General features: G+C 55.6%; 3 protein-coding genes across 3 annotated transcripts in view; 1 reads left to right on the plus strand and 2 right to left on the minus strand.

Moving 5' to 3' along the window:
• The window catches only part of CFP (complement factor properdin), a 7,104-nt gene extending 3,243 nt beyond the window's left edge, over positions 1–3,861 (minus strand). Inside the window, exons 1-4 of the mRNA XM_034071865.1 lie at positions 3,836–3,861; positions 3,148–3,299; positions 1,845–2,021; positions 189–329 (exon numbers count right to left, since the gene is read on the minus strand). Of these exons, the coding sequence (XP_033927756.1) occupies positions 189–329; positions 1,845–2,021; positions 3,148–3,299; positions 3,836–3,861 (496 nt within the window). The remainder of the gene's footprint in view (positions 1–188; positions 330–1,844; positions 2,022–3,147; positions 3,300–3,835) is intronic.
• A 2,165-nt stretch (positions 3,862–6,026) lies between these two features.
• On the minus strand, positions 6,027–35,475 carry RBM10 (RNA binding motif protein 10). Its single transcript, XM_034071866.1, is given in 25 exon segments — positions 6,027–6,176; positions 6,684–6,777; positions 7,608–7,711; positions 11,664–11,729; positions 12,867–13,079; positions 13,345–13,410; positions 13,919–14,062; positions 15,897–15,963; positions 15,965–16,056; positions 16,724–16,815; positions 17,118–17,168; positions 17,736–17,879; positions 18,539–18,740; positions 19,582–19,723; positions 20,810–20,907; positions 22,510–22,670; positions 23,603–23,752; positions 24,413–24,473; positions 25,542–25,628; positions 29,370–29,443; positions 31,747–31,816; positions 33,506–33,679; positions 34,293–34,449; positions 34,608–34,635; positions 35,368–35,475. Coding segments are annotated over 24 exon segments (2,580 nt in total). The 5' UTR covers positions 34,625–34,635; positions 35,368–35,475; the 3' UTR covers positions 6,027–6,122.
• NDUFB11 (NADH:ubiquinone oxidoreductase subunit B11) lies at positions 34,905–38,328 on the plus strand. Its single transcript, XM_034071824.1, has 4 exons — positions 34,905–34,962; positions 35,694–35,892; positions 36,881–37,011; positions 37,962–38,328. The coding sequence occupies exons 2-4, from the start codon at positions 35,755–35,757 to the stop codon at positions 38,083–38,085; spliced, it is 393 nt and encodes a 130-aa protein (XP_033927715.1). The 5' UTR covers positions 34,905–34,962; positions 35,694–35,754; the 3' UTR covers positions 38,086–38,328.
• Positions 38,329–71,743: the final 33,415 nt, after the last annotated feature.

Below are 71,743 nucleotides of genomic sequence, written 5' to 3' on the forward strand. Positions count from 1 at the left end.
TCCCACCCTCAATCCCCTCCCACCCCCTCAAGCCCCTCCCACCCCTCAAACCCCTCCCACCCTCAATCCCCTCCCACCCCCTCAAGCCCCTCCCACCCCCTCTAGCCCCGCCCACCCCCAAGCCCCGCCCCCTCACCCGGACACGGCCGCAGCCCCGGGCAGTCCTCGCTCTCAGTGTCGGCTCCTGCGCATGCGCGGCCGGGAGGCTCCGCGGAGGGGGGGGGGGGAGTCGCAGCGGCGGCTGCGCATGCGCGCCGGGCCCGGCCCCGCCCCCCGGCACGTGACGCTGCAGGAGCCCCACGGACCCCATGGGCCCCACGAGCCGTCAACTGAGGGGGGAGGGGCAGACAGTGATCAGTATTGATCAGTATTGATTATCATTGATTAGCATTGATCATCATCCATTGATCACCATCCATTGATCACCATCCATTGATCATCACCATCCATTGATCATCATCCATTGATCATCATCCATTGATCATCATCCATTGATCACCATCCATTGATCATCACCATCCATTGATCATCACCATCCATTGATCATCACCATCCATTGATCATCATCCATTGATCATCATCCATTGATCACCATCCATTGATCATCATCCATTGATCATCATCCATTGATCACCATCCATTGATCATCATCCATTGATCATCATCCATTGATCACCATCCATTGATCATCATCCATTGATCATCATCCATTGATCATCATCCATTGATCATCATCCATTGATCATCACCATCCATTGATCATCATCCATTGATCATCATCCATTGATCACCATCCATTGATCATCACCATCCATTGATCATCATCCATTGATCATCATCCATTGATCACCATCCATTGATCATCATCCATTGATCATCACCATCCATTGATCATCATCCATTGATCATCATCCATTGATCACCATCCATTGATCATCACCATCCATTGATCATCATCCATTGATCATCATCCATTGATCATCATCATCCCCATTCATCGTCATCCCCATTGATCATCATAATCATCCACTCATTCATCATCATCCATCCCTCCATTGACCATCATCCCCATTGATCATCCCCATTGATCATCCCCATTGATCATCCCCATTGATCATCCCCATTGATCATCATCCCCATTGATCATCCCCATTGATCATCCCCATTGATCATCATCCCCCATTGATCATCCCCATTGATCATCCCCCATTGATCATCCCCCATTGATCATCCCCATTGATCATCCCCATTGATCATCCCCATTGATCATCATCCCCATTGATCATCCCCATTGATCACCCCATTGATCACCCCATTGATCATCCCCATTGATCATCATCCCCCATTGATCATCCCCCATTGATCATCCCCATTGATCATCCCCATTGATCATCCCCATTGATCATCATCCCCCATTGATCATCCCCCATTGATCATCCCCATTGATCATCCCCATTGATCATCCCCATTGACCATCCCCATTGATCATCCCCATTGATCATCCCCATTGATCATCCCCATTGATCATCCCCATTGACCATCCCCATTGATCATCCCCATTGATCATCCCCATTGATCATCCCCATTGATCATCATCCCCATTGATCCCCATTGACCCCCATTGATCATCCCCATTGATCATCCCCATTGATCATCATCCCCATTGATCCCCATTGACCCCCATTGATCATCCCCATTGATCATCCCCATTGATCATCCCCATTGATCATCCCCATTGATCATCATCCCCATTGATCCCCATTGACCCCCATTGATCATCCCCATTGATCATCCCCATTGATCCCCATTGATCCCCATTGATCCCCATTGACCCCCCCCCTCACCAGGACACGTTGGTGTCTCCCCCTCACACTCCCTCTTCTCCTCGGCCCCTCCAGCTCCGCAGCCCCCCCCGCAGCGGGGGGCGGGGTCAGCGCATGCGCGGCTCCGCCCCTGCGTCCCTGCCCCACACGTGACCGAGCAGCTGCCCCACGGCGACCACGTGGTCCAGCCCCCGGGCTCTGCAATGGGTCACGTGTGGGTCACGTGTGGGTCAATGTGTGGGTCACGTGTGGGTCAGCCCCATCCCCTGCCCCACATCCCTGCCCCACATCCCTGCCCCACATCCCCCTGCCCCACATCCCCTGCCCCACATCCCTGCCCCACATCCCCCTGCCCCACATCCCTGCCCCACATCCCTGCCCCACATCCCCCTGCCCCACATCCCCCTGCCCCACATCCCTGCCCCACATCCCTGCCCCACATCCCCCTGCCCCACATCCCCCTGCCCCACATCCCTGCCCCACATCCCTGCCCCACATCCCCTGCCCCACATCCCCCTGCCCCACATCCCTGCCCCACATCCCCTGCCCCACATCCCCCTGCCCCACATCCCAGCCCCACATCCCCTGCCCCACATCCCCTGCCCCACATCCCTGCCCCACATCCCCTGCCCCCCATCCCCTGCCCCACATCCCTGCCCCACATCCCTGCCCCCCATCCCTGAACTCATCCCCTGCCCCACATCCCCTGCCCCACATCCCTGCCCCACATCCCCTGCCCCACATCCCTGCCCCACATCCCCCTCTGCCCCACATCCCTGCCCCACACCCCCTGCCCCACACCCCCTGCCCCACATCCCCTGCCTCACATCCCTGCCCCCCATCCCTGCCCCACATCCCTGCCCCACATCCCCTGCCCCACATCCCTGCCCCACATCCCTGGCCCACATCCCCTGCCCCACATCCTGCCCCACATCCCTGCCCCACATCCCTGCCCCACATCCCCTGCCCCACATCCCCTGCCCCACACCCCCTGCCCCACATCCCTGCCCCACATCCCCTGCCCCACATCCCTGCCCCCCATCCCTGCCCCACATCCCTGCCCCACATCCCCTGCCCCACATCCCTGCCCCCCATCCCTGCCCCACATCCCCTGCCCCACATCCCTGCCCCCCATCCCCTGCCCCACACCCCCTGCCCCACATCCCAGCCCCACATCCCTGCCCCACATCCCAGCCCCACATCCTGCCCCACATCCCCTGCCCCACATCCCAGCCCCACATCCCTGCCCCACATCCTGCCCCACATCCCCTGCCCCACATCCCCTGCCCCACATCCCCTGCCCCACATCTGCCCCACATCTCACCAGGGCAGCACTGCTCCTCACAGGCCCTCAGCTCCCAGTCCCTCTGCTCCTGTCCGTCTATGGGGCTGAGGCTCCTGCCCCTCAGGGCTGTGCCCTCCCCACAGGTCACTGAGCAGGAGGTCCAGGGGGTCCAGGGACCCCACGAGCCGAGGCTGGGGGGACAATGGGGATCAATGGGTGTCAATGGGGGACAATGGGGATCAATGGGGGTCAATGGGGGTCAATGGGGGTCAATGGGGGTCAATGGGGGTCAATGGGGATCAATGGGTGTCAATGGGGGACAATGGGGATCAATGGGGGTCAATGGGGGTCAATGGGGGTCAATGGGGGTCAATGGGGATCAATGGGAACCAATGGGAAGCAATGGTAACCATGGTATCCAATGGTATCCAATGGTAACCAGTGGTAACCAATGGGAATCAATGGTAACTGATGGTACCCAGTGGTAACCAATGGTAACCAATTGTACACAATAGTATCTGATGGTAATGATGGTATCTAATGGTATCTTAGGGTAACCAATGGTCACTGATGGTAACCAATGGTACCTAATGATATCCAAAGGTAATCAATGGTATCCAATGGTACCCAGTAGAAACCAGTGGTACACAATGATACCCAATGGGAACCAATGGGAACCAATAGGAACCAATGGCACCCAATGGTAGCTGATGACACCCAGTGGTACCCGATGGCACCCAATGCACCCAGCATCACCCAATGGCACCCAATGGGAACCAATGGGAACCAATAGGAACCGATGGTACCCAATGGTAACTGATGGTACACAATGGTAACCAATGGTAACCATACGTAACCAATGGTACTCAATGGTATCCAATGATACCCAATGGCACCCAATGGTAACCAATGGGAACCAATAGGAACCGATGGTACCCAATGGTAACTGATGGTACACAATGGTACCCAATGGTAACCAATGGTAACCAATGGTAACTGATGGTACCCAATGGTAACCAATGGTAACCAATGGTATCCAATGGTACCCAGTGCTCCCAGCATCACCCAGTGCACCCACTGGTACCTGCTGCCCCCCAGTCAGGGCTGTACAGGGAGTGGGTGTGGCCTGGAAGGGGCGTGGGGAAAGTGGGTGGAGCTTAATGGAATGGGCGTGGTCAGAGAGGAGCCTCCTTGTGGGTGGGGCTATGGGAAAGGGGCGGGGCTTCGGGTTGCGGGAGGGGTCTCTGATGTGGGCGGGGCTATGAGAGGGGGGATGGGCTTAGCGTAGTGGGCAGGACTGTGGGGAAGGGGGAGGGGCTTAGCGTTGTGGGCGGGGTTATGGGGAGGGGGCGGAGCTTCGCATTATAGACGTGGCTATGGGGAGGGGCTTAGCGTTGTGGGCGTGGCCTCTGAGATGGGCGTGGCTATGGGGAAGGGGGAGGGGCTTCGCGTTGCGGGAGGGGCTGACCGGCAGGTGTGACAGTGTCCCTGTGGGCGGAGCTTGTATCCATAGGCCGGGTTCAGGCAGCAATCAGCCAATGGGACGAGCTCCTCACTCAGCAGCTCCGCGCAGGCCCCGCCCCCTGCGGCCTCCTCCAATCGGGTGAAGCACAGGACGGGCGTGGCCCCTGGAGGGGGCGGGGCCAAGGGGAGAGGAGCCACGGGGGGGAGGGGCTTAATCCTGTGTCCTCCCCTCCCCCCATCCCAGTGCTCCCAGTGCCTCAACCTCCCCCCAGACCCCCAATCCCTCCCATTGCTCCCAGTTCATCCCAGTGCTCCCAATACCCCCACTCCCCATCCCCTCCCATTGCCCCCAGTACCCCAACCCTCCCATTAATCCCAGTATATCCCAGTGATCCCAATATCCCAACCCCCTCCATCCCCTCCCATTGCTCCCAGTATATCCCAGGGCTCCCAGTACCCCAACCCCCCCTCTCAGCCCCCCAACCCTCCCATTAATCCCAGTATATCCCAGTGATCCCAATATCCCAACCCCCTCCATCACCTCCCATTACATCCCAGTGCTCCCAGTACCCCAACTCCCCCCTCAGCTCCCCCAACCCCTCCCGTTGCTCCCAGTACCCCAAACCCCCTCTCAACCCCCAACCCCTCCCATTAATCCCAGTATATCCCAGTGCTCCCAATACCCCAACCCCCCCCCACTCCCCATCCACTCCCATTGCTCCCAGTTCATCCCAGTGTTCCCAATACCCCCACTCCCCATCCCCTCCCAGTGCTCCCAGTTCATCCCAGTGCTCCCAATACCCCAACCCCCCATCTCCTCCCATTGCTCCCAGTATATCCCAGTGCTCCCAATACCCCAATGCCCCCCCACTCCCCATCTCCTCCCATTGCTCCCAGTTCATCCCAGTGCTCCCAATACCCCAACCCCCCCCCCGCTCCCCATCCCCTCCCAGTGCTCCCAGTTCATCCCATTGCTCCCAATACCCCAACCCCCAATCCCCTCCCATTGCTCCCAGTATCCCCCAGTGCTCCCAGTTCATCCCAGTGCTCCCAGTACCAGCAGGGGCCCCCAGCCCAGCGCAGAGCAGCAGCAGCACCAGCCCCATAGAGGCCATGGGGGGGGGAGGGGAGGGGGGAACTTGGGCCAAGGGGAAGTGGGGGGAGGGGAAGGGGAAGCCACAAGGGTCAGGGTTGAACCTGCCCCTCCCCCCACCCCAAGCCCCTCCCCCCCCAGCCCCTCCCCCCCCCGCGGGTTCCGGCCCCTCCCCCCCCAAGAACGTCCCAAATTTCTCCTTTTTTCATCTTTTTATTGGAAAAACCCCAAAACACAACAAAAAGCCCCAAAATAGAGAAGTGGGGGAGGGGGGAGGAGGGGGAAGGGCCACCCTGGGGGGGGGGAGGGGTCAAACGGGTTCATCCTCCCCCTCCCCATTGGGGGCATTGGGAAAGCCCAGGGGGCGGAGCCAAGGGAAGGGGGCGTGGCCTAGGGAGGGGGCGGGGTCAATGGGAGGGGTCACGTGATGGGGCGGGGCCTCAGAGGGGGGAGGGGCTCAGGGTCCTTCGCTGAATCTCGTCATCCCTCCGGGGCGGGGCCTGGGCGGAGCCTGCGGGGGGAGGGGGGGAAGAGGTCATGTGGGGTCATGTGGGGTCACGCAGGGTCACCCCACCCCCACCACGTGATCGCATGAGGCATCAATGGCCCCTCCCCCATGTCCTCGTGTCACCCTATGAGACCCCCCCCCCCATGGTGTCACGTGACCCAACATCCACCCCATGACCTGCCCCCCATGATGTCACATGACCACATGACCCGATATCCACCCCATGATGTCCACCCCGTGTCATCACATGACCCCATGTCCATCCCATGACCTCCCCCCCATGTAGTCACATGACCTCATGACCCCACATCCACCCCATGATGCCCACCCCATGTCATCACATGACCCCACACCCACCCCATGACCTCCCCATGTCGTCACATGACCCCATGTCCCCATATCCACCCCATGACCTCCCCCCATGTTGTCACATGACCCCCCATCTACGCCATGACATCCACCCCATGACCCCCCCCATGACCCCCCATGACCCCCTGACCCCAGGGTCACCTCGGGTCGCCTCCGGCCGAGACCACTCCCCTCCTTCCATCCCATTGCCTGAAGCATCCGACAGCCGAGGGGGGGGTCAGGCCCCTCCCCCTCCCTGCGGACCAATGGGAGAGACCCATAGAGAACACAGGGACCCACAGAGACCCTGCCCCATAGAGCCTGTGCCCCATAGAGCCTGTGCCCCATAGAGCCTGTGCCCCATAGAACCTGTGCCCCATAGAGCCTGTGCCCCATAGAACCTGTGCCCCATAGAGCCTGTGCCCCATAGAACCTGTGCCCCATAGAGCCTGTGCCCCATAGAACCTGTGCCCCATAGAGCCTGTGCCCCATAGAGCCTGTGCCCCATAGAACCTGTGCCCCATAGAGCCTGTGCCATATAGAACCTGTGCCCCATAGAGCCTGTGCCCCATAGAACCTGTGCCCCATAGAGCCTGTGCCCCATAGAACCTGTGACCCATAGCGACCATGGCCCATAGCAACCCTGCCCCATAGACACACATGGGGACCCCCACCCCACAGCACCCGCAATGGGGACCCACATCCCATAGCTCCCACACTGGGGACGCCCCCACCCCATAGCACTCACACTGAGGACCTGCATCCCATAGCACCCACATAGGGACCCCATCACCTCATAGCACCCACATTGGGACCCCCACCCCATAGCACCCACACTGGGGTCCCATCACCCCATAGCACCCACATTGGGACCACCACCCCACAGCACCCTTACTGGGACCCCCACCCCATAGCACCCACATTAAGACCCCCACCCCATAGCACCCACACTGAGACCCCCATCCCACAGCACCCACATTGGGGTCCCATCACCCCATAGCACCCACACCCTGTGCCCCATAGCGCCCGTGCCCCATAGCACCCGCAATGGGACTCCCTCAGTTATGTGGGTCAATGGCTGCTCACCCAGAGGGGGGAGGGGGTCCCCCAAACTTGCGCCGTTTGGGTTCTTGGGGGTCAGGGCCCAGCTGCTTCTCACGGCGCTCGGCAGCTCGGTCCCTATACTTCATCTATGGGGGGGGCACCCATGGGTGTCAGCAGCACCCATAGTAACCCCATAGCACCCATAGGTAACCCCATAGCACCCATAGGTAACCCCATAGCACCCATAGGTAACCCCCATAGCACCCATAGGTAACCCCCCATAGCACCCATAGGTAACCCCATAGCCCCCATAGGTAACCCCATAGCACCCATAGGTAACCCCCATAGCACCCATAGGTAACCCCCATAGCCCCCATAGGTACCCCCCATAGCACCCATAGGTACCCCCATAGCACCCATAGGTAACCCCCATAGCACCCATAGGTAACCCCATAGCACCCACAGGTAACCCCCCATAGCACCCATAGGTACCCCCATAGCACCCATAGGTAACCCCCATAGCACCCATAGGTACCCCCATAGCACCCATAGGTAACCCCATAGCACCCATAGGTACCCCCATAGCACCCATAGGTAACCCCATAGCACCCATAGGTACCCCCATAGCACCCATAGGTAACTCCATAGCACCCATGGGTGCCCCCATAGCACCCATAGGTAACCCCATAGCACCCATAGGTACCCCCATAGGTAACCCCATAGCACCCATAGGTACCCCCATAGCACCCATAGGTAACCCCATAGCACCCATAGGTAACCCCCATAGCACCCATAGGTACCCCCATAGCACCCATAGGTAACCCCCATAGCACCCATAGGTAACCGCATAGCACCCATAGGTAACCCCCCATAGCACCCATAGGTACCCCCATAGCACCCATAGGTAACCCCCCATAGCACCCATAGGTAACCCCATAGCACCCATAGCTAACCCCATAGCACCCACAGGTAACCCCCATAGCACCCATAGGTAACCCCATAGCACCCATAGGTAACCCCCCATAGCACCCATAGGTAACCCCATAGCACCCATAGCTAACCCCATAGCACCCACAGGTAACCCCCATAGCACCCATAGGTAACCCCATAGCACCCATAGGTAACCCCCATAGCACCCATAGGTACCCCCATAGCACCCATAGGTAACCCCCATAGCCCCCATAGATAACCCCCATAGGTAACCCCATAGCACCCATAGGTACCCCCATAGGTACCCCCATAGCACCCATAGGTACCCCCCATAGCACCCATAGGTACCCCCATAGCACCCATAGATACCCCCATAGCACCCATAGGTAACCCCCATAGCAACCATAGGTACCCCCATAGCACCCACAGGTAACCCCATAGCACCCATAGGTAACCCCATAGCCCCCATAGGTAACCCCCATAGCACCCATAGGTACCCCCATAGCACCCATAGGTACCCCCCATAGCACCCATAGGTAACCCCCATAGCACCCATAGGTACCCCCATAGCACCCATAGGTAACCCCATAGCACCCATAGGTACCCCCATAGCACCCATAGGTAACCCCATAGCACCCATAGGTACCCCCCATAGCACCCATAGGTAACTCCATAGCACCCATAGGTAACCCCCATAGCACCCATAGGTAACCCCATAGCACCCATAGGTACCCCCATAGGTAACCCCATAGCACCCATAGGTACCCCCATAGCACCCATACGTAACCCCATAGCACCCATAGGTAACCCCCATAGCACCCATAGGTACCCCCATAGCACCCATAGGTAACCCCCATAGCACCCATAGGTAACCGCATAGCACCCATAGGTAACCCCCCATAGCACCCATAGGTACCCCCATAGCACCCATAGGTAACCCCATAGCACCCATAGGTACCCCCATAGCACCCATAGGTAACCCCATAGCACCCATAGGTACCCCCCATAGCACCCATAGGTAACTCCATAGCACCCATGGGTGCCCCCATAGCACCCATAGGTAACCCCATAGCACCCATAGGTACCCCCATAGGTAACCCCATAGCACCCATAGGTACCCCCATAGCACCCATAGGTAACCCCATAGCACCCATAGGTAACCCCCATAGCACCCATAGGTACCCCCATAGCACCCATAGGTAACCCCCATAGCACCCATAGGTAACCGCATAGCACCCATAGGTAACCCCCCATAGCACCCATAGGTACCCCCATAGCACCCATAGGTAACCCCCCATAGCACCCATAGGTAACCCCATAGCACCCATAGCTAACCCCATAGCACCCACAGGTAACCCCCATAGCACCCATAGGTAACCCCATAGCACCCATAGGTAACCCCCCATAGCACCCATAGGTAACCCCATAGCACCCATAGCTAACCCCATAGCACCCACAGGTAACCCCCATAGCACCCATAGGTAACCCCATAGCACCCATAGGTAACCCCCCATAGCACCCATAGGTACCCCCATAGCACCCATAGGTAACCCCCATAGCCCCCATAGATAACCCCCATAGGTAACCCCATAGCACCCATAGGTACCCCCCATAGGTACCCCCATAGCACCCATAGGTACCCCCCATAGCACCCATAGGTACCCCCATAGCACCCATAGATACCCCCATAGCACCCATAGGTAACCCCCATAGCAACCATAGGTACCCCCATAGCACCCACAGGTAACCCCATAGCACCCATAGGTAACCCCATAGCCCCCATAGGTAACCCCCATAGCACCCATAGGTAACCCCCATAGCACCCATAGGTACCCCCCATAGCACCCATAGGTAACCCCCATAGCACCCATAGGTACCCCCATAGCACCCATAGGTAACCCCATAGCACCCATAGGTACCCCCATAGCACCCATAGGTAGCACCCATAGGTAACCCCATAGCACCCATAGGTAACCCCATAGCACCCATAGGTACCCCCCATAGCACCCATAGGTAACTCCATAGCACCCATGGGTGCCCCCATAGCACCCATAGGTAACCCCATAGCACCCATAGGTACCCCCATAGCACCCATAGGTAACCCCATAGCACCCATAGGTAACCCCCATAGCACCCATAGGTACCCCCATAGCACCCATAGGTAACCCCCATAGCACCCATAGGTAACCCCCATAGCACCCATAGGTAACCCCCATAGCCCCCATAGATAACCCCCATAGGTAACCCCATAGCACCCATAGGTACCCCCATAGCACCCATAGGTAACCCCCATAGCCCCCATAGATAACCCCCATAGGTAACCCCATAGCACCCATAGGTACCCCATAGGTACCCCCATAGCACCCATAGGTACCCCCCATAGCACCCATAGGTACCCCCATAGCACCCATAGATACCCCCATAGCACCCATAGGTACCCCCATAGCACCCATAGGTAACCCCCATAGCAACCATAGGTACCCCCATAGCACCCATAGGTACCCCCCATAGCACCCATAGGTACCCCCATAGCACCCATAGGTAACCCCATAGCAACCATAGGTACCCCCATAGCACCCACAGGTAACCCCATAGCACCCATAGGTAACCCCATAGCCCCCATAGGTAACCCCCATAGCACCCATAGGTAACCCCCATAGCACCCATAGGTACCCCCCCATAGCACCCATAGGTAACCCCCATAGCACCCATAGGTACCCCCATAGCACCCATAGGTAACCCCATAGCACCCATAGGTACCCCCATAGCACCCATAGGTAGCACCCATAGGTAACCCCATAGCACCCATAGGTAACCCCATAGCACCCATAGGTACCCCCCATAGCACCCATAGGTAACTCCATAGCACCCATGGGTGCCCCCATAGCACCCATAGGTAACCCCATAGCACCCATAGGTACCCCCATAGCACCCATAGGTAGCACCCATAGGTAACCCCATAGCACCCATAGGTAGCACCCATAGGTAACCCCATAGCACCCATAGGTAACCCCATAGCACCCATAGGTACCCCCCATAGCACCCATAGGTAACTCCATAGCACCCATGGGTGCCCCCATAGCACCCATAGGTACCCCCATAGCACCCATAGGTAACCCCATAGCACCCATAGGTACCCCCATAGCACCCATGGGTGCCCCCCCCCACCTCCATCTCGCTCCTCTCCATCCCTTCGGGGGGGGGCTGATTCCGTCTCTGCAGCTCCAGGTTTTGCTATGGGGTCAATGGACACTGTTAATGGGGGGGGACACCCCAAAAACCCCCATTGGGGACCCCAATAACATGGGGGGAGCCCCAGGACCCCATAGAGAGCAGCCAGCAATGGACACAAGGGGGGCCCCATTGGATATAATGGGGTCTCCCCCCCCCCCATCATGAATGGTCTCTCCCCTATAAAGGGCACCCCTATAGACACAATGGGGTCCCCAATAGACACCATGGGGTCCCCCCCCTATATTAAAGCTCTCCCCCCCCAGGTCTCCCCATAGACACCAATGGGCCCCAATACAAATGGGTCTCCCCCCCCCCATCACGAATGGTTCCTCCCATATAAAGGGCTCCCCATTGGACACAATGGGGTCTCTCCCCCCCCCCCCCCATGAATGGTCCCTCCCACACAATGGGGTCCCAATGGACACAATGGGGTCTCCCCTCTATCAATGGGGTCCCCCCCTCTATCAATGCGCCCCACAAACCTCCCCATAGACACCAATGGGCCCCAATACAAACGTGTCCCCTCCCCCCATCCCCAATGGTCCCTCCCCCCCCCCCCATCACCAATGGTCCCTCCCATATAAAGGCTCCCTATTGGACACAATGGGGTCCCCAATGGACACAATAGGGTCTCCCCCCCCATGAATGGTCCCTCCCACACAATGGGGTCCCCAATGAACACAATGGGGTCCTCCCCCCAGACCTCCCCATAGACACAAATGGGTCCCCCCCCATCACGAATGGTCCCTCCCATATAAAGGCTCCCCAATGCCCCCCCCAGGTCTCCCCCATAGACACCAATAGGCCCCAACACAAACGTGTCCCCCCCCCCCCATCCCCAATGGTCCCTCCCATATTAAAGGCTCCCCATTGGACACAATGGGGTCCCAATGGACACAATGGGGTCTCCCCCCCCAGACCTCCCCATAGACACCAATGGGCCCCAATAAAAACGTGTCCCCCCCCCCATCACGAATGGTTCCTCCCATATTAAAGGCTCCCCATTGGACACAATGGGGTCTCCCCCCCCCCAGCTCTCCCCATAGACATCAATGGGCCCCAATACAAACGTGTCCCCCCCCCAATCCCCAATGGTCCCTCCCATCACCCCCCCCCCCCCAATGGTCCCTCCCCCACCTTGTGCAGCCCGGACAGCTGCTGATGACGTAGCAGCGCCTCCCGGCTCGGGAATTGGCGGCGGCAGAGCAGGCACGCGAGCTTCAGCCAATCAGTGAGCGGCTCTGGCGCTGGCCCCGCCCCCGGCCCCGCCCCCGGCCCCGCCCCTCGCTCCGCCTCCTCCTCGCTCTCGCTCTCCCCGCTGTAGGCGGCGACCAGCCCGCGGGGGGGGCTCTGGGGGGGGCAAGGGGTCAATGAGGGGTCAATGGGGGTCAATGGGGGTCAATGGGGAAATCAATGGGGGTCAATGAGGATCAATAGGGATCAATGGGGGTCAATGGGGATCAATGGGGATCAATTTGGGGTCAATGGGGGGCAATGGGGATCAATGGGGAAATCAATGGGGGTCAATGGGGGTCAATGGGGGTCAATGGGGAGATCAATGGGGATCAATGGGTGATCAATGGGGGTCAAAGGTCACCCATGGGGGGGGTCTCACCATCCTCTCCTCACTCGCCAGCTTGGGCAGCTCAATGGGTGGGTGCTGCCGCTCGGCCAGAGCACCCTGGGGGGGTCAGGGGTCAGAGGTCAGGGGCACCCCATACCCCCCATACCCCCATAGACCCCATACCCCCATAGACCCCCATAAGCCCCATAGACCCCATAACCCCCATACCCCCACAGACCCCATAGAGCCCCATAGACCCCATAAGCCCCATACCCCCCATAACCCCCATACCCCCACAGACCCCATAGAGCCCCATAGACCCCATACCCCCATACCCCCCATACCCCATACCCCCCATACCCCCACAGACCCCATAGAGCCCCATAGACCCCATACCCCCCATACCCCCATAGCCCCCATACCCCCCATAGACCCCCATTGACCCCATAGCCCCATAGTGCCCCATACCCCCCATAGACCCTATACCCCCCATACCCCCATAGAACCCCATAAGCCCCATAGCCCCCATAGCCCCCATAGGCCCCACAGACCCCATACCCCCCATATCCCCTATAGCCCCATAGACCCCATATACCCTATATACCCTATAGGCCCTATACGTCACCTTCTTCTCCAGTATGGCGTACCCGGCGTCGGCAGCTGCCGCCTCCCTCCTCTCGTCCTCGCGGGGGGGGGGGGGGGGCCCCGAGCTGCGGCTCTCACGCTGCTTGTTGAGGCTGCGAGCCCAGCGCTCCATGTCCTTGGCGATCTGGGGGGGCCCAGGGGTGACATGGGGACCCATGGGGGTCATTGGGCACCCATGGGGGCTACTGGGGGGGATGGGGACCCATGGGTTCTATTGGTGAAGTTAGGGACCCATGGGTGCTACTGAAGGGGGTTGGCACCCATGGGTGCTATTGGGGTGGGTGAGAACCCATAGGGGTCATTGGGCACCCATGGGGGCTATGGGGGTCACAGGGCACCTATGGGTGCTATTGGTGGAGTTGGGGACCCATGGGTGCTACTGGGGGGGATGAGGACCCATAGGGGTCATGGGGCACCCATGGGTGCTATGTTGGTGGATGGGGACCCATAAGGGTCATTGGGAACCCATGGGTGCTATGGGGATGCATGAGGACCCATGGGTGCTATTGGGGGGGTGGGGACCCATGGGTGCTATTGGCGTGGATGAGGACCCATAGAGGTCATGGGGCACCTCTGGGTGCTATTGGTGGAGTTGGGGATCCATGGGTGCTATGGGGGGGGTGGGGACCCATAGGGGTCATTGGGCACCCATGGGTGCTATTGGGGTGGATGAGGACCCATAGGGGTCATTGGGCACCCATGGGTGCTATGGGGGTCACGGGGCACCCATGGGTGCTACTGGGGGGGATGCGGACCCATAGGGGTCACAGGGCACCCATAGGTGCTATTGGTGGAGTTGGGGACCCATGGGTGCTATTGGGGTGGATGAGGACCCATAGGGGTCATTGGGCACCCATGGGGGCTATTGGGGGGGGATGGGCACCCATGGGTGCTATTGGTGGAGTTGGGCACCCATGGGTGCTATTGGGGTGGATGGGGACCCATGGGGATCATTGAGCACCCATGGGTGCTATTGAGGGGGATGGGGACCCATAGGGGTCATTGGGCACCCATGGGTGCTATTGGTGGAGTTGGGGACCCATGGGGGTCATGGGGCACCCATGGGGGCTATTGGGGTGGATGAGGACCCATGGGGGTTAGGGGGCACCCATGGGTGCTATGGGGGTCATGCGGCACCCATGGGTGCTACTGGGGGGGATGAGGACCCATAGGTGTCATTGGGCACCCATGGGTGCTATGGGGGGGATGGGGACCCATAGGTGTCATTGGGCACCCATGGGTGCTACTGGGGGGGATGAGGACCCATAGGTGTCATTGGGCACCCATGGGTGCTATTGCTCTCTGTGGTGACCCCCATGTCCCATTGACACCCACACGGGGGGGGGGGGGATGCCCCATGATGAGGATGCTGAGCGCCCCCATGGGTGCAGTGGGGGTGGGGGCAGCACCCATGGGTGCATTGGGGGGGGCGGGAGCACCCATTGGTGTGGGGTGCAGCACCCATGGGTGCAGTGGGTGGGGGGGGGCAGCAGCACCCATGGGTGCAGTGTGTATGGAATGCAGTAGCACCCATAGGTGGGGGGGGCAGCACCCATAGGTGGGGGGGGGGGGTCAGTATCACCCATGGGTGGGGGGGGGGTCAGCAGCACCCATGGGTGCAGTGTGTATAGGATGCAGCACCCATAGGTGGGGGTGGGGGGGTGTCAGTATCACCCATAGGTGCAGTGTATAGGATGTAGCGCCCATGGGTGCAGTGTGTGGGGTGCAGTAGCACCCATGGGTGGGGGGGTGGGGTCGGTATCACCCATAGGTGGGTGGGGGGGGGGTGCAGTATCACCCATGGGTGCAGTGTGTATAGGATGTATCACCCATGGGTGCAGTGGGGGGTGGGTCAGTATCACCCATAGGTTGGGGGGTCAGTATCTCCCATAGGTGCAGTGTATAGGATGCAGCACCCATAGGTGCAGTATTTAGGCTGTATCTCCCTTGGGTGCTACCTGCTGAGCCGTCTTGTTCTTGTGCTTCTCCTTCTTGTCCTTGTGCTCCTTGTGCCCCCCGGGGGGGCCGGGGGGGGGGCTCAGAGGGGGGGGCAGCCAGGTAGGTTCTGCGCTCCCCATCCCAGTATAGGTACTGCCCAGAGCCGGCGTCGTAGTAGTACTGGGGGGGGCAACAATGTGAGACCCATTGACTGCACTGACCCCCCCATAGACACCCCATTGACTGCAGTGACCCCCCATAGACCCCCCATTGACTGCAATGACCCCCCCATAGACCCCCCCATTCACTGCAGTGACCCCCCCCATTCACTGCAGTGACCCCCCCCCATTCACTCCAATGACCCCCCCATTCACTGCAATGACCCCCCCCATTCACTGTAATGACCCCCCCATTCACTACAATGACCCCCCCATTCACTGTAATGACCCCCCCCATTCACTCCAATGACCCCCCCCATTCACTCCAATGACCCCCCCATTCACTGCATTGAACCCCCCATTCACTGCAATGACCCCAGCATTCACTGCATTGAACCCCCCATTCACTGCATTGAACCCCCCATTCACTGCAATGACCCCCCCATACACTACAATGACCCCCCCCATTCACTGCAATGACCCCCCCATAGACCCCCCCATTCACTGCATTGACCCCCCCATTCACTACAATGACCCCCCCATAGACACCCCATTCACTCCAATGACCCCCCCATTCACTGCCCCAATCTCCCCCTTTTTCACCCCAAACCCGCAGTGTTCAGCCCCATATCTACCCCATGGGGGGGTCACGTGTCCCCCCCCCCCCCCCCGCACCCCAAAACCCCCACCTGGGAGTGGGGGTCATAGTAGAGCCCAGTGAGGGGGTCATAGTAGTACCCGGAGCTCTCATCGTACTGGTAGGTGGAGACGTCAGGGACAGCTGGGGGGGGGGGGGTTATGGGGGGGCTATAGGGGTTATGGGGGGCAATATTGGGGTTCACCCCCATAACCCCTATAGACCATTCCCCATTAAACTCTATAGACCATTCCCCATTAAACTCTATAGACACCCCCATAACCCCTATAGACCATTCCCCATTAACCCCTATAGCCCCCCCATAGCCCCTATAGCCCCCCCCATAACCCCTATAGACCAATCCCCATTAACCCCTATAGGCCCCCCATAACCCCTATAGCCCCCCATTAACCCCTATACCCCCCCCCACCCCCCCCATTACTCACGGTACTGCCCATAGGGCTCAGAGCGGGGGGGGGCAGTGGGGGGGGGGTCCGCTGGGGGTGGGGGTTGGGGTCTCAGCCTTCAGGGGCCCTGTATAAGCCTGGGGGGGGGGGGGGGGGGGGGCACCTTTAATTACCCCCCCCCCCCAACCCCAACCACCCCCATGACCCCATTATGGCCCCCCCCCATTTTAGGGCTTCCCCCCCTCTTATTACCCCCCCCCCATTTGGGACCCCCCCCCACATTACCCCAGTGACCCCAACACCCCCCCCCATTGACCCCCACTATGACCCCTCCCCCCCCCAAACCCAAACCACCCCCCCCCCCATTATACATACCTGGGGGGGGGGATGCACCTTTAATTACCCCCCCCCCAACCCCTCCCCCATGACCCCCATGACCCCCATTATTGCCCCCCCCCATCTTCTACCCCCCCCCCCCATTTGGGGACCCCCCCAACACCCCCCCCATTGACCCCCAATATGACCCCTGACCCCCCCAAACCCAAACCACCCCCCCCATTTGGGACCCCCCCCCCATTACCCCAGTGACCCCAACACCCCCCACCATTGACCCCCACTATGACCCCTGACCCCCCCAAACCCCCCCCCCCATTATACACACCTGTGGGGGGGCCCCCTGGGGGGGGGCACTGGGGGTCTCAGCAGTGGGGGGGGGGTAGGAGGGGGCCCCTTGGGGGGGGCGGGGGAAGGGGCCCCCCCCTGTGCTGTGGTCCAGGCTCAGCACTGGGGGCTCCTCCACACCTGGGGGGGTCATGTGTTAGTGGGGGGGCCCCATACAATGGGGCCCTATGGAGAAGTGGGGGGAGCCACACAATGGGGCTCTATGGGGAAGTGGGGGGGGGGCCCATACAATGGGACCCTATGGAGAACTGGGCGGGGTCGCACACAATGGGGTCCTATAGGGAAGTGGGGGGGGGGGGCCCACATAATGGGGCCCTATGGAGAAGTGGGGGGGGCCACACAATGGGGCTCTATGGAGAAGTGGGGGGGGGGCACACAATGGGGTCCTATGGAGAAGTGGGGGGGGGACACACACAATGGGGTCCTATGGAGAAGTGGGGGGGGCCCCACACAATGGGGCCCTATGGAGAAGTGGGGGGGGCCCCACACAATGGGGCCCTATGGAGAAGTGGGGGGGCCACACACAATGGGGTCCTATGGAGAAGTGGGGGGGCCACACACAATGGGGTCCTATGGAGAAGTGGGGGGGGACCCACACAATGGGGTCCTATGGAGAAGTGGGGGACACACACACACAATGGGGCCCTATAGGGAAGTGGGGGGGGGACACACAATGGGGCCCTATAGGGAAGTGGGGGGGGGGACACACAATGGGGTCCTATGGAGAAGTGGGGGGGGCCCATACAATGGGGTCCTATGGGGGGGGGGGGGGGACTCACCGGGGGCGGGGCCATCAGCCTTGGGAGGGGCGGAGCCAGAGTGGGCGGGGCCAGGGGGCGGGGCCGCAGAGCCCTTGAGGTAGGCGGAGCCATAGAGGGAGGGGGCGGGGCTACTGAAGCTCTCCTCTGATTGGTAGAAGCCGCTGAAGTCGCCGGGAGGCTCCTCCCCCCCGGACCACGTGGGGTCAGAGCCGGGGGCGGCCTGCGGGAGGGGGCGGGGCCACGTCAGGAGGAGGCCACGCCCACCCTGTGTCCCTTATAAGGGAGTGAGGGCACGCCCCTCCCCTCCCCTAAGACCCGCCCACCGAGCTAAGACCCTCCCCCAGCCCCGCCCACTGTGCTAAGCCCCTCCCCTCCCCTAAGCCCCGCCCCCCCTTCTCCATAGGGACCCATTGTGTGGGCCCCTCCCTCAAGCCCCGCCCCTCCCACCGCGCTAAGCCCCTCCCCCTCCCCAAGCCCCGCCCCCGCTAAGCCCCACCCCTCTCCTAAGCTCCGCCCACCGCGCTAAGCCCCTCCCCTCCGCTAAGCCCCGCCCCTCCCTATAGCCCATCCCACCGTGCTAAGCCCCTCCCCTACGACCCGGCCCCCCCCCCCCACCCCACTCCATAGGGCCCCAATGTGTGCCCCCCCCAAACCCCGCCCCTCCCCTAAGCCCCGCCCACCTCGCTAAGCCCCTCCCCTAACCCCGCCCACCTCGCTAAGCCCCTCCCCTAACCCCGCCCACCTCGCTAAGCCCCTCCCCTAACCCCGCCCACCTCGCCAAGCCCCTCCCCTAAGCCCCGCCCACCTCGCTAAGCCCCCCCCTAACCCCGCCCACCTCGCTAAGCCCCTCCCCTAACCCCGCCCACCTCGCTAAGCCCCTCCCCTAACCCCGCCCACCTCGCTAAGCCCCTCCTCTAAGCCCCGCCCACCATGCTAAGACCCCCTCCTCCCCAAGCCACGCTCTCCTTTAAGCCACGCCCATCCTCTAAGCCCCACCCACTGCGCTAAGCCCCTCCCCAAGCCCCGCCCCTCCCTGAGCCCCGCCCCCAAGCCCCGCCCACCTGTGATAACGCCCATTGAGCAGCAGCAATGGCCGTGGATGCGACGGAGGCTGCGCTGGCGCGGGGGGGGCCCTCCCCTGGCCCCGCCCCCTGCCCCTCCCTGGGGGCGGGGTCATGACCTCGGCTCAGGGGCGGGGCCTCGCTGCAGGGGGCGGGGCCAGGCAAGGGGGGGTGGGGTTTAGTGCGGTGGGCGGGGCTAAAGGGAGGTGGGTGGGGGTTCTGGTGGGGTTGTGGGCGGGGACAAGGGGTAGGGGGCGGGGCTTGGGTGTACCCTTAGTGACATTCTATAGGCTGAGTCTTAAGGGGGGCGTGGCCTAAGGGTTGTGGGCGTGGCTTAGGGCAGAGGGTGGGGCTTGGGGGGCCCATTGGGGGGGGGTCCATGCAAAGAGGGTGGGTGGGGCTTGGGGGCGGGGCTTAAGAAGGGTAATGACTAAGTGGGCGTGGCCTAAAGGGGGTAGGGCTTTAGGAGGGTGGAGCCTAAAGGGGAGGGGCCTAAAGGGGAGGGGACAGAGGGGTGGAGCTTAATGGGGTGTGGCATGAAGGGGCGTGGCCTGAAGGGGTGTGACCTATGGAGGGGTGGAGCTAAAGGGGGTGTGGTCTGAAAGAGGCGGGGCCTGATGAGGGGCGGGGCTTAAAGGGGGCGTGGCCTGCAGGGGATGCCCTAAAGGGGTCTTCAGGGGGCGTGGCCTAAGTCGGCATCACCTAAAGGGGGTGTGGCCTAATGGGAACAAGCCTTAAGGTGGGAGGGGCTAAAGGGGGGCGTGGCCTGAAGGGGGCGTGGCCTGACAGTGACATGGCCTTAAAGGGGCCGTGTCCTTAAAGGGGCCGTGTCCTTTAAGGGGCCATGTCCTTAAAGGTTCCGTGTCCTTAAAGGGGCCATGTCCTTAAAGGGGCCATGTCCTTAAAGGGGCCGTGTCCTTTAAGGGGCCATGTCCTTAAAGGGGCCGTGTCCTTTAAGGGGCCATGTCCTTAAAGGGGCCATGTCCTTAAAGGGGCCGTGTCCTTAAAGGGGCCGTGTCCTTAAAGGGGCCATGTCCTTAAAGGGGCCGTGTCCTTTAAGGGGCCATGTCCTTAAAGGGGCCGTGTCCTTTAAGGGGCCATGTCCTTAAAGGGGCCATGTCCTTAAAGGGGCCGTGTCCTTAAAGGGGCCGTGTCCTTTAAGGGGCCATGTCCTTAAAGGGGCCATGTCCTTAAAGGGGCCGTGTCCTTAAAGGGGCCGTGTCCTCACCGCTTGGAGCCCTTGGCGAACTCCACATTGATGCTCTTGCCGTCGATGTGCAGAGGGGGGTGCAGAGCCTGCAGCATCTGCAGCAGCTGGGAGGCCTCCTGGGGGCAACAAACACAGGGGGGGGAGCCATGTACCCCCCCAGCAACATAACAGACCCTATACCCCCCCCATCACCATAATGGACCCTATACCCCCCATGACAACAATAGACCTTATACTCTCCCCATGACCACAATGGAGCCTATATCCCCATCACCATAACGGACCCTATACCCCCCCCATGCCCACACTGGCCCCTATCCCCCCCATACCCACAATGTACCCTATACCCTGCCATGCCCACAGTGGACCCTATACCCCCCCATCACCGTAACAGAGCCCATACCCTCCCATCACCATAATGAAGTCTATACCCCCATCATCATAACGGACCCTATACCCCCCCATCACCATAATAGACCCTATACCCCCCCCATCACCATAATGGACCCTATACCCTCCCCATCACCATAATGGGACCTATACCCCCCCTATGACCACAATGGAGCCTATATCCCCATCACCATAACAGAGCCTATACCCCCCCCATCACCATAATGTACCCTATACCCCCCCTATGCCCACAATGGACCCTATACCCCCCCTATGCCCACAATGGACCCTATACCCTCCCCATGACCACAATAGACCCTATACCCCCCCCATCACCATAATAGACCCTATACCCCCCCCATCAACATAATAGACCCTATACCCCCCCCATCACCATAATAGACCCTATACCCCCCATTACCGCAATGGACCCTATACCCCCCCATCACCATAACAGAGTCCATACCCCCCCTATTCCCACAATGGACCCTATACCCCCCATGCCCACAATGGACCCTATATCCCCATCACCATAACAGACCCTATACCCCCCCACCACCATAATGGACCCTATACCCCCCCATCACCCTAATGGGACCTATACCCCTATCACCATAATAGACCCTATACCCCCCTCATCACCATAATAGACCCTATGCCCTCCCCATCACCATAATGGGACCTATACCCCCCCTATGACCACAATGGAGCCTATATCCCCACCACCATAACAGAGCCTATACCCCCCCCCACCACCATAATGGACCCTATACCCCCCATGCCCACACTGGCCCCCATTCCCCCCATGCCCACAATGGACCCTATACCCCCCCATGACCATAACAGAGCCCATACCCCCCCCCATCACCATAACAGAGCCTATACCCTCCCCATCACGATAATGGACCCTATACCCTCCCCATGCCCACACTGGCCCCATACCCCCCATGCTCACAATGGACCCTATACTCCCCCATCACCATAACGAACCCTATGCCCCCCCCATGACCACAATGGAGCCTATACCCCCCCCCCATCACCATAATGAAGCCTATACCCTCCCCATCACCATAACAGACCCTATACCCCCCATCACCATAATAGACCCTATACCCCCCATGCCCACAATGGACCCTATACCCCCCCCATGACCACAATGGAGCCTATACCCCTCCATCACCATAACGGAGCCTATACCCTCCCCATCACCATAATGGACCCTATACCCCCCCCCCATAGCCCACAATGTACTCTATACCCCCATCACCATAGTGAACCCTATCCCCCCCCATGCCCCCATAGCAGCCCCTTGGGTGCAGAGCACCCACCACGATGGTGCTGAGCTGCACGAAGGCAAAGCCTCTGTTGAGCTGGGTCTGTCTGTCCTTGATGACCCTGACGTTGGCAGCTGACAGGGCAGCGAATGGGGCCAGGGCTGATAGGATGGAGTCCAGGCTGCTCTGGGGGTGCAGGTTCCGCAGGATGATGGCTGCAGGGGGGACATATAGAGAACCATATAGGGAACCATATGGGGCAGCACATAAAGCATCCCATTGAGCATCCCATGGAGCATCCCATAGAGCATCCCATACAGCATCCCATAGAGCGTCCCATAGAGCATCCCATGGAGAACCACATAGAGCATCCCATAGAGCGTCCCATAGAGTGTCCCATAGAGCATCCCATAGAGTGTCCCATAGAGCATCCCATAGAGTGTCCCATAGAGCGTCCCATAGAGTGTCCCATAGAGTGTCCCATAGAGCATCCCATGGAGCATCCCATAGAACATCCCATGGAGCATCCAACTGGACACCCCATTAAACACCCCATAGAGTACTCCACAGAGCACCCCACTGAGCACCCAATAGTGCACCCCATAGAATGCCCCATAGAGCACCCTATTGAACACCCATAGCCCCCCCAGGACACCCATAACCCCCCCATACCCCCCCATCCCCCCCCCCATAACCCCCCCTTGGACACCCATACCCCCCCCATAGCCCCTCCATACCCCCCCCACCCCCCCCATAACCCCCCCACACCCCCCCCATCCCCCCCCCATAGCCCCCCCTTGGACACCCATACCCCCCCCATAGCCCCCCCATAGACACCCCCATACCCCTCCCATACCCCCCCCATAGCCCCCCCATACCCCTACCATAACCCCCCCATACACCCCCCATCCCCCCCCATAACCCCTCCCATCCCCCCCCCCCCCCCCTTCCCCCCCCATAGCCCCCCATAACCCCCTATACCCCCCCCATAGCCCCCCCATACTCCCCCAACCCCCCCTATAGCCCCCCCCATAACCCCCCCATTGCCCCCCCTTGGACACCCATCCCCCCCCATAGCCTTCCATAGCCCCCCCATCAACCCCCCCCATTCCCCCCCCCATCCCCCCCCCCCCCCCTCCCCACTCACTGTCATTGGCATTGTCAGCTCCGGGTTCGCTGCCCCCCCCTGGGGTCCCTCCCATTGCAGGCCCATAGGGTTGGGGGAGGGGCAGGAGCCCCCCCCCCCCTCCAGGCCCCAGCTCCGCTCGGGGCCCCCCCGGACCCCTCTGCTCTGCTTCTGCACCCCAAAAACACATGTTAGAGACCCAAAATTGGGGCTTTTCACCCCAAAATTGGGGTTTTCATCCCAAAATTGGGGTTTTTACCCCAAAATTTGGGGTTTTCACACCAAAATTGGGGTTTTCACCCCAAAATTGGGGGTTTTCCATCCCAAAAATTGGGGGTTTTACCCCAAAATTGGGGGGTTTTCAACCCAAAATTGGGGCTTTTAACCCCAAAATTGGGGGATTTAACCCCAAAATTGGGGGTTTTCACCCTGAAATTGGGGTTTTCATCCCAAAATTTGGGGGTTTTCACCCCAAAATTGGGGCTTTTCACCCCAAAATTGGGGGGTTTCAACCCAAAATTGGGAGATTTAACCCCAAAATTGGGGGATTTAACACCAAAATTGAGGGTTTTACCCCAAAATTAGGTTTTTTCACCCCAAAATTGGGGGATTTACCCCAAAACTGGGGGGGTTCATCCCAAACTTGGGGGTCTGAAGAGGAGGAGGGAGATTTTGGGGTGAAAACAGGGGATTTGGGGTGAAATCAGGCATTTTTGGGGTGAAATGAGGCATTTTGGGGGTGAAATGAGTCAGTTTTGGGGTGAAATCAGGTGTTTTTGGGGTGAAATGAGTCAGTTTTGGGGTGAAATCAGGTGTTTTTGGGTAACTCACCTGCTTTGGGGACCCCACACTTGAAACACTTCTCGCGGCGCTTGAAGTTCTGCACCCCACACTGTGGGACCCCAATAGAGCCCCATAGCACCCAATGTACACCCCATAGCACCCAATGTACACCCCATAGCACCCAATGTACACCCCATAGCACCCAATGTAACCCCATAGCACCCATAGCACCCAATGCACCCCCATAGCACCCAATGCACCCCACATAGCACCCAATGTACCCCCATAGCACCCAATGCACCCCCCATAGCACCCAATGCACCCCCCATAGCACCCAATGTACACCCCATAGCACCCAATACACCCCACATAGCACCCAATGTACACCCCATAGCACCCAATGCACCCCCATAGCACCCAATGCACCCCACATAGCACCCAATGTAACCCCATAGCACCCAATGCACCCCCCATAGCACCCAATGCACCCCACATAGCACCCAATGTACCCCCATAGCACCCAATGCACCCCCCATAGCACCCAATGCACCCCCCATAGCACCCAATGTACACCCCATAGCACCCAATGTACCACCCATAGCACCCAATGTACACCCCATAGCACCCAATGTACCCCCATAGCACCCATAGCACCCAATGTACCCCCCATAGCACCCAATGTACACCCCATAGCACCCAATGCACCCCCATAGCACCCATAGCACCCAATGCACACCCCATAGCACCCAATGTACCCCCATAGCACCCCCCATAGCACCCAATGCACCCCCCATAGCACCCAATGTACCCCCCATAGCACCCAATGCACCCCACATAGCACCCAATGTACCCCCCATAGCACCCAATGCACCCCCCATAGCACCCATAGCACCCAATGTACCCCCCATAGCACCCAATGCACCCCCCATAGCACCCATAGCACCCAATGTACCCAATGTACACCCCATACCACCCAATGTACACCCCATAGCACCCAATGCACCCCCCAGAGCCCCCCCCTTCCCCATAGCCCCTCCTGCCCCATAGCTCCCCCTGCCCCATAGCCCCCCCCACCCCATAACCCCCCCCTGCCCCATAGCCCCCTGCCCCATAGCCCCCCCTGCCCCATAGCCCCTCCCTGCCCCATAGCCCCATTCCTGCCCCATAGCCCCCCCACCTTAGCACAGAGCCAGTCCTCGTTGATCTTGGGTTTGGGGTCACTGTAGTGCAGGGACACTCGGTGCCCCAATAGGCTCAGGCCTTGCTGTGGGGCAGAAGGGGGGTCGGGGGTGAGCTATGGGGCTCAGCCCCACAGACACCACAGGAGGAGCCTATGGGGCTGCCATTGGGGTTTGCTATGGGGCTGCCATTGAGAGCACCAGGGTTTGCTATGGGGCTGCCCCATAGGGAGCACCAGGGTTTGCTATGGGGCTGCCATTGAGGTTCGCTATGGGGCTGCCATTGGGGTTCGCTATGGGGCTGCCATTGGGGTTTGCTATGGGGCTGCCATAGGGAGCACCAGGGTTTGCTATGGGGCTGCCCCATAGGGAGCACCAGGGTTTGCTATGGGGCTGCCCCATAGGGAGCACCAGGGTTTGCTATGGGGCTGCCCCATAGGGAGCACCAGGGTTTGCTATGGGGCTGCCATTGAGAGCACCAGGGGTTGCTATGGGGCTGCCATTGGGGTTTGCTATGGGGCTGACATAGGGAGCACCAGGGTTTGCTATGGGACTGCCATTGAGGTTTGCTATGGGGCTGCCCCATAGGGAGCACCAGGGTTTGCTATGGGGCAGCCATGGGGAGCACCAGGGTTTGCTATGGGGCTGCCCCATTGGGAGCACCAGGGTTTGCTATGGGGCTGCCATTGGGGTTTGCTATGGGGCTGCCATTGAGGTTTGCTATGGGGCTGCCCCATAGGGAGCACCAGGGGTTGCTATGGGGCTGCCCCATAGGGAGCACCAGGGGTTGCTATGGGGCTGCCCCATAGGGAGCACCAGGGGTTGCTATGGGGCTGCCCCATTGGGAGCACCAGGGTTTGCTATGGGGCTGCCATTGAGAGCACCAGGGGTTGCTATGGGGCTGCCCCATTGGGAGCACCAGGGTTTGCTATGGGGCTGCCATTGGGGTTTGCTATGGGGCTGCCCCATAGGGAGCACCAGGGTTTGCTATGGGGCTGCCATTGAGGTTTGCTATGGGGCTGCCCCATAGGGAGCACCAGGGTTTGCTATGGGGCTGCCCCATAGGGAGCACCAGGGGTTGCTATGGGGCTGCCCCATAGGGAGCACCAGGGGTTGCTATGGGGCTGCCATAGGGAGCACCAGGGGTTGCTATGGGGCTGCCCCATTGGGAGCACCAGGGTTTGCTATGGGGCTGCCATTGGGGTTTGCTATGGGGCTGCCCCATAGGGAGCACCAGGGTTTGCTATGGGGCTGCCCCATAGCCTGCATGGGGGGCACTAGGGTCACATGACCCCCATGCTGCCCTCACACCCACGTGTGGCACCAGCTGCAGGCACTGACGAGGGCACCTATGGGGGCTCAGTGAGGACCCCTCGGACCAGAGCACCCAATGGCCCCACAGGGGGGGCCTAGGAGGGACTCACACCAGGACCCAGCTCCAGGCCTGAGCTGAGGGTGTCCATGGAGGTGCCTGAGCCCAGGGGCTCCCATGAGGACCCCCCCATGGCCCTTGCAGACGGTGTCACGTGGAAGGTGTCACGTGACGATGGCATCAGATGTGTCATACGAGGGTGTTACATGTGGGTGTCACATGAGAGCGTCATTTACGAGTGTCACATACATGTGTCATGTGAGAGTGTCACATGACACTGTCATGTGTCACATGATCATCACTTGCGGGTGTCGAAGGTGTCACATGTGGGTGTCACGTGAGTGTCATTTACGGGTGTCACACAAGTGTCACATATGTGTGTCATGTGAGAGTGTCACATGATACTGTCCCATGCGAGTGTCACATGATCATCACGTGCGGGTGTCAAAAGGTGTCACACGACTATGTCACATGATCATCACACGTGGGTGTCACATGAAAGTGTCACGTGACGCTGGCATCAGATGCGAGTGTCATACGAGGGTGTTACATGTGGGTGTCACATGACGGTGTCATTTACGGGTGTTGTGTGGGTGTCACACGTGTCGTGTGAGAGTGTCACATGACACTGTCACATGTGAGTGTCACATGATCATCATGTGCGGGGGTCATGCGTGGGTGTCACGACAAGGTCACAGGAGAGCGTCACGTGAAGGTGTCGAAGGTGTCACATGTGGGTGTCACATGATAAGGTCACATTAGAGAGTCACGTGAGGGGTCAGGTGCGGGTGTCGAAGGTGTCACATGATGATGTCATGTGTCACATGATCATCATGTGCGCGTGTCACCTGCAGGTGTCAAAGGTGTCACATGTGGGTGTCATGTGATGTCACATGTGTCACATGATCATCACGTTTGAGGGTCACACGCAGGTGTCGAAAGTGTCACATGTGGGTGTCACATGACAAGGTCACAGGAGAGCATCACGTGTGGGTGTCACGTGTGGGTGTCAAAGGTGTCACACATGGGTGTCATGTGACAAGGTCACGTGAGGGGGTCAGGTGAGTGTCGAAGGTGTCACGTGTGGATGTCACGTGACAAGGTCACAGGAGAGCATCACATGAGGGGGCCAGATGCGGGGGTCGAAAGTGTCACATGACAATGTCACATGTGTCACATGATCATCATGTGCGGGTGTCATGTGTGTGTGTCGAAGGTGTCACATGTGGGTGTCACGTGACAAGGTCACAGGAGAGTGTCACATGAGGAGGTCAGGTGTGGGTATCGAAGGTGTCACATGTGGGTGTCATGTGACGATGTCACATGTATCACGTGATCATCACGTGTGGGTGTCAAAGGTGTCACATGTGCGCATTGCACGACAAGGTCACATGTGTCACATGATCATCATGTGTGGGTGTCACATGACAAGCTCACATGAGAGCATCACGTGTGGGTGTCGAAGGTGTCACATGACAAGGTCACAGGAGAGCGTCACGTGAGGGGGTCAGGTGCGGGTGTCAAAGGTGTCACATGATGATGTCATGTGTCACATGATCATCATGTGCGCGTGTCACCTGCAGGTGTCAAAGGTGTCACATGTGGGTGTCACGTGACAAGGTCACATGAGAGCATCACATGAGGGGGTGCGTGTGTCGAAGGTGTCACATGTGGGTGTCACATGATGATGTCACGTGTCACATGATCATCACACGCGAGTGTCACATGTGGGTGTCACATGACAAGGTCACAGGAGAGCATCACGTGAGGAGGTCAGGTGACGGTGTTGAAGGTGTCACATGACGATGTCACGTGTCACATGATCACCACACGAGGGGGTCACGTGTGGGTGTAGAAGGTGTCACATGTGGGTGTCACGTGACAATGTCATATGTGTCACATGATCATCACGTGTGGGTGTCACATGACAAGGTCATAGGAGAGCGTCACATGAGGGGGTCAGGTGACGGTGTTGAAGGTGTCACATGTGGGTGTCACGTGATGATGTCATATGTGTCACGATCATCACGTGCGGGTGTCAAAGGTGTCACATGACAAGGTCATAGGAGAGTGTCACGTGAGGGGGTCAGGTGACGGTGTTGAAGGTATCACATGTAGGTGGCAGATGATGATGTCACACGTGTCACGTGATCATCACGTGCGGGTGTCAAAGGTGTCACGTGGGTGTCACATGACAAGGTCACAGGAGAGTGTCACATGAGGGGGTCATGTGTGGGTGTCAAAGGTGTCACATGTGGGTGTCACGTGACAATGTCACATGTGTCACATGATCATCACATGCGGGTGTCACATGCGGGTGTCAAAGTTGTCACACATGGGTGTCATGTGACAAGGTCACGTGAGGGGGTCAAGTGACAGTGTCGAAGGTGTCCCATGTGGGTGTCACACAAGGTCACGTGCGGGGTCAGGTGACAGTGTCACGTGACCATGTCACCTGATTGGCATCCATCCATCGCGCCGCGTCCTGCACGTGGTGGAACTCCACGAAGGCAAAGCCGCGGCTCTGACCTGGGGGGAGGGGTGGGGGGGTCACACACAGCACCCATGGGTGCCCCCCCCCCCCCACCCCACCCATTGTATGGGACCCCATTGATGGGAATGGGTGCTCCTGGCATTGCTCTCAATGGGCACCCATGGGTGCTCAGGGAGGGGTGGGGGGGTCACACACAGCACCCATGGGTGCCCCCCCCCCCCCCACCCCACCCATTGTATGGGACCCCATTGATGGGAATGGGTGCTCCTGGCATTGCTCTCAATGGGCACCCATGGGTGCTCAGGGAGGGGAGGGAACGGGACCATTGGGTGCTCCTGGGACCCCTCTGGGCCTCCTTAAGGTCCTATAGGTGCCTCTAGGTAGGATATGGGCACCCCTGGGTGCTCCCCAGCTCTGCCTCAGCACCCCTGGGTGCTCCCTAAGCTTAATGCAGCACCCCTGGGTGCTCCTATGGAGGGGATGAGCACCCCTGGGTGCCCCATGGCTATGGCTCAGCACCCCTGGGTGCCCTTGGGGATGGGACCAGCACCCCTGGGTGCTCCTGCGAACAAGACCAGCACCCCTGGGTGCTCCTGTAGATAGGATGGGCACCCCTGGGTGCCCCCTAAGGTGGGAACAGGCACCCCTGGGTGCCCCTAGGGAAGGGAGCAGCACCCCTGGGTGCCCATAGGGAGGGGATGAGCACCCCTGGGTGCTCAATGGCTATGGCTCAGCACCCCTGGGTGCCCCCTAAGCTTAATGCAGCACCCCTGGGTGCCCCTAGAGATGTGATGGGGACCGCTGGGGATGGGACCAGCACCCCTGGGTGCCCCTGGGGACGGGATGAGCACCCCTGGGTGCTCCTATAGAGGAGAGCAGCACCCCTGGGTGCCCCTAGAGAGGGAAAGGGTGCCCTTGGGGATGGGATAAGCACCCCTGGGTGCTCATAGTGATGGGATGGCCACCCCTGGGTGCCCCCTAAGGTGGGAACAGACACCCCTGGGTGCCCCCTAAGCTTAATGCAGCACCCCTGGGTGCTCCTGGGGACAGGATCAGCACCCCTGGGTGCTCCTATAGAAGAGAGCAGCACCCCTGGGTGCTCCTGGGAAGGTCTCCAGCACCCCTGGGTGCTCCTATAGAGGGGATGGGTGCCCCTAAGGTGGGACCAGCACCCCTGGGTGCCCCTTGGCTATGGCTCAGCACCCCTGGGTGCTCCTAGAGATGTGATGGACACCCCTGGGTGCCCCTGGGCAGAGAATGGGCACCCCTGTGTGCTCCTATGGAGGGTATGAGCACCCCTGGGTGCTCCTATAGATGGGATGGGCACCCCTGGGTGCCCTTGGGGATGGGACCAGCACCCCTGGGTGCTCCTATAGAAGAGAGCAGCACCCCTGGGTGCTCCTAGAGATGTGATGGGGACCGCTGGGGATGGGACCAGCACCCCTGGGTGCTCCTATGGAGGGGATGGGCACCTCTGGGTGCCCCTGGGCAGAGAATGAGCACCCCTGGGTGCCCCCTAAGCTTAATGCAGCACCCCTGGGTGCCCCCTAAGGTGGGAACAGGCACCCCTGGGTGCTCCTATAGAGGAGAGCAGCACCTCTGGGTGCTCCTGGGGAAGGCGCTGGCACCCCTGGGTGCCCCTTGGCTATGGCTCAGCACCCCTGGGTGCTCCTATAGAGGGAATGGGCACCCCTGGGTGCTCCTATGGAGGGGATGGGTGCCCTTGGGGATGGGACCAGCACCCCTGGGTGCTCCTGGGGTTAGGGTTACATGGGACCTATAGATGGGACCAGCACCTTATGTACCCCATGGGATAGGATCAGCACCCCTGGGTGCCCCCCCGCCCCATTAAGGACCCCAGTACATGGGTGGCCCCCACTGTAATGGGTGTGCCCCCCCCCCCATTACCAGTCCCCCCCCATTACCAGTTCCCCCATTACCAGTCCCCCCCAGTACCAGTTCCCCCCCCCCCCATTAAGGACCCAGTACATGGGTGCCCCCCCCATTAAGGACCCCAGTACATGGGTGCCCCCCCCCCCCCATTAAGGACCCAGTACATGGGTGCCCCCCCCCATTAAGGACCCCAGTACATGGGTGCCCCCCCCCCCCCCATTAAGGACCCAGTACATGGGTGCCCCCCCCATTAAGGACCCCAGTACATGGGTGCCCCCCCATTAAGGACCCCAGTACATGGGTGCCCCCCCCCCCCATTAAGGACCCCAGTACATGGGTGCCCCCCCCCCCATTAAGGACCCCAGTACATGGGTGCCCCCCCCCATTAAGGACCCAGTACATGGGTGCCCCCCACCCAACGCGCCCGGGGGGGGGAGGGGCTGACCTGAGGACTTGTTCCGCATCAGTCGAACCTCTCTGGGCTGCACCCCCTGAGCCTGCAGCTGAGCCCGGATCTGGGGACCAGTAATGAACTGGGAATGGGAACTGGGAACTGGGAATGGGAACTGGGAATGGGGGACTGGGAATGGGGGACTGGGAATGGGGGACTGGGAATGGGAACTGGGAATGGGGACTGGGAATGGGGAACTGGGAATGGGGGAACTGGGAATGGGGGACTGGGAATGGGAACTGGGAATGGGGGAACTGGGAATGGGGACTGGGAATGGGGGACTGGGAATGGGAACTGGGAATGGGAACTGGGAATGGGGACTGGGAATGGGGAACTGGGAATGGGAACTGGGAATGGGAACTGGGAATGGGGACTGGGAATGGGGGAACTGGGAATGGGGACTGGGAATGGGAACTGGGAATGGGGGAACTGGGAATGGGAACTGGGAATGGGGGAACTGGGAATGGGGGAACTGGGAATGGGGACTGGGAATGGGAACTGGCACTGGGGACACCCCCACCCGCTCCCTCCATTGTGAGCAATGGGAGTGCCCTGAGGGGGCGGGGCTGGTCAAAGGGGGCGTGGCCAGATAAGGACATCGTCCTTCCCCTTGGGGCGTGGCTTCCGCGAGGGGGCGTGGCCACACGGGGGCGTGCTCCTCTCAAAGGGGGCGTGGCCAACCATGGGCGGTGTGTGTGTATTTAAAGGGCCAGCCAATCCCCACCCCCCCAAAGGAGGCGTGGCCTCGAGGAGGGGGCGTGGCCTCGGGGGGCAAGGCTCCGCGAAGGGGGCGTGGCCTAGGGAGGGGGGTGGCCTTGGAAGGGGGTGTGGCTTCGAGGATGGGGCGTGGCTTCGGGATGGAGCGTGGCTTCGAGGAAGGGGGCGTGGCCTCGCGGAGGGAGGCGTGGTTTGGCCGAGGGGGCGTGACCTCGGGGATGGGGTGTGGCTCAACGGAGGGGGCGTGGCTTCGACAGGGGGCGTGGCCTAGGGAGGGGGCGTATCTCCGCGGAGGGGGCATGGCTCTGCGAAGGGGTCGTGGCCTCAGGAGGGTGGGCGTGGCTTCGGTAGGGGGGGGGGGTGTGTCTTCGGAGAGGGGGCGTGGCTTTCGGGAGGGGGTGTGGCTTCTCATAGGGGCGTGGCCTCGTGGGGGGCGTGATTAGGGTTAGGGCGTGGGTTCAGGGAGGGGGCGTGGCCTCGAGGATGGGGCGTGGCTTCGGGAGGGGACGTGGCTCCACGTGAGGGGGGGACTTCGGGAGGGGGCGTGTCTTTGAGGATGGGGGAGGCCTCGAGGAGGGGGCGTGGCCACATGGATGGGGCTCCCACGGGGGCTTGCTTTTTTTAAAGGGGGCGTGGCCAACCATGGGGGGGATATGGGGATGATTTAAAGGGCCAGCCAATTTCCATCCCCCTCCAAAGGAGGCGTGGCTTCGCGGAGTGGGCGTGTCTTTGAGGATGGGGCGTGGCCTCGGGATGGGGGGGGCGTGGGTTCAGGAAGGGGCGTGGCCTCGAGGATGGGGCGTGGTTTCGGGAGGGGGTGTGGCTTCGCATAGGGGGCGTGTCTTTGAGGATGGGGCGTGGCGTCGGAAGGGGGGCGTGGCCTCGAGGAAGGGGGCGTGGCTTCGGCTGGGGGCATGGCTCCGCGAAGGGGGCGTGTCTTCGGGAGGGGGTGTGGCTTCGCATAGGGGGCGTGGCGTCGTGGAAGGGCGTGTCTTCGGGGGAGGGGGGCGTGTCCTCGTCAGGGGCCGTGCCTTACATCGTTCTCAGTAGCCGCCTGCGGCAGCATGCGCAGCATGACTATGGTGCTGGCTCTGGGCTCATCCTCAGCTGCCTCCGGTCGGTAATCCTGGTCCCGGTAATCACCGTCCGCCCCGAACGGCAGCGCTGGGGGCGGGTCCCGCTTGCGGGGGGGCTCGGAGCCCTCGTAGGGCTGCAGATGGGGGTCAGGGAATGGTATATAGGATCTATGGGGTCTATAGGGTCTATAGGGAGGTCTATAGGGAGATCTATAGGGCCTATAGGGAGATCTATAGCACCTATAGGGTCTATAGGGAGGTCTATAGGGTCTATAGGGTTTATAGGGAGATCTATAGCATCTATAGGGTCTATAGGGAGGTCTATAGGGTCTATAGGATCTATAAGGAGGTCTATAAGGTTTATATGTCTACAGGGAGGTCTATAGGGTCTATAGGAATGTCTGTACGGTCTATAGGATCTATAGAGAGGTCTATAAGGTCTATAGGGAGGTCTATAGGGTCTATAGGGTCTTTAGGGAGGTCTATAGGATCTATAGGGAGGTCTATAAGGTCTATAGGATCTATAGGGAGATCTATATGGTCTATAGAGAAGTCTATAGGGTCTATGGGGAGGCCTAGAGGATCTTATAGGGTCTATAGGAAGGTCTATAGGGCCTATAGGGTCTATAAGAAGGTCTATAGGGAGATCTATAAGGTCTATAGGGAGGTCTATAGGGTCTGTAGGGTCTATAGAGTCTATAGGGAGATCTATAGGATCTATAGGAGAACATCCATTGCGGTACCCACCTGAGCAGAGGTCCCGGTTGCAGAGGGCCCCTCGGGGGGTCCCCCATAGCCCCGATAATCCATATCGCGATAGTCGTGGTCCCGCTGGGCTCGGGATCCCTCATCGGAGGACGAGGGGGCTCCCCCATAGCGGCCGGTGCGGTCCCCACGGCCCCCCCTATGGGGGGGGAATCAATGGGGGGGTCCAATATCCCTCCACCCCCCACACACTTTGGGGGTCCCCCCCCAATGTCCCTTTGGGGTCCCCGTTTGTGGTTATTGGGGTCCCCAAATCCCCCCCCCCCCCCCCCCTCCCAGTTTGGGGTCCCCCCTTACCTGCGTTCGTACTCCATGGTGGTGGCACCTGGGGGGGGGAGTGAATGGGGGGGATTGGGGGTTACTGGGAGGCACTGGGATGGCACTAGAGGTGAGTGGGGGGTAACTGGGATGAACTGGGGGGGACTGGGATTGAGATAACCCGGATGGGAGGCACTGGGAATGACTGGAATGAATGGGGGGGAGGGTATAGGGTACTTAAAGAGCCACGTGGCCCCATGAGAACCTCCGGACAAGCCCCGCCCCTTCATTAGCATACGCGGCCACACCCCCCACCCGCCGGGCCACGCCCCCTCATCCCCCTCTACCCAATCAGCGACCGCGGAGAGGGCCCCGCTGAGGCCCGGAGCTCCCGGTAAGCCCCGCCCCTCCCGGTAGGCCCCGCCCCTTCATTAGCATACGCGACCACCCCCCCCCCCCATCCGCAGGGCTCCACACCAGGCCTCGCCCCCTCATCCTCCTGTACCCAATCAGCGGCCGCGGAGAGGGCCCCGCTGAGCCCCGGAGCTCCCGGTAGGCCCCGCCCCTCCCGTTAAGCCCCTCCCCTCACCGTTAAACCCCGCCCCTTCCGGTAAGCCCCGCCCCCCCCGGTAGGCCCCGACCTCTCCCGGTTGGCCCCTCCCCTCCCCGTTAAGCCCCTCCCCTCCCCGGTAAGCCCCGCCCCTCCCGTTAGGCCCCTCCCCTCCCCGTTAGGCCCCTCCCCTCCCCGTTAAGCCCCTCCCCTCACCTTTAAGCCCCGCCCCCTCCGGTAGGCCCCGACCTCTCCTCCCAGCGCCGCCGCCGCCGCCGCTCCCGACCCTCAAAATGGCGGCGCCGCTCCTCACACGCTCCGCCCACCCTCTGGCTCCGCCCCTTCTGCTCTCCTATTGGTCCATCTGCCCGCCAATCAGCGCGTCCGCGCTTCTCATTGGTCCTCGCCGCGGAGGAGGTGGAATGAGGGGGGGGGGGAGAGGAGCGGTGCGGCTGCGGCTTCTGATTGGCTGTGGGAGGAGCCAGAAGGGGGCGGTTGGACGGAGGGGGGTTATGATTGGCTGCGGCGTGCGGAGGAGGCGGAGCTACCTTAACGCTGTGTCCTGATTGGCTCAGACGGCCGCGGCCGCTGTCAGTGATTGGACGGAAGCGGCGGGGCGGGACTTCCGGCGGCAAGATGGCGGCGCTGCGGAGGGCGCTGCGGGCGTTGCGGGCGGGGGCGCGCGGCCGCTCGGGGGGGGCCGTGGCTCTGCCGCGGGGGATGCTGGGAGCTGACGTGCACGAGGAGGAGCCAATGGCGGCGGCGCAGAGGAAGGTGGGCGGGGCTTGGGGGGGGATCTGGGGGCGGGGCTACACTAGTGGGGGCGGGGCTTGGTGGGGGGCGGGGCTTTGGGGGGAGGGTGGGGCTACAGTCTTAGGGCGGGGCTTGGAGGTGGGAGGGGCTTAGCGTGGGGGAGTTGGGGGTGGAGCTAAGCTCTAGGGGCGGGGCTTAGGAGGTGGGCGGGGCTTGGAGAAGGGAGGGGGAGTTGGGGTGGAGCGACGCGATTGGGGCGGGGCTTGGGGAGGTGGGAGGGGCTTTGGGTGTGGGCGTGGCCTCAGGTGAAGGGGCGGAGTCAATGGGGGCGTGGTTGCTGTGCAGATGAAAGTGGGCGGGGCTTGGGGAGGGGCTTGGGGGTGGAGCGACACGATTGGGGCGGGGCTTAGGGAGGTGGGAGGAGCTTGGATGTGGGCGTGGCCTCGTGTGAAGGGGCGGAGTTAATGGGGGTGTGGTTTCAGCTTTCAGGGTGGGGCTTGGCAAAAGCTAAGCTCTGATTGGTTGCTGTGATGGGGGCGTGGCCTCGCGTTGGGGGTGTGGCTCTGGGCGGCGGGATTGGAGCCTCTATGGGGGACATGTGGGGCTCTGTAGGGTCAGTTGGGGGCCCTATAGTGGGGATTAGGGTCCCTATAGAGTGCATTGGGGTCCCTATGGGGTGCATTAGGTTCCCTATAGATGCATTGGGCTCCCTATGAATGCATTGGGCTCATTATGGGATGCATGGGTTCATTATGGGATGCATGGGGCTCATTATGGGATGCATGGCGCTCATTATAGGATACATGGGGCTCATTATGGAATGCATTGGGGCTCATTATAGGATGTGTGGGGCTCATTATGGGATGCATTGGTGTCCTTATGTGATGCATTGGGTTCCCTATGGGATGCATTGTTGTCCCTATGGATGCATTGGGGTCCCTATGGATGCATGTGCTCATTATGGGATGCCTGTACTCATGGGATGCATTGTGCTCATTATGGGCTGCAGAACCCCGACTATCACGGGTTCTCTGCTGAGCCGGACGCTGACGTCCTCAACATGAGGGTGGTTTTCTTCACTGGTGTCTCCATTGCCATAGTGCTGGGATCCGTGTTCCTGCATTACCTGCCTGACTATGGGTATGGGCTATAGGGGCTATGGGGCTATAGGGGCTATGGGGTCTATGGGGGGTATGGGGGTATGGGGGGTATGGGGTTATGGGGGGTATGGGGTTATGGGGGTTATAGGGGGTATGGGGGGTATGGGGTTATGGGGGTTATAGGGGGTATGGGGGGTATGGGGGTATGGGGGTATGGGGGGTATGGGGGGTATGGAGGGTATGGGGGGTATGGGGGCTATAGGGGCTATGGGGTCTATGGGGGGTATGGGGTATGGGGGGGATGGGGGGTATGGGGGTATGGAGGGTATGGGGGGTATGGGGGGTATGGGGGGTATGGGGGTATGGGGTTATGGGGGTTATAGGGGGTATGGGGGGTATGGGGGTATGGGGGGTATGGGGGTATTGGGGGTATGGGGGGTATGGGGGTATGGGGGGTATGGGGGTATGGGGGGTATGGGGGGTATGGGGGTATGGGGGGTATGGGGGGTATGGGGGGTATGGGGGTTATGGGGTTATGGGGGGTATGGGGGGTATGGGGGGTATGGGGGGTATGGAGGGTATGGGGGGTATGGGGGGTATGGGGGTTATGGGGTTATGGGGGGTATGGGGGTATGGGGGGTATGGGGGGTATGGCTATAGGTGAGCATCCCCATAGAGGTGCTATAGGGTCTATAGGGGGCTATAGGTGCTATAGGGTCTATGGGGGGCTATAGGTGAGCACCCCCATCCATAGCGGTGCTATAGGGTCTATGGGGGGCTATAGGTGCTATAGGGTCTATGGGAGGCTATAGGTGCTATAGGGTCTATGGGGGGCTATAGGGTCTATAGGGTCTATGGGGGCCTATAGGGTCTATAGGGTCTATGGGGGCTATAGGTGTTATAGGGTCTATGGGGGGCTATAGGTGCTATAGGGTCTATGGGAGGCTATAGGTGCTCTAGGGTCTATAGGTGCCTATGGGTCTGCCCCAGGCTGCAGCAATGGGCCCGGCGGGAGGCTGAGCTGCAGGTGATGGAGCGCGAGCGTCGGGGGCTGCCCCTCATTGACCCCAACTACTATGACCCCGCGCGGCTCACGCTGCCCCCCCCGGAGTGAGCCTATGGAGCCCTATGGGGGCCTATGGGAGCCTATGGAGCCCTATGGAACCTACGGAGCCCTATGGGAGCCTATGGAGACCTATGGAGCCCTATGGAACCTATGGAACCTATGGAGCCCTATGGAACCTACGGAGCCCTATGGAACCCTATGGAGCCCTATGGAACCCTATGGAGCCCTATGGAACCCTATGGAGCCCCCTTCCTATATGGGGCTGTGAATAAAGTGCTTGGCTCGGTCTGACCCTGGAGCTCTGTATGGGGGGGGGGGGGAATTAGGTCCTAGTGCTATAACCCATACCCCTATGGGTGCCCATAGCCCCTATACGTGTCCATAGCCCCTATAGGTGCCCATAGTCCTTATACATGTCCATAGCCCCTATACGTGTCCATAGCCCCTATAGGTGCCCATAGTCCTTATACGTGTCCATAGCCCCTATACGTGTCCATAGCCCCTATACGTGTCCATAGCCCTTATACGTGTCCATAGCCCCTATACGTGTCCATAGTCCTTATACGTGTCCATAGTCCTTATACGTGTCCATAGCCCTTATACGTGTCCATAGCCCCTATATGTGTCCATAGCCCCTATACGTGTCCATAGCCCCTATGGGTGCTCATAGCCCTTATACGTGTCCATAGCCCCTATACGTGTCCATAGCCCCTATACGTGTCCATAGCCCTTATACGTGTCCATAGTCCCTATACGTGTCCATAGCCCCTATAGGTGCCCATAGCCCTTATACATGTCCATAGCCCCTATAGGTGCCCATAGTCCTTGTACGTGTCCATAGCCCCTATACGTGTCCATAGCCCCTATACGTGTTCATAGCCCCTGTGGGTGCCCATAGCCCCTATACGTGTTCATAGCCCCTATACGTGTCCATAGCCCTTATACGTGTCCATAGCCCCTATACGTGTGCACATTGGGGTAGGGGTCTGAGGATGAAGTCAGCATCTTCCTCATGTGAGTAGGGGTCACCCAACCCCAAAGGCACCAGCTCCACCAATGACAGTCGCTCCCCTTCCTTGAGGCTGTGGTTCCTATAGCCCTTTACATCCCATATACGTCCTTCCCTGGTGTCTCTGTATCTGCCCAGTCTGTTGTTATGGGATCAATGGGATGAAGGCCCCAAGTCTTTCTCTTGTCATTGTCTTAACAACTGGTAACTCCTCATGTCCTGCATCAATACAGACCTAGCACAAGTGTTCTTTACATTACAGGAGCTCTATGGCTAATATAAGGCCTAGTCCTTGTCTACTTAAGCTTGACTTATGTTAGGTTTAGTTTTCTTTCATTTTTTACCCAATTTAAGCACAATTTGATTAACAAACATCTTTTATTGCAACTAAATCTTGTTATCTCAGACTTAAACACAAACATTGTTCTTTATGATACTGTATAGGACGGGTGTGAAACAGGTAACTCACCTTTAGTGGGGCCACTCAATTCCATAGGGTAATGACATTAACATTGTTCTCTTTCTACAACCTAAGTTAAGCTAAAATTAAGCTAAGTTAAGATTAAGTTAAACTAAGTTAAGCTTAAGTTAAGCTAAGTTAAGCTAAGTTAAGCTTAAGTTAAGCTTAAGTTAAGCTAAGTTAAGCTAAGTTAAGCTAAGTTAAGCTTAAATTAAGCTAAGTTAAGCTTAAATTAAGCTAAATTAAGCTAAGTTAAGCTAAAATTAAGCTAAGTTAAGCTAAGTTAAGCTAAAATTAAGCTAAGTTAAGCTTAAGTTAAGCTTAAGTTAAGCTAAGTTAAGCTAAGTTAAGCTAAAATTAAGCTAAGTTAAGCTTAAGTTAAGCTTAAGTTAAGCTAAGTTAAGCTAAGTTAAGCTTAAGTTAAGCTAAGTTAAGCTAAGTTAAGCTTAAGTTTAAGTTAAGCTAAATTAAGTTTAAATTAAGCTAAGCTAAATTAAGCTTAAGTTAAGCTTAAGCTAAGTTAAACTAAGTTAAGCTTAAGTTAAGCTTAAGTTAAGCTTAAATTAAGCTAAATTTAAGCTAAGTCAAGCTTAATTTTACAGGCATCAGCTTTTCTTCTACCGAGCAAGCAAACCCCTCCCCCTTCTTTTTACCTGTATAGATTCTTCTTCTATATGACTCCAGTTTGCTCATCTTATGTCCTTATTGAGCTCAGGTTTTGTTGCTATAAACCTGTATGGTTCTGTCCCCATAACCTCACCTATGATGTGCAGAACTCAATTCATTGATGGTTTATCACAATGTGGGTTCCTGTGCGGCTCCTTTGGGGTTTCTCTGTGTTTTCGGGTTTCTCTCCTCCCTTCCCTCTGTCTGGGTTAGGGTTAGGGTTAGTGGTTAGGGTTAGGGTTAGGGGTTAGGGTTAGGGATTAGGGTTAGGGTTAGAGTTAGGGTTAGGGTTAGGGCTTAGGATTAGGGTTAGGGTTAGGGGTTAGGGCTTAGGGTTAGGGTTAGGGTTGGGTTAGGGTTAGGGTGAGGGTTGGGTTAGGGTTAGGGTTGGGTTAGGGTTGGGTTAGGGTTAGGGTTGGGTTAGGGTTAGGGTTCGGGTTCAGGTTAGGGTTAGGGTTAATGTTAGGGATTTGGGTTAGGGTTAGTGGTCAGTTAGGGTTAGGGTTTGGTTAGGGTTAGTGTTAGGGTTAGAGTTAGGGTTAGGGTTAGGGGTTAGGGGTTAGTGTTAGGGTTAGGGGTTAGGGTTAGGGTTAGTGTTAGGGGTTAGGGGTTAGTGTTAGGTTTAGGGTTAGGGTTAGGGTTAGGGGTTAGGGGTTAGTGTTAGGGTTAGGGGTTAGGGTTAGGGTTAGTGTTAGGTTTAGGGGTTAGGCGTTAGGGTTAGGGGTTAGGGGTTAGGGGTTAGGGTTGGAATACTCTTCTTGGAATAACGTGAAGGCGTCGGGTAAAGGAGACAGACAGAGAGGGACAGACGGACAGACGGACAGAGAACATAATCCAAGAAAGAAGGAGAAGGATACAAAAGGAAATGTGTTTCCTGTGTCCATCCTTTTACACACAGAAACATTCCCGAGGGGATGGGGGGAGGGGACGGAGGCAGCCTCGAGGCCATGGCGTGGGGGAGGGAAAAAAATATATCGAAAACATCCGAGAAACAGAAAAACCAACCAAAAAAAAAAAAAACAAACGAAATCCCCAAAAAAAGACCAGGAAGGAACCCAGAAAAACGAAGGCCGTGCTGTAATCGTCGGCAACACACACCCCTCCCCCCCCTGCCCCCGAGCCGGCCAAGGCCAGGTCTACCTATAGCAAGAATGCCACACGCACAGGCAGCAGGCGTAGGCCAGGTCTACCTCTGACACTGCAGTACATGCACTGACTGCGAACCGGCAGAGGCCAGGTCTACCTCTGCCACTGCAGTACATGCACCCCCGACTGCGAGCCAGCGGAGGCCAGGTCTACCTCTGATACTGTACTACATGCACTCACTGCGAGCCGGCGGATGCCAGGTCTACCTCTGACACTGCAGTACATGCACCCCCGAGGCCAGGTCTACCTCTGACACTGCAGTACATGCACTGACTGTGAGCCAGTGGAGGCCAGGTCTACCTCTAACACTGTAGTACATGTACCGTCTGCGAGCCGGCGGAGGGCAGGTCTACCTCTGACACTGCAGTACATGCACCGACTGCGAGCCTGTGGATGCCAGGTCTACCAAACGGTGAGAAACCAGCACATGTAAAGCAGGAGGCCGATGCCAGGTCTACCTCTATGCAGTGAGGCACACACCCCTGTTGGGGGTCGAGCATGGGCGCTTGAACAGGCCTACAGCAAGCTGTGAGAAAGTGAACCTCTGACCCAGGCTAAAAGAAGAAGTGTCAAGATCAGCAAAACAGGAATGCAATAACAGGATGCCAGTAATTGCAGAAGCTTCATGTAACGCTAAGCTGAAGCGAAGGTGTGAAACCAATCAGGAGAGGTAAAGGGGAGCGTGTATCCCTCGTGGGCAAAGTGAAGCAGCCAATCAAGTAATGCGTGATCGTGTGTAAGACAGTATATTAAGAGCAGCCTTGTAATCAATAAACGGAGCTTTGTGAACCTACATCATATCGGTGTTTTCTCCCCTCCACCTGCCCGCGGCAACCAGCCCATCTGGTTTTCTTGTCACATCTTGCACAGGGTCCAAGCTGTGGCACAAGGGGAGGCCCTTGTTGCTGTTTCTCTTGGAGCTCAGGGGAGCAGAAAATGAAATACTATTTTAATAACAAAAATAGGTTCCAATTACCATGGAAACCATGGAACAAGATGCTGGAGCCCAACAGGTTTTATCAGGAAGAACAACAGTTCACTAAAAACACCCTCCTGTGCTGTTTCCTTTCCCAGCACCAGCTCCATTGCCCTTCTCTGGCCCCGCTCCAGCACCTCAAGGTCTCTTGCAGTGAGGGCCCCAGAACTGAACACAGGATTCGAGGTGCAGCCTCCCCACTGCCCAGTGCAGGGGCACAATCCCTGCCCTGGCCCTGCTGCCTCACTGGTGCTGATCCAGCCCACGATGCTGGAGGCTTCCTGGCTGCCTGGGCACAAGCTGCTCATGTTCAGCTCCATCAATCAGCACCTCCAGCTCCTTTCCCATGAGCAGTTTCCAGCTGCTCTTCCCCAAGCCTGGAGCATTGCAGGGGGTTGTTGTGGCCCAAGTGCAGGACCCGGCACTTTGCCTTCCTGAACCTCATCCCATTGGCCCCAGCCCATGGATCCAGCCTGTCCAGATCCCTCTGCAGAGCTTCCTACCCTCCAGCAGATCAATGCTCCCACCTGATTTGGTGTCATCTGCACATTTACACATCCCAGTATGGAGCAGTGCAGTCCAGTCTGCACCAGTACAGACCAATAGAGGCCACTATGGCGCCAGATACTGCTGGGGTTTCAATATCGCAGTGCTCCCAGTCCCTGCCACAGGTCTTCATGCTTGCAGCCGTGCTCAACTCCCAGTTCCTCCCACTGCTCTCACTACCTGCTGTGGGTGCTCCCAGTCCCTCCCAGTATTCCCAGTTCCTGCCACAGGGACTGTGGATTAGCTTCTGCTCATCCCCCCCGAGGCCTCCTTGGTCTTTTTGGTGGGACACCCCAAATTAGGCAAGCCCCACTCTGGGGCTGGCCCCCCCAACACCCTGATACCAGAGAGGGGAGAGCTGGGGTGCCCCATGGGGTGTGGTTTGGGGTAACAAGGAGCAATTTGGGGCTGGGTGTCATTAGAGAGGGGAAGCAGGTTTTTTGGGATACCCCCAGTTGGGGGCAGGGTGTTTGGTGGGGCCCGTCCAGGATTTTGGGTCCCCAAGTTCATCTGGGGGGGGTCTGGGGTGATGAAAGGATGGGGGTGGCTTTTAGGGTTTTAGGGGGGCTCCTGGCCCCAACCTGGGGGGGTCCTGCCTGCTCTTGGGCTGCTTCATGGAGATTTGGGGTACCCCAGGATTTTTGAGGTACTACAATTGCTTTGAGGGCCACCAGGGGCTTTTGGGGGCAGTGTGGTTTTGGGGTGCCCCAATAAAGGGGCACCCCTTTTGGGGGATCAACATCTCTGGCCCCCTGAATTCACTACTGAACCCAAAGCAATGCTGGGGTCTCACCAGTGCATTCCAGTCCCAGAGCATCTTGGGGGACACACAGGGCAGGTGCTGGGGAGACCCCACTTTTCAGGACACCCCTTTTTTAGCAGCTCTGTGCCACTGTGCTGATCTTTGGGAGGTTTAGAGCTGCAGGATCTGGGTTTGGGGGGATTTGCAGGGATCCTGGGGGGATTTGGGGATTCAGGCTGGTCCCCAAAACTCCTTGGGTGGCTCAGGTATTTGGGGGACTTGCCATATCCCGAAAATGGGGTCTATCAATTGCAGGGCAGACAAATCTCATTGGATGCCCAAGGGAGCCCCGTGTCCAAAAATGGGAGGAATTTGGGGGTTGGAGGGATTTGGGGGTTCAAGGAACATTTGGGGGTTCAGGGGGTTCCCCAAATCTTGTGTAAGAGGCACATTATATTGGGGGAACTCCCATGTGCCGAAAATGGGGGTACCTGGTTCCCAGGGCACCCTGAGTCACTCTGGGGTGAGCAACGTTCCCCCAGGGTGGAGATGGGTTGAGAGGAAGAGTTTTGGGGTTCAGAGGGGATTTGGGCATTGGGGGAGATACCCAAAACTCCCCAGGGGGGGGTGCAGGGATTTGGAGAACACCCAATGTCCCAAAACTGGGGGTTACATTTGTGCCAGGGTACCCTGACTCTTCAGTGCCCCTGTTGGCCCATGGCAGTAAATGGGGGGACTTGGGGTTCAGAAGGGAACTGGAGGTTTTGAGGGATTTGCAGGTTCATGGGAATGTGCCCAAGCTCTGCAGGGGCAGAGGAATTTGGGGGACCAATGGAGCCCTCAAAAGGGGCTACAGCCACCAGAGACCACCCCACAGATCACTGGGTAGGGGGGAACTGCAGATATGAGGGGGACCTTACCAGGTTTTGGGTCTGCAGCTGGGGGGTTCTCCCTAAATCTGACCTGTGAGGATGCTGGTGATGAGCTCATCCCTCTGCCCAGGGGGGGATGAAACTAAGGGGGTGTTCCTGGGATCTGGGGTGACCCTTGCACTTCTCAGGCTCTGAGAGGGAGGGAGAAGTTCTCCTGCCCTGACACCTTCTGAGCACCTCTGACCCCAGCAGCTCCTGCACACACAAGGCTCCTGCTTTGCCCCCAGCACCTCTGCAGGCAGAGCTGAGCTCCAAGCACATCAACAAGCCCAGGGCTGAGCTCCTCCTCAGCCATGCCCTGCTCCTACAGCTGCCATGGCACCAGCACATCTCCTGACAGCTTCTCCTCCCTTCACAGCAGCACCCACAATGTCTTTGCAGCCACACTCAAACAGGATGGCAAAGTCAAAGCACACGGCCCTGGATGTGCAGGGCAGCCACGGCAGATGCAGCTCCCGACCCTCAGAGGAGGGGTCTCCTGTGCACTGGTTCCTGCAGGGCTCTGGCTCCTTCAATAGCCCCTGCTCAGCTCAGCGTGGGGGCCCCATTTGTCACAATGGGCAAATCCACAGCGAGCGCCAGGGCTTTGTGATGGCGGCAGCATCGTGCCCATGGCCACTGGGCACCCAGGGGTGCTGCGGGAGTCACTGCAAGGGGGGGGCACCAGGCTCTGCCCAGCCGGCTCGGGGAGGTCCCTCCCGGGCTGCTCTTCCTCAGTGCCTTTGGTGCGGAGGTGCAGCATGCGAGGGGTCACAGCTCAGCCTGGGCAATGGAACAGGCGTCACGGCACCTACGGCAAGTGCAGAGTGACCCACATTGGCACAGCAGAGAGTCCTGGATTCCCAGACTGGGTTGGGCTGGAAGGGACCTTAAAGCTCATCCAGATCCATCCATGAGCTTCTGCCACAGAGCTCAGCTCAGTCTCCCCCTGGCAGGTTAAAGCCATTCCCCTTGGCCTGTCCCTACAGCCCTTGTCCCCTCTCCAGTTTTCCTGTAGTCCCCTTCAGGTATTGAAAGGCCACAAGAAGGTCTCTCTGCAGCCTTCTACAACAATACTCAACCACTTTATGTCCAGCTGCTCTCTCCTTCATCACACCAAGTGTTTAAACAGGAACATGAGCTCTTCGTGTCTTAACAACACAAGTCTGTGCCTACAACCCTATTGCTCTGCTCATTGTGGCTTCTGTTGGAGCTGCTGCTCTCAAAACCAAAAGCTTTTTGCTCCTTGTTGTGTGTATTTAAGGAAAGCAGTGTTTTGCTGTGTCGAAGGGATGCCACTGCCTTCAATGGGGTTATCATCTGAGCAGGAGAGCAGAGGAAACACAAGGTGACATTCTAGGAAGCAGAAGCAGCAGCAGCATTGCAATGCATCTTCCTGGTGGGTCATGATGAGCAGGCAATGAGGTGGCTTCTGGCATTGCTGCTGCTGAGCTCCTAATGGCTTCAGCTCTCCACTTGCAGGTGGAGCTGCTTTCATTGGAGTTAAATCTGGTTTAAAGGCAGCTGAGCAAATGCTGGGCAGGAGCTGCTGCCCCTTCTTTGAGTACTGAGTGATTGGATTTAGGAGTCAGCTCAAACGTCTTTAGGCAAGGACTTATCTGCTTACATTTGAATGCACCAGGTCACCCCTATGTGTTTACTGGGTCCATCAGCTCCCTTTATTGTTGAGGGAGATTTGGTGGGGTTCATGCCTCTCACTGCAATGCAGACACCTCCATTGCTCCAGCTGAAGAGATCTGGATGAAGTCTGCTGATTGCATTGGCCTGAGTCTCATCAGCTGTCATGGGACCTTGGCTCATAGATAGGTAAGGAGAGACACTCATGTTTGTGTATTGCTCCAAATGCAACACACACACACTGCCAAGGGCTGAGATTCTGAGTGTACTTCAGTAATCGCTGCCGTGTGCTACAGGCTGAAACACGCGCTGTGTTTTAAGGTGAGAAGAGATCCCTCTGAATGGGAACAGGAACTGCTCAGATGCATTGAGCGGTTGCATCCATGAGCCAACCAGGTCTCTTCTGCACCAAGATGAATGGCCACTTTCACATGGATTGATGGGAATGATTCCAGCTGCTCTCCTACTGCTGTGCTTCATTTGGGGAAAAGAAGCAGCATCTGGCACATCTGCCTAGAGAGGCTGGTTGGGGACCTTGGGTACCAGTCATCACAAGTGCCTGGCTGACTGGGGAGACAAGGAACTGGTTTTACCCACTCTCACAGTGACACACACAGGTAGCCTTAGGAGTTGCTAGTTCAGGTCACACATGTTTGGGTTTTCCCTTTTCCCCAGTGGAACCAGGGCTGTATTATCAGACACTGCCCATCCCATACCCTGTGATATGCCCAGTGTGATATACCCAGTGTGATACACCCAGTGTGATAAACCCAGTGTGATATACCCAGTGTGATAAACCCAGTGTGATATACCCAGTGTGATACACCCAGTGTGATATGATATACCCAGTGTGATATACCCAGTGTGATACACCCAGTGTGATATACCCAGTGTGATATACCCAGTGTGATACACCCAGTGTGATATGATATACCCAGTGTGATATACCCAGTGTGATACACCCAGTGTGATATACCCAGTGTGATTCGCCCATTGTGATATACCCAGTGAGATACACCCAGTGTGATACACCCAGTGTGATATACCCAGTGTGATACACCCACTGTGATACACCCAGTGTGATACACCCAGTGTGATATGATATACCCAGTGTGATATACCCAGTGTGATACACCCAGTGTGATATACCCAGTGTGATTCGCCCATTGTGATATACCCAGTGAGATACACCCAGTGTGATACACCCAGTGTGATATACCCAGTGTGATACACCCACTGTGATACACCCAGTGTGATACACCCAGTGTGATATGATATACCCAGTGTGATACACCCAGTGTGATATACCCAGTTTGATACACCCAGTGTAATACACCCAGTGTGATACACCCAGTGTGATATGATATACCCAGTATGATATACCCAGTGTGATACACCTAATGTGATATACCCAGTGTGATATGCCCAGTGTGATATACCCAGTGTGATATGCCCAGTGTGATATAACCAGTGTGATACACCCAGTGTGATATACCCAGTGTGATATTCCCACTGTGATACACCCAGTGTGATACACCCAGTGTGATATATCCAGTGTGATATACCCAGTGTGATACACCCAGTGTGATATACCCAGTGTGATACACCCAGTGTGATATGATATACCCAGTGTGATATACCCAGTGTGATATACCCAGTGTGATACACCCAGTGTGATATACCCAGTGTGATACACCCACTGTGATACAACCAGTGTGATACACCCAGTGTGATACACCCAGTGTAATATACCCAGTGTGATACACCCAGTGTGATATACACAGTGTGATATACCCAGTGTGATACACCCAGTGCCGCGGCCAGGTGGAGGGGAGAAAACACCGACACGATGTAGGTTCACAAAATGCTCCGTTTATTGATTACAAAGCTGCTCTTAATATACTGTCTTACACACGATCACGCATTACTTGATTGGCTGCTTCGCTTTGCCCACGAGGGATACACGCTCCCCTTTACCTCTCCTGATTGGTTTCACGCCTTCGCTTCAGCTTAGCGTTACATCATGCTTCTGCAATTACTGGCATCCTGTTATTGCATTCCTGTTTTGCTGATCTTGACACTTCTTCTTCTTTTAACCTGGGGTCATAAGTTCACTTTCTCACAGCTTGCTGTAGGCCTGTTCAAGCACCCATGCTCGACCCCCAACATCTCCCCCTCTTTTTTCAAATAAGGCGTTTGTCATCTGCTGCATGCGTTGCATAATACATTGTAACAAACAAGGTCCAAAAAACAAAATTAACAACATAATCATTATTGGTCCTTTAACATCATGATTAAACTCCTTAACCAACTACTTATTCCTAACGATTTTAACCAAGAGTCTATAGGATTTGTTTCTACAGTAAGTTCTTTCATATTTTCTTTAAGTTCAAACAAATTCTTGTGAATAGATTCAGAATGATCAGAAAGATTCATACAACACATGCCCAGAAGCATTCTAATGCAAAGGGGATGTGAAGCAGCTGCAGAAGTAAACTGTACAGTGTTAACAGTCAAGGAGTTACACTCCCCCCCCTTTTTTTTTTTTTTTGATCAGACAAAAAGCCATTTATTGCAAAGCTTTAACTCCTTATATACTATTGCTTACACACACCTACAGCAATTTGGCATATCATGATTGGATACTTGTCGTGAAGACCCTTAGTGACTAACATATAATTGGTTAAACACAGGTGTGAGAACTTGACCTCGAATGCTTGCCAACAGTCCACAGTTCTCATAACTCAGTGAATTACAGCTTCTTCTTATCTTGCTTGCTTAGGCTTCCTCGGGCCTCCCATGGCCTTGCTGTATCCCTCAGAGTTATTCAGAGCTCATGTACCAAATATTCATTTTCCTGTGAGAACACTGTCTCCACATCTCCCCCTTTTTAGTTTTACGAAAAGTTTTTGACAATTTATTGTGTCTGCTCTATCACTGCTTGACTTGTGTAATATAACAACCCACTACTCTAGGTAGCATTATTTCAGTAAGATTAGTCTGATTTGAAGTCACTTGAACCTTTATAACATGTGGCATATCAGTGAATCCTACACACCATGTAACAGGTTGGAATAGTTGGGATTTAACAGATATGCTCAGTATACTTTTCCATTACCCATGGTCACACATAATAGCACAGATATTACAAAGATTTTACAAAGATTTCTACCATTGCTGTTTCTTTATGTGGTTGAGTTCTGCGGCTTGGTATGTTTTGCTGGCAGCCAGTATGGTCCTGTTGATAGCTGTACACAGCTGGGCCTACCCTTTTTCTCCTGGATGGCTCTCTGATAACAGCGGAGGCCATCCCTCACATCAAGGTCTGGCATGACATGTGTCTCCACTGCTCTACGCCTGCTGGGTTGCAGCCAGCAGCGAAGCTAAAGGTTCTTCTTGGTGGCAAACACAGAGGCCAACCCAGTCTTGCCCTTGACTGTGGTAGCAGGCATTTGGTCAATCTCTGTCCTTGCACCTTGTTGTCAATGCAGAGTTTCACCTGCTTAACCCAGTAACAAGTCACTACTACAGCAAAGCACACACAGATTTACATTAGCAGAGTAACTATCACAGAGTGCATCAGCATGTTGAAGATGCTAATGGCAGCGAGGGACTAACCAAAGAAACTTCTTACCAGTGGAGTTCTCCCACCCTCTTAATTTGTTCCATTACTTGCTTTATAACAGTACCATCATCTTAGAATCTTTCTAGCTTTTGCCTTAGTATTTTCTAGCAGCTACTGCAAATTTGCTTTCTTTAACATCTCTTTTACAAGTGACAAATCCATACAATACAACGTATAGTTTCTTATTAGCAACTGGCTAGTAAATACAGGTGGTTTTATACACAAAATCACAACCTCTAATAATAGCTACTTTACAAGCATGCATATTCAAGCTGTTAATTTTCAGTTGCCCTCAAGTGATTTTTTTTGTTGTTGTTTTTTTTTTGTTGTTGTTGGTTTTTTTTTTCAAAGTTGCTCACCCTGCTTTGCACAGCTAAAACCACCGGCCTATCGGCAACTGCGCTTTTGCATTAACCTTTTCTTGCCCGAAAGGTTAAACTGCTACCTGTTAAAACTTTTACATGAACCTGACAACAAAAAATATACAGAACACTGTCTGCCCTCATCACACACACACACAGACACACACACACACACATATGGGATCCCGCAAGCACACTCCACACAACTACAATATTTGAAACACAAAATCCAGACAATCATTGTTCCCACTACACAGTCCCACATACAGGACGTGGCACAAGGACCCTGTAAAGACTATCAGGAAACCAGCTCCGAGAAGCATCATCACAGTGCAAGGTGGCAGTCTCAACCTTAGCGGGCGTCCCCACAGAGGCTCTGCCTCCCTCACATCGCATGAGGCTTGGGCTTTTTTACTGACCAAAATGCACACTCGTTCCTACACAGGTGGCCAGCCTATGTTGGAGGAAGTTGCCAGCAATATCTATAAAGGTTTCCAAGGGTAGATAGAAACGTGGACATACTTATATTTACCAACTTCTAGTACATGAGTATCACAGAGAGACTGTATCAAAGGAGTAGTATACGGGGTCCCAACTCCACGGTCTTACACATTCTGCCCGATACCCCTGATAAGAGCATACAAGAGACCATCCCATCTTGGGTGGGAAGCACACACACCATGGGAAACCGTGCAATACATCCACATCCCCCACCCATCTCACTTCTCCCTTTACAGCTACCCATTTATCATGAGGATATGGGGGATATAAATCAGGCTTCTTTTCCGGATGAATAGGCTCCAGGTCAAAAGCACCATCCAGGTCAGCATCGGCATTATCAGGCATCAGAATCTCAGGAGCAGCAACAGCAAACTGATAAACGTGCACAGGCTCCATCTCGGGGTCAATAGGGCTCAGGTCGAAAGGATCGTCTTCATCCCCGTCCTCAGTCTTCGCTGCTGCAGCGGCAACCAGTGGAGGTTCGGGGGGGGGGGGGGGGGGGCACGCTGATCTCCATGATCTCATTTTTTTTTTTACTTTAACGTCTCTAAAACAGTTCTCCAAATGACTGACAAACTTTTCACAGCATCATTGCCTTTCGTGGCTGCATTCCACAGCTTAACTCCTGCCCCATTCCACAAGGATATCTCAAATCCGGTAGACTCATAAATCTCTGGGTAACGTGTCTTCAACCATTTCAACATTAACTTTAGGTCTGTCTCTTTAAGGGTTGCTCCCTTCACCTTAGGAAGGACTGAAAACATCCATAAATCAGGGGCTTCTTCCTTAGTAATTTTCTCCCAAGTCTCGAGATTAAAGCTTCACCGACTCCCACAATTCTTCCCCTATCTTACACCATTGATCTTTGGAGAATAACTGTCCAGTATTTTCTAACAACCCCCTTCGTCGGCACCAAAGTAAAACATCCACAAGTTCCTGTCGGGGTATCGAGTACCCTGTTTTCTTCGCTACGCATAGCACTCCTTCTGTCGTAGCCTTTTCTATCGCTGATACAGCGAAACCCATCCCGAACCAGACCGCAGTCTGCCTGACTCACCGGTCAGCCGTGGCCACGTAATTTGAGCTCTTTTCCTGCCTCTCTCGGGCAGCCTGCCTCTCTCGGGCAGCCGGGATCTCCACCTTCTCTCGTCCACGGTCTCTCTCTCTCCTGGTATCACGTCGGTGTCACCAAAATGCCGCGGCCAGGTGGAGGGGAGAAAACACCGATATGATGTAGGTTCACAAAATGCTCCGTTTATTGATTACAAGGCTGCTCTTAATATACTGTCTTACACGCGATCACGCATTACTTGATTGGCTGCTTCACTTTGCCCACGAGGGATACACGCTCCCCTTTACCTCTCCTGATTGGTTTCACACCTTCGCTTCAGCTTAGCGTTACATCATGCTTCTGCAATTACTGGCATCCTGTTATTGCATTCCTGGTTTGCTGATCTTGACACTTCTTCTTCTTTTAACCTGGGGTCAGAGGTTCACTTTCTCACAGCTTGCTGTAGGCCTGTTGAAGCGCCCATGCTCGACCCCCAACAAAGAGGGATTTCAGGTAGCACTGGGGCAAGTCCCAGAGATTGTTTCCCCCACTGAACAGATGCACACGTCCTGTTGCTCACTGCAGCTTGGCTGTACCTGCTGAAGTGGAAAGCACAGAGCACAGTGTCTGTGTAGCCAGTGTCCTTCCCCATCCCCATTTTGGTATCCAGGCTTCATTCTCCCCTCTTTGGCTTACATTAAGTGCACAGAAACACATAGCAGCATTTGGACTGAAACCCTCACATACACCAGACAGCACATTCCTGGAGGTAAAACAGCACATTATGGCCTGTACCCTCAAGGTGTGGAGTTTATAAGGATGAAGAGCAGTAGGCAGTGGAGACCTGAGGGCAGAAAAGGGGAGGAGGAACACCAGAGGAGCATGAGTTCTGTTTCCATGCCAGGAGAGGATCCGAGTGCCATTCCTGTTAGCCCCAGGCTGTGACACGAGCGCACACAAGCAGACGGGCAGAGCAGAAGTGGAAAGCCAACCTCCCATCTCCCCGCAGTGCTGGGGCTGCAAGAACTTCCATGCACACTTTTAGAGTTGTCCTCTTTTATTGTTGCCAAAGTGTGCACGAGTTTTGAAGGTGGTGGTCAACATCACATCATTCCCTTAGGCTAATGGCTGGGGACACATCTTGCTGATAGGGAGCTAAGGTGGAAGAGTAGGAAGTAGTTTATTTGATGGATGTGTTTTGTAGGTAGTGGCTGGTAACTCTCTGTGCCCTCGTGAAGGGCACACACAGAGTGGAAACGTAATTCAAAGTTATGGGATGGGCAGTGTCTGATAATACAGCCCTGGTTCCACTGGGGAAAAGGGAAAACCCAAACATGTGTGACCTGAACTAGCAAATCCTAAGGCTACCTGTGTGTGTCGCTGTGAGAGTGGGTAAAACCAGTTCCTTGTCTCCCCAGTCAGCCAGGCACTTGTGATGAGTGGTACCCAAGGTCCCCAACCAGCCTCTCTAGGCAGATGTGCCAGATGCTGCTTCTTTTCCCCAGATGAAGCACAGCAGTAGGAGAGCAGCTGGAATCATTCCCATCAATCCATGTGAAAGTGGCCATTCATCTTGGTGCAGAAGAGACCTGGTTGGCTCATGGATGCAACCGCTCAATGCATCTGAGCAGTTTCTGTTCCTATTTATGGCGAGGGATCCCCTGACTGGCTTTCCAGCCCTGGTACCTCTGCACACTGCTCGTGTTTGTTCAGGGAGCCCAGCAGACTGCACTGAAGGAAGTCCTGGTTTGCAGGGCCTGGCTTGGCATCGCTGTCAGAGCACGTGGAGACCCTTACAGAGAGGGAGGAGGCACCACTGCCCCCCAAGAACATGTGGGAGCAGTTCAGCAAAGTCCTGCCGGCCACAGAGGACAAGGAGCAAAGCAGAGGCAGTGCAGGAGGGGCAGGTGAGAGCACAGCCAGCCCTGCTGCACTGGAGCAGAACTGGTCTCCAAGTGCTGGAGAAAACTGGCTGCAAAATATCCCATCACAACATGCCCAGCGCCTTGCAGCCAGTCCACACTGCAGAGCCTGCCCACATCCACTGATGGCTTCAGAGGGATCTCTTCTCACCTTAAAACACAGCACGTGTTTCAGCCTACAGCACACGGCAGTGATTACTGAAGTACACTCAGAATCTCAGCCCTTGGCAGTGTGTGTGTGTTGCATTTGGGGCAATACACATCCTATTAAGAGCCAAACATGAGTGTCTCTCTCTGGAGACAGTGTTCTCACAGGAGAATGGGTATTTGGTACATGAGCTCTGTATAACTCTGAAAGATACAGCAAGGCCGTGGGAGGCCTGAGGAAGCCTAAGCAAGCAAGATAAGAAGAAGCTGTAATTCACTGAGTTATGAGAACTGTGGACTGTTGGCAAGCGTTCGAGGTCAAGTTCTCACACCTGTGCTTAACCAATTATATGTTAGTCACTAAGGGTCTTCAGGACAAGTATCCAATCATGATATGCCAAATTGCTGTAGGTGTGTGTAAGCAATAGTATATAAGGAGTTAATGCTTTGCAATAAATGGCTTTTTGTCTGATCATATTGATCTCTGACTGAGTTGTTTCCGCGGCATCTCTCCTTACCTATCTATGAGCCAAGGTCCCATGACAGCTGATGAGACTCAGGGCAATGCAATCAGCAGACTTCACCCAGATCTCTTCAGCTGGAGCAATGGAGGTGTCTGCATTGCAGTGAGAGGCATGAACCCCACCAAATCTCCCTCAACAATAAAGGGAGCTCATGGACCCAGTAAACACATGGGGTGACCTGGTGCATTCAAATGTAAGCAGATAAGTCCTTGCCTAAAGACGTTTGAGCTGACTCCTAAATCCAATCACTAAGTACTCAAAGAAGGGGCAGCAGCTCCTGCCCAGCATTTGCTCAGCTGCCTTTAAACCAGATTTAACTCCAATGAAAGCAGCTCCACCTGCAAGTGGAGAGCTAAAGCCATTAGGAGCTCATCAGCAGCAATGCCAGAAGCCACCTCATTGCCTGCTCATCATGACCCACCAGGAAGATGCATTGCAATGCTGCTGCTGCTTCTGCTTCCTACAATGTCACCTTGTGTTTCCTCTGCTCTCCTGCTCAGATGATAACCCCATTGAAGGCAGTGGCATCCCTTCGACACAGCAAAACACTGCTTTCCTTAAATACACACAACAAGGAGCAAAAAGCTTTTGGTTTTGAGAGCAGCAGCTCCAACAGGAAGCCACAATGAGCAGAGCAATAGGGTTGTAGGCACAGACTTGTGTTGTTAAGACACGAAGAGCTCATGTTCCTGTTTAAACACTTGGTGTGATGAAGGAGAGAGCAGCTGGACATAAAGTCGTTGAGTATTGTTGTAGAAGGCTGCAGAGAGACCTTCTTGTGGCCTTTCAATACCTGAAGGGGACTGCAAGAAAACTGGAGAGGGGACAAGGGCTGTAGGGACAGGCCAAGGGGAATGGCTTTAACCTGCCAGGGGGAGACTGAGCTGAGCTCTGAGGCAGAAGCTCATGGATGGATCTGGATGAGCTTTAAGGTCCCTTCCAGCCCAGCCCAGTCTGGGATTCCAGGATTCTCTGCTGTGCCAATGTGGGTCACTCTGCACTTGCCGTAGGTGCCGTGACGCCTGTTCCATTGCCCAGGCTGAGCTGTGACCCCTCGCATGCTGCACCTCCGCACCAAAGGCACTGAGGAAGAGCAGCCCGGGAGGGACCTCCCCGAGCCGGCTGGGCAGAGCCTGGTGCCCCCCCCTTGCAGTGACTCCCGCAGCACCCCTGGGTGCCCAGTGGCCATGGGCACGATGCTGCTGCCATCACAAAGCTGTGGCTGTTGAATAGAGCGGGTTCTGTCCCATAGAACAGGCTCTGCCCCATAGAGGGTGCTCTGCCCCGTAGAGTGGTCCCTGCTCTATAGAACGTGCTCTGCCCCATAGAGGCCTTTGGCAGTGCTGAGCCCAGCCCCATCCTTGTCCCATTGCCGCATCCTCATCCCTGTCCCATTGCGGCATCCTCACCCTGTCCCATTGCTGCATCCTCATCCCTGTCCCATTGCTGCATCTTCATCCGTGTTCCATTGCCGCACACTCATCCCTGTCCCATTGCTGCATCCCCATCCCTGTCCCATTGCCGCATCCCCATCCCTGTCCCATTGCTGCATCCCCATCCCTGTCCCATCACTGCCTCCTCATCCCTGTCCCATTGCTGCATCTTCATCCGTGTTCCATTGCCGCACACTCATCCCTGTCCCATTGCTGCATCCCCATCCCTGTCCCATTGCTGCATCCCCATCCCTGTTCCATTGCTGCATCCTCATCCCTGTCCCATTGCTTCATTCTCTTCCTCATCCCTGTCCTTTCCTCATCCATGTCCATCCCTGTGTCCATCCCTCTCCCATATCCTCACCCTCATCTCAACCCTATCCCTGTGTCCATCCCTGTCCTCACCCCATGTCCCTGTCCCACATCCCTTTCCCAACCTTCTCCCCCATATTCCCCTTTTTCACTCCGAACCCCCCCCCCCCCCATAGAGCCAAATGGAACTTTCCAGCCCCATTGAACCACCCCCCCCAAGCCAATTGGACCCCCTCAACCCCATTTGGACCCCCCCCCCCAGACCCATTTGAACCCCCCCAAACCCATCTCGATCCCCACCCAGACCCATTTGGGCCCTCCCCATTGGTCCCTCCCATTTGGCCCCCTCCAACCCCCTGTGCCCCCCCCTCCATCCCTCAGATCCTGGCAGTGGATGACAAGGAGCTGAACCGTTGGTGCTCCCTGCACAAGACCTGCATGTACCGGTAAGGGGGGTACGGGGGGGGGGGGGTCCATGGGTCCCCCCCCCCCCATGTATTAGGGGTGCTCAGGACCCCTTTGCCCCCAGCTCGGAGCAGGAGGAGCGGCAGGATCAGGCCAACTACAGGCGCCTACAGGGTCACACCTAAACCTACCCCCCCATCCTCATCCTCATTCCTTTATCCTCACCTTTTATCTTCATCCTTATCCCTTCATCCTCCCCTTCATTCCTTTATCCCCATCCCTGTCTCTTTATCCTCATCCTGATCCCTTTATCCTCACCGCCTCTTTATCCTCATCCCTTTATCCTCATTCCCTCTTTATCCTCATCCCTTTATCTTCATTTTCTTTATCCTCATCCTCATCCCTGCCTTCATCCTCATCCTTATCCCCTCATCCTCATCCTGATCCCTCTTTATCCTCACCCTCTCTATCCTAATCCATTTATTCTCATTCCCCTTCATCCTCATCCTGATCCCTTTATCCTCATCTCCCCTCTTCATCCTCATCCTCATCCCCCCCTTCATCCTCATCCCTTCATCCTCCTCCCCTCTCCCAGCCCCAAGGAACCAGAAGCGGAGCCGGAAGCAGAGCAGAAGCCCTGGGACAGCGGAAACGACCCCGGGGGGGCCGCTTAAAGGTGCCCCCCCCCCCCCCCCCCGGTACCGGCAGTGGAACAAGGGGGGGGGGGGAGGCGCTGCCCCCCCCGGCCCGAGGGTAATGGGGGGGTCCCCACGGGTGACGGCAGCGCCTGGTTCAGTTCATCTTTACTGGGGGGGGAGCAATAAATAACGTGTGACCCCCCCACCGTGAGCAGCGTCTGGTACCCCCTGGGGCGGGGGGGCACAAAGGGGTGGGGGTGGGTGTCCCTGAGGGGTCATTGTGGAGTTGGGGACCCCCCCCGTAACCCACAGTGGTTCAGTCCCATGGGGGGTTTGAGGGGTTGGGACTCCCCCATAACCCACAGTGGTTCAGTCCCATGGGGGGGGCGGGGTTTCAGGGGTTGGGACCCCCCCATAACCATTGGGTTCAGTCCCATAGGGGGGAGTTGAGGAGTTGGCAACCCCCCCATAACTCACAATGATTCAGTCCCATCCCCCCCATAACCCACAATGGTTCAGTCCTGTGGGGGGGTGTGGTGTGTGCTCAGAGGAACACGAACTCCTCTGCCCCGGAGGGGGTCGCGGGGGGGGGCGGCGTCTCCGGAGGAGGGGGGGCTCCATCCCCTGCGCCCCCCCCTCGACCAGGGTGAAGAGGGGATAACGCTCGGGTGCTGTGGGGGGGGGGGCAGGACGTGGATATGGGCGGGGGAGGGAAAAGGGGGTTACAATGGGGGGGGCAACCCCAAAACACCCCCCCCATAATGCGATGTGGGCTCACCCGGCTCAGGCCCTTGCAGAGCGCATCCAGCCCGGTCCCAGCGCCTGCATAGAAGCCAATGGTGCAGCTGGGATCCATCTTCCCAAAGGGCATCTTCCGCAGGGATCTGCATTGGAATGACTGGAAAAGGGGGGAGGGTGGTGTTTGTGTGTGTGTGTGTGTGTCAGGATAATTCCCCTCCCCCCCAAAAATACCCCATTGATGGGATGTTCCCGTCCGCCCATACCCATTACCTGCAGTGGGAAGTTCTCCTGCTCTGTATCCACACAGGGCTGCAGTAATGGGGGTCCAGGTAGAGCAGAAAATCATCTGGAGATGGGATAGGGTGAATTAGGGGGACACCCCCCCATACCCATGTCCTGGGGACACCCCCCCCTCCTTCCCCCCCAATTCCCATATGGAACCTTGGAAGCTGATGAAATAAAGGGAATTCAGGGGTTTGCCACTGATGATGCTGAGGCAGGATTCCAGCTTGAGCAGCTCCTGGGGGGATGACACACACATTAAGGGGGGTATTGGCGTGCTTGTGGGGTATTGGGGTGCTGGGGGGGGTTATGGGGGTGCAGGGGGTAGTGAGGTGCTGGGTGGGTATTGGGGTGCAAGGGGCTCATTGGGTGCCAGGAGGGTCACTGGGCACAGGGAGGTTATAGGGTGCTGGGGGGATTGTGGGGGTGCAGGGAGGTCATTGGGGTGCAGGGGGATCATTGGGGTGCTGGGGGGGCTATGGTGGTGCCAAGTGAGGACTGAGCTGAGCTCTGAGGCAGAAGCTGTTCCCTGTGAGGGTGCTGAGGCGCTGGCACAGGGTGCCCAGAGCAGCTGTGGCTGCCCCATCCCTGGCAGTGCTCAAGGCCAGGTTGGACACAGGGGCTTGGAGCAGCTGCTCCAGTGGAAGGCATCTTAAGCTCCTTCCAACCCAAACTCTTCCATGATTCTGTGACTTCAGGGGCAGAGAAAGGATGCATGAAAGAGTTAATGGTGTCACCTTCTTTTTGCCTTGATGCCACCAGCAAGTTCTCCATGGGCATGGGAAATTCCAGTTAGAAACAGAGGGTGGGGGAAAACCCCACTGTAAGAGCAGTCAAGCACTGACACAGGGGCCAGGGAGGGTGTGAAACCTCTGTCCTTGGTTGTGAGACAAGGGGGGGGACAAAGTTACAAAATGGAATCTATAAACCTTTAGAACCAGTTTTAAGCAATGTTAAGTTTGATGGCTTTGTAACAGTGGCAATGGAAACTTACTGAGGTGCATGATCCATAGAAAAACCAATAGAGTACAGCTGGAGAGCATCCTGGGAATTCTTGTCCAAGATAAATCATTATAGTTGATGTAGTTTTAAGATAAACAGTCCAGAAGAACAGGATGCAAAGATAAGGAGTATCTGGGAATGTCAGGTGTCCAAAATAGGCTGCAGTTAAACTAAGTGATAAGTACGAGGACAGGAGGACGATTATGTCTGCGGTGCTAACGAACCAATGAAGCTGGTATAAGCATCTACTTCAAAGGCTGCCAGAAGTGTATTTATATTATTATTAATATTTATATTTAGGTTGGATATAAGGAAGAAATTCTTTACTGTGAGGGTGCTGAGGCACTGGAATGGGCTGCCCAGGGAGGTTGTGAATGCTCCATCCCTGGCAGTGTTCAAGACCAGGCTGGATGAAGCCTTGGGTGCTATGGTTTAGTGTGAGATGTCCCTGCCCATGGCAGGGGGGTAGGAACTGGATGATCTTAAGGTCCTTTCCAATCCTAACTATTCTATGGTTCTATGATTCTAAGAAGTAAACACCCCCCAGAGACAACCATCACAATTCTGTACACATGCAGGGAACTTTCTGGAAAATAGTGTAACCCCTACGTAGCCTCATGAATATGTATGTATGCCCAGGGACTATATGAGGAGGACCACAGGGATAAGTGGCTCGTGGTGCCCAAGCGTTCATAGCGACATCGCATTTGATCCTTCGATGTTGGCTCTTCCTACCATTGTGAAGCAGAGTTCCCCAAGTGTTGGATTGTTCACCCACTAACAGGGAACGTGAGCTGGGATTAGACCGTCGTGAGACAGGTTAGTTTTACCCTCCTGATGATGTGTTGTTGCAATAGTAATGCTGCTCAGTGTGAGAGGAACCGCAGGTTCAGACCCCAGGTGCGTGCACTTGGCTGAGGAGCCACTGGCGCAAGGCTCCCATCTGCGGGCTTGTGACTGAACCCCTCTAAGCCAGAATCCCACCTGGATGCTTGAGATTGACCCAGGAAATGACAGTCTTGCTCAGAATGTGTGGGATAAAGCCCTTCCTGAGTCTTTGTCAGCAAAGGTCCTGCACCTGGGTTGGAGCAATCACAGGCACAGCTACAGGTTGGGCAAAAAGGAAATTCAGAGCAACCCTGAGGAGAAGGACTTGGGGGTGTTGGTTGTTGAGAAAATGAACATGAGCCAGCTTCAGTGTGTGCTTACAGCCCAGGAAGCAGTATCTGAATGGGGCCTATAAGAATGCTGGGGAGGGACTCTTCATTAAGAACTGTAGTGATAGGACAAGGGGTGATGGGTTAAAACTTAAACAGGGGAAGCTTAGATTGGATATAAGGAGGAAGTTCTTTATTGTGTGGAGAGGCACTGGAATGCGTTGTCCAGGGAAGTTGTGAATGCTCCATCCCTGGCAGTGTTCAAGGCCAGGTTGGACAGAGCCCTGAGTGACATGGTTTAGTGTGAGGTACCCAGACAAGAAAATGAGGAGGATGAAATGAAATCAAATGCAATGAAATGGAAATGAAATTATATGATATGACATGACAATATAACATGCTGTAACATGATATAACATGATAAAACGTAATATCTAACATGATATGATACAAGATATGCTATGATATACTAGAATATTCTATATGATATGATATGATGATATGATACAATATTCCACAGCAAATAATGAGATGAGAGGAGGAGAGAGGAGAGGAGACAAGAGGAGAAGAAAGAAGAATAGAGGAGAAGAGAGCAGAGGAGAGGAGAGGTGAGGAAAGGCAAGGTGAGGAGAGGCGAGGAGAGGAGGATGAAACTAAATGAAATGAAATAAAAATGAGCATACCTTATGCGATGTGATGAGATGAGATGCAATGTGATGAGATGAGATGCGATGAGATGTGATGAGATGTGATGAAATGAGATGACATCGCATGACATGACAGGACTTGACAAAATTTGATATGAGTATTATGCTTGGTGTGATAATACGTTATCATAAAATGAGGAAGAAGATGAGTTAGATGAGGTGAGATCAGATGAGATCAGATGAGAAGACTTGAGATGATGAGTGAGGTGAGATGGAATGGGATGAGATGGATGAGACGAAGATGCAATGCAATCAGATGTGATGCAGTGTGATGAGGGGAAGCTGAAATTGGATGAAGATGAGCTGACCTGTATGATTACATGCAATGAGATGAGATCAGGATGAGATGAGATGGGAACACCCCCCACACACCCCATTTGATGGAGAGGAAAATACACTTGGGAAGAGCAGAGGAAGATTTTCCACACATACTTGGTCAGAAGTTGTCTTTCTGCAGGTTGCTCTCTGCATTCGCTGAGGTGTGGGTACCACCAATGCAGCTTCCTCACAAGTGACCCAACCACTCAGAAACCTCTTCCATTATGACCCAGACAAAGGGACAGCCCTGCTTTTATACCCAGCTGTGTTACATAAGCAATGGGTGATGTCACACCAAGGCAGCTGTGGGAGCTCAGGTGCCTGAGGTAGGAATGTGAGCATGAGAGCTTGAACATCTTTCTACATTTACTCTGCTTTAGATGGATCCATCACTTGATTCAGAAGTAGCTGAATAGGCTGCAAGCAGCCCCAGAGCTCTTTATTGTGTATTTTGAGGTGGACCTTGGCAGCTGAGGAGCCTCCAGCCCTTTTGCCATGGGAAGCCACATCCGTTTATTGACACAGGTAAAGGGGGAGCTGCCTCTGCTGTTCCATCCTCCTCCTGTTCTCAGTGCCGTGCTTGAAGATGTTCCTCCGTGCTTGGAGTGGCTCCAGCCTCCTGAGGACTTGGGCAGCTTGTGAGGAAAGATGGCTGCAACAAAGGGAAGCATCATTCTTTGGCTGTGAAGGTAACCCAGGACCTTCCATGGTGTTCCTCTGCAGCCCCAGGATGAAGGAATGGGGCTGCCCAACAGGCAGCGTCCACCCTTACTCAGGCTGGGCTCTCTCCAGAGGGGCTGCTGCTGCTATCTCCACTCCTGGCAAAGGTATTTCAGACTTTCTCCACCTCTCCTTTCTCCTAGGCTGGGTTGGAGGGTGGGAAACCTGAAGGCCTCTGATCCCAAGGGCCTGCCATGGAGGACATGCTCTCAGCAAGCCTCATGGTGCTGTATCCCAGAGAACATCATGGAAAGAGCCTGCATCAAGAGAGGGTCAATCCCTATCCCCATACCTGGGGTGGATGCTGCTCCTCCCCTGCAGCCCAGGCTTCCCACACCACCCATTCTGCCTTCCCTTGCTCCCAATGCTCTTGCCAATGGGTCTTCACTTGCTCCCACTCTGCAGCCAGCTGCCAGGCCTCGTGGAGGGGATGGGGATCCAGCAGGATTAGGCTGAGCTCCTTGGGGTCTGACCCATGTTGCCGCCCCTTTGCCTCAGCACATACCTGCAGCACTTGCTTGCAGGCTTCATCTGATGGGAGGACAGCTGTCGAACTGGATGGAGGAGCTGTGTCCAGACCACCTGTATCTGTGGTGCTGGGGGAGCAGAGCAGTCAGATAAGCATGGGGCACTTGGTGTCCCATTGTTACACACTATCAGAAGCTGCAGAGGAGATAGGACCATTCCCCATAGCAAGGAGGAGCCTTTCCTGAGCCCCATTGGATGGGTGTTGTAAGGGCAAGCAAAAGAGCTGCACCTTCCACACCAAAAGAGAATCATGGAATCATAGAATGGTTTGGGTCGGAAAGGTCCTGAAGATCATCCAGTTCCAACCCCCCTGCCATGGGCAGGGACATCTCACATTAAACCATGTCACCCAAGGCTCTGTCCAGGCTGGCCTTGAACACTGCCAGGGATGGAACATGCACAACCTTGATGGGCAACGCATTCTAGTGCCTTGTTCCCATGTCCCTGCACATCCAAAGAGGATGTCTCTCCTACATGGATACAAGGTACATTTCCCACCACAGTCTCACCTCGAAGGCTTCTTCCCTGTGTCCTGCTGCCTCATATCAAGCATCTTACCAGGACGCCCCTCTGCCCCTAGGAAAGGAGAGTGCTCTTTCGAGCAGCCCCATAGGGACTATGTTTGAAGGTGGGGTTTGGTCCCACAGCCCTACCTGGATAGAAAGTCCCCATTCCCATTCCTCTGCAGAGCCTGGGCCTTGCTGCAGCCTTCCTGTGCCAAGTGGAGAAAGCTTTGGCCACTGCTTGTTCCATGGCTCGGATGACCACAGTCAACTGCAGCCTGAAAAGCAAATGGTGGACATGGTAGCTCCAGCACTGATCCCTGATTTGATGCTGAGCCCCAGGAGGTGGGATGTCCAAGGGAAATGTGCTCACTTTGGGAATGCGACAGCAGGAGCAGCCGGCATCTCCTGATGGGAGAGAACTGCGCTTGGCATCCACAGCCTCTGCAAAGCAACAGGGAGCTGCTGGGAGGATCCCAAGATGGATTCCTTACAGGCTCTTAAGGGAGCTACAAGGAGGTTGGAGATGGGACCTTCATCAGGAACAGGAGCAATAGGACAAGGGGTGATGGGTTCAAACTGGAACAGGGAAATTCAGGTTGGAGATAAAGAAGTTCTTTATGTGAGGGTGGTGGGAAAGAGGAATGGGTTGCCCAAGGATGCCTATCCCTGACAGTGTTCAAGGCCATGCGGGATGGAGTCTTAGGTGACATGGTCTAGGGTGCGATGTCCCAAAGCCCCAAGTACCCACCGTGTGAAGCAGTGCTATGCAGCTGGCTTTGCTCTCCAGCCCCATGATGCAGGAGGGATAGAACCTCATGCACAGGATATCATCTTTGCAGCACAGGACACCGATGGCCTTGAAGACAAAGGGGAGGCATTGCCCATCCCTCAGTTGCAAAGAGTACAAGAGGATGGTCTCTTGCACACAGTCCTTCACCACATGCTGCGGGAAGGAGGTAACCCGTGAGAGCTGCCTGTAGTTGAGAGGCTTCATCTTGACATTGCCTACAAGGAGGAGGAGCATGGTCACGGCCAAGATTCTGTACAAAATTCCACGTGGAATGCCCAAGAAGCAGCAGCTCTTGGGGAATGGGTTGAATGAGGGAGCTTAAGGCATTGCCCGTCCTTGCATCATCCCCAAAAGGGAGGAAGGCCATTGTCTTCTCACCAGGGATAACCACAGAGGAGAACGTGAACTCCTGCAGACACAATGTGTCCTGATCCAGCTGGAAGACAGGTCTTCGGACAACATAGACTTCTTCTTTACCATGGAATTGCTCTTGGACCATAGCAAAGGTACCGAGTCCTGTGAGTAGGACACCCTGTCCAAGGAAGAGACATGACGGCTGATGAGGGAGTGCTTTAGAGATGGGAAAAGGGAAAGCTTTGGGAAAAGCTCCTGTTCTCCATTGGGTTTCTTCCCCTTGGCTAACAGACAAGATCCCAGGCATTCCCTGCACAGGGAATACCGATTCCTGGGCTTAACTTTGCCATGCCCTCAGCACATGTGGGCACATGGGCTTGTCTTGGTGTTCTTCCATGATGTTTGATGTTCTTGCTGCTCTTCCATGATTCGCAGGAAAATATTGCTCCCCATGGCTCACGCTCTACATGGCAAAAGGGTACCAGCCCCCCAGCCCACCTTGTCCAGTTTCAGCTGCCCCAGGATGTACATAGACACAGCATCCCAGACAGCTACAACCTCTGCAAAGCAAAGGGAAGAGATGTCAGGTTCCAGGGCCACCCAGCTCCTTTGCACAGTGAGCATCCTCATTCCAACCCACGATGAAGGTCCACAGTGATCATCCCCATTCCAACCCGAGAAAGGTCCATAGTGACCATCCCCATTCCAACCCGAGAAAGGTCCATAGTGACCATCCCCATTCCAACCCCTGAGAAAGGTCCACAGTGACCATCCCCATTCCAGCCCATAGGAAGACCCTCACCCATGGTGGAAAGCTGCAAGAGCGTGGGAAACAAGCTGCTGAGCTCCAGGCTGATGCTCACGTTGCAGGATCCCTCCATCCCGCTGCCTGCTCAGCCTCGCCTTGTGGAAGGGGATGTTCTGTGCATCTCCTGGCCCACAGCTCCTCTCCAGCCCCTCTGGTGTCAGCAAGAGTGCCCCCTGCACTCACCCAGTGAGTGCAAAGCTGTGACTTCAGCCATGGCAATGGGAGGTGCATTGTGACAGCAGGAGGGGGACACAGAGATGGTTCCTTAAGAGAGGGAACTGTCTAAGAAACCATCATCCCTGTTGTCCAATGGCTTCATCCCAATATCCCAAATGCCCCTGGTACCAATCGCTGGGCAGAGGACTCAGAATCACTGCAGCTGGGCGAGGGATAGGATCACTGGGATCAGAGAAGCATGGAATGGGTTGGAAAGGACCTGAACATCATCCAGTTCCAACCCACTGCCATGGGCAGGGATGCTTCGCACTGGACCATGTCACCCAAGGCTTCATCCAACCTGGTCTTTGACACCTGGCTTGGTTGAGCTTCATGAGGTTGGCCTTGGCCACCTCTCAAGCATGTCCAGATCCCTCTGGATCCCATCCATTCCCTCCAGCATGTCACCCGAAGCACATAACTTAGGATCCAGCACAGGAAGTGACACAGTGACAAGCCTGGATCAAATGCAAGAGGGCTTGAGCTCAGAAACAACCTGACGGCTCCTTCCTCCTGCCCTTTCCTATCACTATCTGCTGCCCTGACCAAAGCAGTGAAGTGGGGTGACACAAATGTGGTCACAAAGGACCCTGTTTTCACCCATTGCCAGGATAACCCACATGGGTTCTAGACTGAAGCTGTGGGAGCGCCTGCTGCAGGGCCATGAGCTGGGGCTGCCACCCAAAGCAGCATCACTGCACCCCAACATGCTATGTGTGTGGATCCGTCCACCTGAGGCTCAATAAACTTGGGGTTTGGCATCATTTAGGGGTACCAGCAATGTTGGGAGGGGTGCAGATGCCTGGGGCTGGGTGGGTTTGGGGTACAAGGTGGATTTTGGGGTATTTCAGGGGTACCATGGGGATTGGAAGGGATAAAGATGCCTGGGGTTGGTTGAGTTTTGGACTACCATGTAGTTTTGGGGTGGCATAGGGGTACCAGAATGGATGGAGATGCCTGGAGCAGGGTGGGTTCTGGTTACCAGATGGGTTATGGGATGCATTAAGGGTACCAGGGCTATAGTGGGGGAGCAAGAACGTTAGGAGTGATGGAGATGCCCAGGATTGAGGTGAACCAGGACCCCTGTGTGACGACACAGAAGCTGTGGGGCAGGGAGGTGGCAGAGACATAAGCTGGGCATCAGGCCTTGTGGGTCTGTGCTGGCCATGGAGGGTGCCAGATCTCCTGCAGGTGACGGAAGCCCCTTGAAGGAAGCTGCTGAGAACTAGGATGAGAACATTGGGGGTGGAGAAGAGAAGCTGCGTGGAGGCCTCAGAACAGCTTCCAGTGTCTGAAGGGAGTTACAAGGATGGTAGAGAGGAACTCTTCTTCAGTTTGTTCTGATTTCTTCATTTCTTTGAAGAATCAGCCCCATCTTCCTCTCAACAAAGAGGTCCCAATGTACAGCTTACAACTAAGTGTGGATTTGTTTTACAACTTACGATTTCCATCGCTTTGAAGCTCACAGCTTCATAGATCCTATAAGACTCATCTCCTATTAGTTTCCCATATGTAATCCTGAAAGACCACTGTGAAGAGCAACATTGAATCAGACCTTGTAGGGTACAAGCACAAATAAATCTATTACAAATTCTTTAATCATGTCCATTTTAATAGCCAAGAGTCCCGGTCCAGTTCTTCACACCAATAATTCAAACAATGGAAAGTCCTGTCTCATTGCAGTTCAGTCACTCACAAGGGGATGGGGTGGAATGGGGTGGGATAGGGATGGGATGAGATAGATGGGGTGGGATGGGATTGGGATGGGATGGCGTGGGATGGGATAGGGTGGAACAGGGAGAGGTCGGGTGGGATGCAAGGATGAGATGAGATGCAATGCAATGAGATGCAAAGCAATGAGATGCGTTGCGATGCTTTGAGCTGCAATGAGATACAATGGGATGGGATGAGATGATAAGAGATAAGAGATAAATGAGAGATAAGAGATGAGAAAAGGTGAGATGAGATGAGAAGGGGTGAGATGAGAGAAAGAGAAGAGGATGAGATAGTATGAGACAAGATGAGGTCAGCATGCAGGGGTGGTCCAGGAGTCGACACGGGTTGACCAGCCTCTGCAAGGCCAGCTCAGGGAGGTCCCTCAAGGTCTTCTCCTCCTCAGTGCCTTTTGTCCAGAGGTGGAGCATGCGAGGGGTCACAACTCAACCTGGGCAATGGAACAGGGCGTCGTGGCCGTGTACAGGAATTGCAGAGTGACCGACATTTGCACATCAGAGAATCATGGAATGCCAGACTGGGTTGGGGTGGAAGCGACCTTAAGGCTCATCGAGTTCTAGGCCCTGCAACGAGCAGGGATAACTTCCATTAGAGCAGGTTGCTCCAAGCCTGTGTGTCTAACCCGGCCTTGAGCACTGCCAGGGGTGGGGCAGCCACAGCTGCTCTGGGCACCCTGTGCCTGTGTTCCACCACCCTCACATGGGAGAACTTCCTGAAATCTCATCTCAATCTCCCCTCTCTCTCAGGTTAAAGCCATTCTCCCTTGTCCCTTTCCAACATGACCTTGTTCTCCCTACAAGAAATGAGGGGAGATCTCATGATTTAAGGTGTGAGGAACAGTACCTCTGCCCATGTGCTGCTATTGAGTCAGCCTTGCAGTGGATTTCCCAGCTCTGATGTTAATAAGGGATGTCAGATGAAATCCAACTTGATTGTGACTTGGCTGAGTCTGGGCTGCACAAGAGAGGCTCAGCATAGTCTTAGAATCTTTTTGACTGTCTTATGTATTTACTGGCATAACACTGCTGAGGTTTTTTAGGGCTATAAAACATTCTTTGTATGACTGAAAACCTGAAGAGTATTGACACAGGGAGTTCTCAGCTCTTTTGTAGCTCAGTGCAGAGCCAGGAGAGCTGCAGTGTCCATCAGTCCTTTCCCATTTGCTCTGTGCTTACACTTGCACTGCCTGCAAGATGTCTTCACACACAAATTGAGCTTAGACACCCCCACAAATATTAGTTCCATACTGCACACCCGGACATAGGGCTCACGAGAGCCACCTGCCCATCTCCCTCTGGCAGGGCAGGCCCGGTGTGGGGCATCACTCATTCTTGGGATCAGAGGGGCAGGTGGATGCAGAGCCACCTCTCCGCTGCCACACACCACATGATGGCGGTGCGCACAGCGCTAAATCATTCGTAGATGACCTGGCTGTTATGTCCAGCAGCAGATAAACACAGAGCTCTCTAAGGTTACTTCTCAGTGAAAACTGTGCACAGAGATGGCCAGAAACTCCATGAAGTGACATCTGGGAAGGATGCACCCACACAGCTTAGTGCCCAACTTCACCAAGTGCTTGAAAATCACACTACAAATCCTATTCCAAGACAAGAAAAACACTTTTTAGGGCAGTACCGATCACAAGCAGCTGGTGGCAAATAGGCCTGCTGTCAAGCTGGTCCGATGCTCTTTGCATTTCAGTTGCAATAGAAAGCTAAAGCCCACTGTGAGAGAAACCAGGGATGCGACTCTAACTAAAACCTAGCCAGTCACAGCTACTTCAGATGTAAGTAGGTTTCAACTCCAAACTGGAATGCAGTGCACTTTTGTTAATTGCTTTCTCCACTTTCGTTAACAGTTCTGAAGCAAAGGCAACTTCCTTTGTATACCTGAAGCAAAGGGAACAGAGAACAGCAGCACAGTCAGGATACAGAGCTAAGATGCACTTTGAGAATTTTCACATCAAATCATTTTAGATTGAAGAAAAATTACTCAGAATTTTCCTGGCAAATTCCATGGATAACTCCATACTGAGAAAGAGAGGGAGAAATCACCGGGCAGACTCCTCAGCTGGGGCCCTTACTGACTTTACTGCACCTCCAGAACAAGAACCTTGTTCTGCACTTCTTGCTGTGACCAAAATTACTATCCCTAAGGAGGGACTCAAGTACAGGGCTTACAAATGAGGAAGCAAACAAAGCATGCCACCATTTGCACCACGTGTTCACTCCTGGGCTGAACTTCTCTACCACTTCACATCATAGCTGCCTGCAAACAGGCCCATCCCCGAGCAACAGGGAGGGCCAGCACAGGGTTATTTACTGTCACAAATGGGATACTGTCACTGATGCCAATGCTGTCACTTATGCTTCTCTCACAAACATATCATAGAACCACGAGGTCAGGTTCTTCAAAGCCCCTGCGTCCAACCAGCCCTTGAGCACTGCCAGGGATGGGGCAGCCACAGCTGCTCTGGGCACCCTGTGATAGTGCCTCAGCATCCTCACAGGGAACAGCTTCTTCCCATATGAAATGAAATTAAATCCTGTTTTCACTTGTTACATTTGTGTGTCTTGAAAATGTTTCTGGAGCTGAAAAAACACTTCACCTTTCAGGCAAACAACAGCCTCATAATGCAATTCATGGCAGTGCAGGGAACGGCACAGCCCAGCAAAGAATCATTGAACAGTTAGGGTTGGAAAGGACCTTAAGATCATCCAGTTCCAACCCCCCTGCCATGGGCAGGGACATCTCACACTAAACCATGGCACCCAAGGCTTCATCCAACCTGGCCTTGAACACTGCCAGGGATGGAGCATTCACAACCTCCCTGGGCAACCCATTCCAGTGCCTCAGCACCCTCACAGTAAAGAACTTCCTCCTTATATCTAACCTAAACTTTTCCTGTTTAGGTTTGAACCCGTTACCCCTTGTCCTATCACTGCAGTCCCTAACGAATAGTCCATTCCCAGCATCGTTGTAGGCTCCCTTTAGATACTGGAAGGCTGCTATGAGATCTCTACACAGTTTCTCTTCACCAGGCTGAACAGTCACAACTTTCTCAGCCTGTCTTCATACAGGAGGTGCTCCAGCCCCTGATCTTTCTCATGACCCTCCTCTGGACTTGCTCCAACAGCTTCATGTCATTTTTATGTTGAGGACACCAACATGTACTGTAGCACAGCATAATACAGAACAGCAGAGCATAGCATTGCATGGGATGGCATAGCATGGCATAACACAGCATAGCATAGTACAGCACAGCAGAGCGCAGACCAGCATAGCATAGAATAGTTCATTAGGAAGGGACCTACATCATCCACCTAGTCCAACTGCCTGATTAATTCAAGGCTCACCAAAAGTTAAAGCATTGTCCAAATGCCTCTTCAACACTGACAGCCTTGGGGCATTAACCACCTCTCTAGGAAGCCTGTGCCACCCCCTGAACACCCTCTGTGTGAAGAAATGTATCCTTCTATTACGTGTGAACCTCCCCTGACTCCCAGGTGTCCTGTCCCTGGATCCCAGGGAGAAGAGATCAGCACCTCCCTGGGCTTGTAGTTCCCAACAACAGTTCTGCTTCTCTTTGTTTACCAGCATGTGTGTAAACTCAAAACAGTGTTCATAAACAAAGCAAGCATTCATTTAGCCTTGTGGATTACCTGGCATGCCTGGATTACATTTCTAAGTAACATCTTGCCATAAGGTGACAGAAATGTCTCCAAAAATAACCTGAAAAAAAAAGGAAAAACCCTCGAGTCTGAGGGAAGACACCATTAGAACTGGTTAAAGTAAATGGAAGGCAGAGCAAAAGCATCCTCTTCCCGTCTGCTCTGACTGTACCTGGTTTGGGCTGTGGGTAACCATAGGTGGAAGCCTCACATCTCTCTTTACAAGTGTTGTCTGTCTCGCCGTAAAAGCACTGCAGCTTCAGGTGCTTCTGCTGGTGGAGCCACACTTGGCGTGATTCTTAAAGCCAACTTACATCTGGTCTGAAGTGGGGGGTTTGGTTTTTGTTTTTTTTTCTAATACATATATTTCTGGATGTGTTTCAGAGCAGAATCTGGATCTTAGTGTAGTGGGAATAAATCCCTGGAAAGCTTGCCAACTATTGCTGCACAGTTGTCCTGGGTTCAGCTCTCACAGTTCTTTTTCTGCTTCTTAGCCACCAACTTAAAATGAGTTCAGAGATTTTTATAAAGGATGCACATAAACTTTGATTATTTCTTCATTGTCTTACACTTTGGGGGGTTGTCGTTTTGTTTTGTTGGAGGGTTTTTTGTTTGTTTTGGTTTTGTGGTTTCTTTTTCCCAATTCTTGTGCAGTATTATCTTAGGGTTGCATGAAACTAATTTCTGATGGGAACATCTCCGTGGAAGGTAAGCCAAATTGTAGTAAGGAAGATCAAAAATCAGGATGGAACATTCAATGAGGAGGGGTGGGCTCACACACCACAAGGGAAAATAATTGTTACCTCATCTCTGTTATGGTCCCTAGTGAAGAATGAACATCAAAAAACACACTGGGGAATAGATGCTTTACATAAATATTTAATAAACAAAATTATAGCTAGAAACTTGTATGCTACCATTCAACAAGTAACTCACCAATGTGATCTCTGTCTCCAAACAAATCCTAAAAATACTCCTAAACCCAAAGTGGGCCAAACTGGGAGAGGCAATGGACCAGGACAACAGTGACAAATTGACTTCACGGAACTGCCAAGAAAAGGGGGGTATAGACATTTATTGGTATTGACAGACACCTTTTCAGGTTGGCCAAGAGCCTTTCCTACTGGGAGTGCAAAGGCCTGTAGAGGTAACAAAAGC

This window comes from Melopsittacus undulatus, chromosome 22 (genome assembly GCF_012275295.1).
Source record: "Melopsittacus undulatus isolate bMelUnd1 chromosome 22, bMelUnd1.mat.Z, whole genome shotgun sequence".
Lineage (NCBI taxonomy): Eukaryota > Metazoa > Chordata > Aves > Psittaciformes > Psittaculidae > Melopsittacus > Melopsittacus undulatus.

Bases quoted from the DNA above. Each gene is read 5' to 3' on its own strand.
- NDUFB11 (XM_034071824.1), top strand. From the start codon at position 35,755: ATGGCGGCGCTGCGGAGGGCGCTGCGGGCGTTGCGGGCGGGGGCGCGC. The intron at 35,893-36,880 runs GTGGGCGGGGCT...TATGGGCTGCAG, and splicing joins TGGCGGCGGCGCAGAGGAAG to AACCCCGACTATCACGGGTT. The intron at 37,012-37,961 runs GTATGGGCTATA...GGTCTGCCCCAG, and splicing joins CATTACCTGCCTGACTATGG to GCTGCAGCAATGGGCCCGGC.